Source organism: Pterocles gutturalis, unplaced genomic scaffold, assembly GCF_000699245.1.
Source record: "Pterocles gutturalis isolate BGI_N339 unplaced genomic scaffold, ASM69924v1 scaffold21707, whole genome shotgun sequence".
Lineage (NCBI taxonomy): Eukaryota > Metazoa > Chordata > Aves > Pterocliformes > Pteroclidae > Pterocles > Pterocles gutturalis.
In genome coordinates this window covers 13-72,101 of record NW_010108422.1, presented here as the reverse complement: position 1 = coordinate 72,101, position 72,089 = coordinate 13, and the positions used below count along the sequence as shown (strand labels likewise).

General features: G+C 37.4%; 1 protein-coding gene across 1 annotated transcript; it reads right to left on the bottom strand.

Moving 5' to 3' along the window:
• Positions 1–13,497: 13,497 nt before the first annotated feature.
• Positions 13,498–71,750, bottom strand: AQR (aquarius intron-binding spliceosomal factor). The gene is given in 36 exon segments (XM_010072642.1): positions 13,498–14,016; positions 17,384–17,497; positions 18,623–18,797; positions 19,600–19,685; positions 20,430–20,600; positions 23,213–23,384; positions 25,069–25,256; positions 28,516–28,587; positions 29,409–29,546; positions 31,316–31,525; positions 33,265–33,400; positions 35,467–35,576; positions 37,152–37,262; positions 38,904–38,914; positions 38,917–38,972; positions 39,543–39,686; positions 41,419–41,660; positions 48,500–48,669; positions 49,135–49,302; positions 51,279–51,457; positions 52,195–52,336; positions 54,989–55,109; positions 55,815–55,917; positions 56,712–56,815; positions 57,625–57,738; positions 58,707–58,823; positions 60,864–60,928; positions 62,207–62,283; positions 62,961–63,061; positions 63,550–63,618; positions 65,230–65,370; positions 66,661–66,781; positions 68,917–68,952; positions 70,023–70,063; positions 71,279–71,335; positions 71,628–71,750. Coding segments are annotated over 36 exon segments (4,428 nt in total). The 3' UTR covers positions 13,498–13,773.
• Positions 71,751–72,089: the final 339 nt, after the last annotated feature.

The window sequence follows — 72,089 nt, the reverse complement described above, 5'->3', positions numbered from 1 at the left end:
TGGATCATAAAAATACAAAATACGTCAAACAAAGGACAAAGTAGGAGACATTTCACTGAGGGTGTTTACAGAAATTGTTTATTAATTTAATATACTTGAAATCAGTGCAGTGAAACCACATAAGCAAAGTTGTTCCATTAAAAAACTGCTATTCACAGAAAATTAACACAAAATGAAATGGTAGTGCACAAGAGTTCTACTGTCTGTTGCAAAGGAACTAAACAGGCATTGAAAGGTATATATAAAAAAATACACACTGTTAAGCCCTCAGATCAGAATTTCACTTTTCTTATTACTGAGCAATGTACACTGTAGATTAAAATATTCACAAAAATATATCTCCAATTCAGTGTTGACTCTTCTCAATTGTCTTAATCAGACCCAGCAGGTACATTCCACCTCTTAGGCAGTATTTTCAACTGTTTAATTAGATTTTGACACTGAGCTCAAAATGTGAGAGATGCATGCATAGCTACCTTCTGCAAGTACATGCTGTCATTACTCATTTTCAAAACAACAGCTTCAACTTTTACTGTGTATTTAGAAGACAAACCTCTGGATTGTTAAGGCTTCTTAGACAACCTCAAGAGAAATGTGCACAGTTAAAAACTGAGAAATGTTTGTTTAGAATGGAAAAATTAACAGAGAAAACTATGAAATCCAGCAGTATGCAGTTGAAGGCTTGTCCCATGCAAGGCTGTCTCCATTGCTTAACGCAGGGGCTTGTCATTGCAAACATTCTGAGCACACTGCCTCCCCAAACATGCACCCTTCAGCAACACTTTGCTTAATTCATCTAGTCCTATTACAGTAGTGAGAGGAGAAAGGAATCCATAGAGGGCACACAAGGCTATGACTATGGGCCAGCCAAGAAACACCAACACAGTGAGCCAAAATAATTCCCATACTAAGTAGTTGCAGTCTGCCATGTGAAACCCAGCGACATGGAAAAGAAGGTTTAACTTTGCAAGTGTATCCAGAGATATATAGGTAGAAGTCTCCTTTGTTTGCAAATCTTATCTCGGGGAGAAAAAATAAGATATTTTCAGCCAAGAAAAATCTGCTTCCTACATTTTACAGGTCTAACGGAACAAATACCAAGTCACACATACCTCCTGGGAAACTTCCTAAGGAGGAAAAGGAAATATCAGATTCACTTTAATTATTAGTTTTCTAGACTAGAATGACTTGGATGCAAATTTTTAACATAGCTTTACAAAGATAAGTCACAATGTCCCTTCAACACATGAGAAAATATGTCTACAGATGAAGAACAGAGTATTTGGCATATATTATGTTCAGAAAATGCTGAGGTCCAAACTATGGCTAGACCACAAAGCTGTAGAACTTCTCAGGCTGTCAACAGGCAACCTAAGGAGGACACCTCCCATTGCTCATTCTCTGGCTTCATGAGAAACAGTTGCACACAACTAGTGTGAGGTTAATTGAGTTTACATATCTGCTGGTCCTTTTCAATATCACCCACTCCCTGTGCTGAGCTTTGAGACTATGAGCTTTATTTAACAGATCCATCAAGCCTATTATCCACCAAGACTATTAACAGTTATCTCCCCAATGACTGAGATGTGTTGTGAGCTGTCAGAGCATTTTATTTCTGCCTTGTTCATTCTTTCAACAGTCTGGAAAACTGCAGATATATTTATATGTATGAAAACGCTGCACAATCCAAAACACAACCTGGCCACTATTCTGAGATGTCCAGCAGCTAAATAAATCAAGAAAAATCTAACAACGGAAAAATAAATTGATCACCCCTAAAACACTGGAAATATTTCTCAGTGCTTAATTTTTAATAATTCATAATTGGGATTTCACAGTAAAAATACAAACTGCTCAGGAAATTATTTTTAAATTAAAACCTGAGCATTTACTATGTCCACCTTGGTTATCAAAAGATTGCTGTTAACCAGACACATATATGTTGTGGTTTAAACCCCAGGCGGCAATCCACACCACATTGCTGCTCACTCACTCCCCTCCACTGGGATGGGGGAGAGAATTTGAAAAGGGAGAAAACTCATGGGTTGAGATAAAGACAGTGTAATAAGCCAAGCGGAAGCTGTGCATGCAAGCAAAGCAAAACAAGGAATTCATTCACTACTTGGCAGGTTTTCAGCCAAGGACTGCATCATGTATTAACGGTTACTTGTGAAGATAAAATGCCACCACTCCAAATGCCCCTCCCTTCCTTCTTCCCCCAGCTTTATATGCTGAGCATGACCTCATATGGTGTGGGATATCCCTTTGGTCAGTTGGGGTCAGTTGTCCCAGCTGTGTCCCCTCCCAACTTCTTGTACACTCCCAGCCTACTCGCTGGTGGGGTGGTGTGAGAAGCAGAAAAGGCCTCGACTCAGTGTAAGCACTGCTCAGCAATAACAAAAACATCCCGGAATTATCAGCACTGTTTCCAGCACAAAACCAAACCACAGCCCCATACCAGCTACCATGAAGAAAATTAACTGTATCCCAGCCAAAACCAGCAAAATATATAGTGATAAAGTGGTTAAACATCCAGGAGAGAGAAAGAGAAGCAAAAGTTAGGATAGTAAAAAGCATTACTCATCCTAATGAGCAGTGATGTGGGTGGCACAGTATCATTGAGTTAGAGGTTACTCTAATTCAGAGGCTAATAAAATACAGGAACAACATGGTAGCAGGCACTACACAGTTCCATCAGCAGTTAAGCCTAAACAGTTCCATCTCTTTAGCCAAGTTCTGTTTACAAAACAACTAAAATATGACCCAAAAAAATGTTTTCTTGAACAATATAACTCTAGCTAGAGAGTGTTGCTTACGGACTAATTTCATACCAACCGCACTAATACTTCATACTAACGCTGCTTTCACTGTTCCTGTTTAGAAACAGAGACTGTAGAAGGGCTTGAGGAAAGGATCATAATGAAAAGTACACAAGTTGCTCAATCAGTAAAAGCAGAAAAATATATGGAAAACAGCTTTACCTTCACAGCACAACTTCACAGCTTTTTAAATGATCAGATTTTCTCTGCCAGACATTCACCAAAGCAGAAAAGCAAAGTGAATACATTGTTTGACAAAAGCTCTTGTCTCCTCTTTGTCACCTGCATGCAACCAGCCACACTGTACCAAAACACGGACATGCCCACAGTGACGGATGTGGCCTTGGCAAGTGTCTTGGGTCTTGGGTGGGCTGCAAGGAACAGAAAGATCACTGCAACCAGCAAACGTCTCTCAGGAACTGAGGCACCCCTGAGCCTGGCAGTCCCTGATATTCACACCTGTAAACCTGCAACTTTGGGAGAAACCATCTTTGCACTGGCAACTGTAATCCCAACAGGGCAGCTTGGCTGGCTGCAGGTAAGGACAGAGGTGTGTTGGGCAAGGACAGAGGTGTGCTGAAGTTGCCAACATCAGTCAGAAACTGCACATCCCAAGGCGAACTGCAGGCTGCCCGGTTAAAGCCATGGCATGTCCCCTGTGCTACAGAGCTGAAGATGCAGCTTCCAGCCTTGGGCATGGTTGCGGATGTCACATTTTAAATTGATACGTTGGGTATCTTCTGATCTCAACCACATAAAAGCACGAGGCAGGGAAACTAGACACTAATACATGAGCTTGTCATGTTTGCATTAGTGAAAACTTTTGGAGGAGAGACCTGGCATATCCTAGAGATATTAAAAATGTGTCTCCCCCTCCCTTCCATGACAGGGATACAGAAATAGGGATGGCTAAAAAAGTTTAGCAGCAATCTTACAGAAAACTCCACTGTGCCCAGTGGAAAAGAGCCCATTTTGGAACAGACATAGAAAGAGCAAAGAACCAAACAGGGAGGAAAACATGTCCCAAAATCACTGTGGGAAGGTTTCTGTTTGTATCAGTTACACAAGCACTTAGATATTCCTCAAATCCTCCAATTTCCTTCATTTTGTCTTTTCAATCTTTTTGTTAGATATCAAAAACATTCGATAATTTCCAAGGAATTTTCAGTGTGTATTTCTTTTACCATGTTTGTTAATTTTTAAAAGACAACTTACAAATGCTGTTGTATATGCAGCTTTTTATAATTCAACTATGTTTATGCTACAGAATATTCTGGTAAAATCCACTTAGGCTATATTAAATCACATCAGATTGAACCCTGTAAGATATTCTAAGTAACTTTCTTCTTACCTAGATATCTCAAAGAAAGTCCTAGCCACAAAATGATTTGAGCATTTAGTTATCGGTACACAGTGATCTGTATTATGTCAAAATTATGTCTTACTTATGTCGACATTTCTTTCACAGTGTGTATGAAGAGGTGGGGGTTTTTAATAGTTTTTTTTTCAGCACCGAAGTTGCTAAACAAATATTATAGCAAAACAGTGGTACTGTATCTTCAGTCTTGTCTTTGCTCTGTAGGCCCTCAACATTCAGTTGCAGAAGGTAATGTTTTTTTTCCATTTTTCCATACAGACTAATCTTCACTCTGAACATGTACTCGCTGAAATAATATTGCAAATTGGTGCTCAATGTCTGATTTCCATTCACAAACAAACTAGTTAAATAGCTAATTAAGACTGTCTTCAAACATGTCAGTTGTGAATATATGCAAAAATCTGTCTTCACGCTGGAACAAGAAAAGTACAGTCTTTGTTGTTCTATTAAATGACTTCCCTAAATGAAAGCGGATTTTTCTTGGGTATCTGAAATGTTGATAGTCCACAAAATTTAATGAAAACACTATGAATACATTCAAGTCTTTTGTCAGAATTACCAAAAGGATTATTATGAATAATTGTTCCTTGTCTCCAAGACTGCTGATTTGAAAAGGGTGCTGCAAGACTCACTGGTTTTTCTCTATCTATTAATATCTAAACAGCCTAGAGCTAGATCTGAAAAAAAAAAAAAAAAACCAAACCAAAAAACCTTTGTAACTACAATGGCATGTAAACATCAATCTCAAGCTGTAACCTGAAAACCTGCACATAGCTCCTACCTAATCCCAAGGGGCTGTATGGCTCATGAGAGCCCTCGATGCACGTGGCCTACATTCAGAGTCAGGCAGTGGCAAATCAGGCTTCTGGCAGTTTGGCAATTGGCTGATTATTCTAATGCACATTTCTACTTACAACCCCAGTGATTCTTTTTCACATTACATCCTTCACAGGCATACCACAACCAGTCCAAAATGCAAGCGTTTCCCCTCAGCTGTGTGTTTAACTTGGCCATGTCGAGATCGCAAAAAGCTGCAGCAAAGAGCACCAAACTCATCCAGCAAACAGGTAACAAGTAGGGAAAAAAAGGTCCTGTCACCAACAAACTGAGATAGTGAACCCATGTCAGAAGGTGGAGGGCAGGGGAAGGTTCCCACTGAGGGTCTTCTGGTTGACTTGAGGAAAAGATCTTTTCTCTGCAGGCATGAGCGTGAGAACAGTCGCGACCACAGTCGCTTCCCTCCCTTCTCAAAGAAGAAAGGTAGACAGGTGCAATGGGGAAAATATTTGATCAAAGCAGATATATTTATAATTCATTTAAAAGATCATGCTAGAAGAAACATGGAACTATTGTTACATTCATAAATTAAATCTAAAACACTGAGGTATATATTTAGCTTACTGCTGCACACTATTGGGCATAGCCTCATAATATCCTTATGGCACATTATGCTTATTGCACCTCTGATCTAATGCCCCCACCAGCTTCTACCTATCGCCTTCCAGGTCCCAATTGCCCACAGTCACACAATCCCTCATACAAAAGTAGCAATTTTCAGGACAGCTCTATATTTGTATGTATGAAAACTTTGCATCTTTAGCTAAGGTCTAGGAAGATTACAACAAGAAGTCTTGATCCAAGCCTTCATTAGCTTGGTGGCACATGCTCTCCTCTAGTACTCTCCTTTGCTGGCAGAATTCAGCAAGCTAGGAGAGGGATTGCCTTCTCCACACCTCCTCCTCCATGGTACAGGAGCATCAGCAATTACTTACATTGTTTCTTTACTCCACTGTACTAATCTTGGAACACTTTAAATCATAATTTCTAAGTATAATAAAACAAATCCAAATAGAATCACTTTGAATTTGCAGGACAAACCCTTTTTGGAAGAATGTGATGCCAGAACACCACTTAAAAGGGTATTACATTGTTTAAATTGGAAGACTTTTCATATATTCCCATAGAGTATGCGTACATATTCATTCATATTTCCATATATTGTAATAAGACCAAAACAATTTTAAGTCCTGGTTTAAACGAGTAGCATGCAAAATAGGCTTTGTATATTATTAAGTAAAATATCAGGTTTCACACTGATAAAATTAAGCATATCACTTTTGTGATTATAGTAAGAAATCCTCTCAAGAATCAGCTTTCTCTACATAAATTTACAGCTACACAAGATGTGCACTTGTATTTCAACTGATATTTGTGTTTCAGTAAATAAAATTTAAAACACGAAACCCACTATGTTTGCTACGTTTTTCTTTTCAGTTCTTCTTTCCAAATTATAACAAAAATTGTTTCAGCTTAGAGTTCCGGGAAGGTACTGCGCAGAGGACGGAGCGCTGGGATGAGTCAGGAGCAGCAGCTGTCCTCAGTGCCGCAGCTCGTCACGCAGCTCAACAGAATGCCGGTGGGGGAACACCACAGGAGCAGGGGCAATCTGGGACAAGTACCCTTTCACTGAGTATCCGGGTGTGCAGGAGCAAGATGAGTTCATAGTACATTAGAGATCAAATGAGATAAGGAATGGAGCCTGTGAAAATAATGAGCTACTCGGGAGCATTGCTCAGCTCTGAGCAAAACTAGTGGGTGCCTGAAACATGGTCAGTCCCAACAAGGGAAGAAAAGGTAGGTGTACATCCTGAACCAAGATAGGAAAGCAGGGTGTGGAAGACCATTTTAATAGCTTGAAATTCATGAAGATTATAATGAATTATTCACTTCTGTGTCTAGGTCAGTCAGTTTTCAAAACTGGACCTCAGGTGGTACCACGGGAAGCGTTCAACATCCAAACATATTTGATCAGAGCTGGTCAGAGTTTCAAGTTTTCATTTTGTGTGAAATTAGAAATTTTAAAATTTCCTCTCAGTGCTAATTGGACCAAAAATATCAGAATTTTTAAACACTCTGAAATGTTTGGGCATTTTTGGTGTGGTGTTGCTCTGGCTGTGTTTTTGTTTGTTTGTTCATTTTTAAATGGGGAATACTGTACCTTCTACTCTCTACCACTTGACTTTCTAACAATGTATGATTCATGTAAGGGAAAAGTGCCTTACTAAAGCCAAGTGCTTGAATAGTTCTTGTTTGTTTGTTTTTAAATATGATGACAACAAAGTGCAACACTTAACTAAAATTTTGGGAAAAGCATTGCTGTGGGAAAATTGTCATAAACTCTACAATTGCATTATTTCCAAAAAAAATACCCACAAAATTTTCCTAATTCCCTAATATTTTCTGTTCTAAAATCCCTAGTTTATCACTAAAGGTTTATGTAAATCACACTCATTCCAGCAATTTAGATACAATGTTATAATAAATACAGAATTGATCAGGATGCCATGGGTTCTGGCCTTCCACTCCACATGATTTTTCACTACTACACCCTGACAAAGATGAGTAAATCCAGACCAATACCCAGTAGGGTACAAAAAAAAAAAAAAAAAAAAAAAAGGCCCCAAAGAAAAAAGGTCCTCAAAATAAGAACTCGATATTTTCTAGAAGGTTAATATGTAATGTTCTCCTCTAGGATGTGCATGAAACCACAAAACTGCTAATAGAGACTTCAGTTTCAGTAAAGATTTATACCAGTTAAAAAATAGTAATTTTCAGTATAACTTCCTGATAAGCAAAACTACTCTATCTTCAGTAGCTGTTTAAAAATTTCATTTTAAAAAGACTTAAATGAAACTGAGGCAATGTTTATAGTTAGAGATTTTAGACATATATGTATAAAGAAAAAACTGACACAAACAGAAGAATAAGATTAAACTCAGACAAAACATCTAGTGTGTAAGGCATAAGTAAGGGAAAACAGACTTGAAGTTTCTTGAAGAATATTTCCAAGAGGCAAAATGAACAAGACAGGTGACTGAACTTTGAGGACAGCAGTATGGTAACAAAAAAGTTATGGATATTCAACTTTAGTAATTATTAGCTTTTAATTTAGAGCCATGCAGAGGCAATACTTGGATATGCATGAGTTCTGTTCAGACTTAGGCCATATTTACATAGACTGCAATACAGCAAGACAGGCACTCTGTTCATGTTTCCAGAGGTGGTCAGCAACAGCAAGACAACTCTTCCACTACTGGGCTTGTCTTTTTCCCAGTTAATCTTGTTGCAGTGTTCTTGTGTGTGTCCTCAACACAAGAGGACTACTGGTGAGGCGCTTTCTCCCCTCCCTGACTCAGCATGCAGAACATGTGGGATGTCTCATTTCGGAAAGCACGGTATTCTCCAATGGGACATGACTGCTGCTGCCAAAAATCACTCTGAAAAAATAGGGCAGATCTCTACTGCTGTGGATGAAGGTGAGAACCAGAATCTTAGTGCCTCTATACTGAGCTTCTCCCTGTCCGATTCTGCTGTCCCTGAACTACTTCCTTTACAGTAGTTAAGATACGCTTTGTCCCCAGTGACTCTCCCATCTAAAAATAAGCGCTCTTGACACACAAGAGAAGTCAGGCTAGCACAGCAGGACGCTGAAGCGTCTCTAGATGCATGGCAGGGCTTCTCTTACACTGAGTTGCAGCAATTAAGGAATTCACACTTGATAAATGCAATATGGGCGGCTTCTTTTTATCTCTTGCAAACGGTGCCAGGACTGATATATGCCTGACCCCTATTTGGGTCTCTAGCTTATTCTTTTATGCTGTTCTCTGGAATCGTAAAATACCAGTGCTTCATTAGGCAAACACGCACTGCCGTTGTATACACTTTTTCATTGACATCTATAGATGAACTGAGTAATTGACAGCAGCTGGGTCAACTTTTTGCTTGGATCTACACTTTCTTAAAAGACACTCATACAGAAACACACACTCTGCTCTGATACTGTTTCTCAAGAAGAGAGATAATGCCTGAACTCTGGAAAATTTCTTACCTATAGCTGAAATAGCTCTTCTTCAGCTTTTATTTTTATCTTGTTTTCCAGCTATAACAGTACAGCAACAGGCTTCTTTGCATTACACTTAACTAATGCTATTATTTGATTCAAAGATCCTTGCCCCTTTTTTTTTTTCCCCAAGGTGAATGAAAATCATAACGGAAGCTAAATGAAACATACTACTTTTCTTCATAGCAACATATTACAATATCCCTGATATGGGCTACATTAAGCTGATTAAAGCCCTGCCAGAGCAAGGCCCAAAGAAATAATCTGTCATAGGAAAAGATCCCTTTCTCATTACAGTAGCAGTATTTAGTCTCCAGAAATATTACTACTTACAAACTGAGAGGGAGTGGTATTGCAGGTATTGCTTCTCCCTCTTTTCTTGTATTCTCTTCACTGCAGTAATTTTACAGATACCTGTGCTGGCAAGGAAGAACTTTATTTTGGAAGTTTGAGTACTGTACTTTTTCAGAAACCTCCCAAAAGTTATGAAAATAGATGCACTTACAGAGGATGTTTAGCTTAAAGTTTTTAAAGATAGTTCTTTTTCAATTTGCAATGGAAACAGCATTCTTTTAAAATGTGTTTATGAGCACTACAGCAAATAAACATACACAGTTCAGGCTTTTATGACAGGTACCTAAGCAACCAATTCTCTGAGAAAAAGGATTGTCAGAAGACTATACTTGAGAAACCACATAGCAAAGGAAACACCAAACAGCCTCTAAAACTCCCCCCAAAACATTAATTTTCTATTGATTGTTTCTACTGGGAGGATTACCATGTTTGGCAAAGGAAACTACAATGCCATATGTCTTAATGGCATTCATGGCTTCTTGACTGCTGTGGGTTGTGATTCATTTGTTGGCTAGGACGTTCACTTTTGTCTTCCTGCTCTACAAGATTTCAAGTGTTACCTAATTATTGTTTCAATAGAATTGTACGTCATGTTTACCCAGTTTGTGTCCAACATCGCCTCTAGGTCTTCTTTGTTAAAAAATTTCTGTGATTTCACAGAATAAAACCGGTCTCTTTTGTCTTGTAAGCAAAGCTTAACTTCTACTCCTCACGAGAATACTTTTCTTCAGGATTCATATCCTTTCATGTCCTAGGGAACTGCAGACATCCCTTCCAAGAGGGAGAAAAAGGGGACAGATGTTTCCTTGCCATTTGAAGGAAGGGGACCTGCCTTATCCAACATGTAGAGCAGTATTTGGTATCCACTATTAAAGGAAACCCAAGGCAGGCTACGAAAAAGGAATGGTCTTACCTTTATGAGTTTATGGATGTACTCATTACTGTAAACTGTCTCTTCTCTTGTCAGCTTCTCTCTTCTCTTCCCCTTGGCAAACTTTGTCCTGAATTTTTTAGAACTAACCTATCCACCGTCTTGGCCACATTACCAAGCTGTTTCAAAGCCCCATACAGACTAAAGCAAAAGCAAGCCATGCTTGTGTGTTACTAAGGCATTTTCTGTGACCATACCTAAACCTGCACGTACGCCGTTATTTCAGAGTCACAGATGGAAAGTGGCCTGTATTTATATAGGACCATCTCAGCTATGTATGGATGGACAGAACGCCAGGTAAATTGCTCTTTGCCCTTGTTCTTCTGGCTATTACAGAAATTAACAGTACATTGAATTACAGTACCATTTTTATAACAGCACAATGAGTACAAGGGTTGAGCTGTTTCTAAAATAGTAACTTATTTAAATAAATCTGGAAAGTAGGGCCTAAGTTGTTTTACAGACTCAGTGTAACAGAGGAAAATCAAGCAATTCATGGAAGTGTTGGCTAAATAAATATGAAGAAAAAACACTACTAGCTCTTTAGTTTCACTCAAAAAGTCACTAGTTTTTGGTTTTGTTTTTTTAATTAGGTGGCTTTGGAAAATAAAAGTAAACAATTTTATATCTGTGCAGTTCACACCCTTAAAAGGTCTTGTCTTTACAAAGATTTTGTTCGCTAGGTTTTCACAGAGTGTTATACTAATTCTTTGCAATAATGCTTGAATATAATTTTTTAAAAGCTATTTTAACAATGGTTTTGTTCACTTGCTTATAGATTGTCTTTTAAAATAATTTAATTTGCATATGTCTCTTTCTTTTTTATTTGAACTTTCAATACATTTAACAACTGGATCTTGTTGTTCACTAGAATAGAGATATCAGAAGGGCATGCTAAATCCCAAGTAAATATTGTCATTGGAAAACAAACCATGTTGATCAAAATTACAGTTTTAGACTGCTTCACTTCTCCCACCTACTCTTTCTTACAAGAAAATGTAAATGGAACATAAAAACCATTTTGGTGGAGAAGACAAAGTTTATCCTTTACCAAAAATGAAAAACAGAACTGAAAAGCTTTGGGGGGAAAAAAAAAGCCCCAAGCCCCTAACCTTGTCCTCCAAATCAAAGCCTCAAGAACTTTCCAACCACTTCCACAAGAAAAACACCATTTTCCAGACTTTTGAAAATGAACTCTCCTAATGCTACCATATCCCTGAAAAAGGTAAAGCTCAACATATGGAAGGTGGCAGCAAGGACAATGAACCACTTGCTCAGCTCAAGTCAACTCAACGAAACCTTCCATCTCTTGTACAGGTGGTGCTTTGTCTCTCTGAAAACTGCATATTAAGGCTGTTCCAAGCCTTTGCAATTGTTCGCAGTTCAATTGCCTCCTCTGCGCCTTAGCCAGAAACAAGCTTCATTACAACTCCACTCACCATGTTAGGGCAACACTGAACCCTAGGATGGCTCTATGCTTAACTGGTGTTCCACAAGGACTGAGCTAAAAGCAACCATGTACACCTGGGTCCTGCACACGAACTCAGCAGCACACAGGCAGGTGTGGTCACAGTTCACTGCAAACTGCACAACCCAAAAAGGTCTTCGCAGCTCCTTTTGGCTCTGGGTGCTTGCTAAGAGTCATGCTGTCCTAATTATCAATAGAATCTCTGTCAATTAAATTATCTATTTTAGAAAAAAACCTCCAGTATCCTTTTCTAATTTGTAAAATATTAAAGCAAAATAAATTATTGTCAGACTCAAATATTTCTAGAAAATAGGCTGGAAAACAAACATGACAACGCTCAGCTGAGCTAGTCACTTGTGGCCTCAAGGGTCCTGTTGTATTCAACTCTGCATGAACATGTGAACGTTACTACATGAAACTTATCACCCAAATGCTCAACACTGTGTATTTGTCCTCCTAAGGCAGACAATTCGGTAATAAACAGTACACTCCCTTCCAGTCAAGACAAGCAATGACAGAACATACATTCTGCTCTAATGGTTAGTTTTCTTGTTTGAGAAAACTTTATTTCAGCAAATGAAAAACAGAAGAGACTACTGTGTAGCAACAGCAAGTATTGGGATTTGTTACTCCTGATCTCCCCTCTAACTGATGGTGGGAGGGAAAATGATTGCGGGAGGAGGGGCAAATGAGATCTCAGTATGCACACACAAGTATGGAATAGATATGTATCGTGGAGCTTGGCTTACCTTTAACTTCATACTTTTCTTTTTTCCTTATTATACTACAAAAACATTAAGAAAAATAAAGAACTTCAATGCTACTAATAAGACTTGTAATTACTCTTCAGTCAATTTGGCATGGAAGCCCTTCTGGCAGCTTCACAATTGCAACACTTGAAAACCAAGCATTTTCCCTTTGCCAGCAATGGAAGGTGTTCTTATGGCTATCCCTTTGTTTGAAAAATCTACTTGGAAATTCTAAGTATCATTGAACCATTGACTAATTTGCCAAGTTGGCAGGTATCCTTAATGAACCAGGGAAAACCCTTTCTCTGATCACTTTATGAAAGAGGGACACTTGGAAGTTACCCTAGAAAACCCACTCGACCATTACGTCATTCGTATCAATACTGTACATTTTGCAAATCCTGCATTCAGGGAATTACTTTCATTTTTCTTCCTGATAGGGCTTTATCCTGGGCAATTACTGTGTCCTCTTAAAGCAAAAGAAATTTATTTCAACACACTCATTTAAAAAACAGTGCTGTTAAAAAGCTTCATCCTTACTTCTTCTGTAAATAACAATTAAAAACAGCATCAGAAGTCAACAATGAGAAATTTCTACACGTACCTGGGCCTTATGAAATTCTGAGAACCTGACAAGGTCACAATTCAATAAAGCTTTTAAACAGTTCAAAGTCCCATGGTAGTTCACATTTCTCAGGCACGCAACTAAATATCTTACTTAACTTGAGCCTACACCTAAAATACCATCTCAGTGTAAATAAGCACAGCTCTGCATAAGGAATTCTCCACTGCAAAATATTAAGGAAACTATAAAGAGGTCTGACCAATATTGAATATACTTAATTAGTGAGGTTTAATGAATAACTCAGAGACTGAATTAAAGGTCAATATTCAAAACTGGTATAAAAAGCATCTTTACTGAACAACTTATGAAAAGGAAACTGTGTATCATTTGAGGCCATTAAACAAATTACATTACTGACACTGACAAGAATGCAGTAAAATGTTTACCATTTTGCTTGTCCACAAAGTATTCAGTGAAAAATATACCAAACAGATCATATTACACTAGCAACCATTTAAAAAAGTCAACGTAAAAACAGCAATTATATTCCTAACTGCTTTGTTCCCCTGTCGGTTTTCCAAAAACCTGAGAGGACAAACATCCTGCGGATCACTTTTCAGTCTCATTCTCAGGTTCACTGTCTCCACTATCACTGTCTCTTCCAGGGTGTTCTGGCATTGTTCGATGTTCATCCACTTCGGCCACTTTCAATTCTTCTTCCTTTATTGTTTCTTCCCCTACCTTATCTTCTTCTGCATCTTCCTGCATGCCTTGCACTTCACCTTCTACCTCAGTCTCTTGAGTTTGAATAGTTTCTGGTTCTTCGATCATGGCAGGTGGGGGCAGTAAACGCTAGATGATTAAAAAAGAAACGATTTTCAGTTTTTACAAGAAATTAATCTATTTGGACCTCTATTCATATTTTAGCTTGAACTGTTCACCTTGTATTTAGGATTTTGCATTAGATAACAAGTTAACAACATAGACTTAAAATTTAGAAGCCCTAGTAATTTGTAAGCACTTATTTCCTATATTAAAAAAAAATTTAGAATTATCTTGTCTCACACAATGCTCTTATTAGACATATTTTATTGCCTGAAAAGAGTGTGTCAAAAACTCAGTACTTCCAATTCAAAGATATCAAACACGTTTCATTATCCCAAACATCCAGACAAGTAATAGGACTATGGTAAATACCTACTTGGAGCAACACGCACATTCCTACAGTAATCTCATCTATTACCTTTTCAAACTCCTAGATACATCTAACTTGCTTTTTGAGGCCTTTAACAACTCATTCCAGTAATTTCCCCTTAAAACATCTTATAAAATGCTATGTGAACATTGTCTGTACTTATACAAGTTTCACCCACAGCTGTAAATGTAGAACAATGCAAGTTCCAGTAACAGTTAAAGCAACGCTTAGATGTTTTTCACATAATACTCCTGGAAAAGTAATTTAGTATATTCAAAGTGTTTTGCTTGCAACAAAAACAGTAGTTTGCAAAGCATTCTAAGCAGCAATGGCAGCCAGATTACAGACTTTGGAAAAAAAATTCCAAGAATACAGTGAGCTGAAGAGGATGGATGAATGCCACACAACTCCAGGCTGTACAGAAACACTCATACTTCTTGCAGCCTGACATTATTTAATGACATGATAGATATTTCCTTACAATATTGTGATACATTTTAATGACATGAAAGCTCAACAAGCCTCCCATGGATGATTGTTTAGTTTTATTTTGCTTAAAGGCAACTTGGGTTCACATGACAAATTAAGTGTTTAATTACAGTGAAGTCTTATCTTCAATTAGAATGACACTAATATTATAAATATCTGACAAGCATAGCAAATCTATGAAGTGATTATGACTACCAGCAGAGATATGAAAAGCTTTTTTTATAGACTTGAAAGTTATAATGGTCTTTATAATCCAGCTGTTCACAGAAAAAAAATCCAAAACCAGAGATCCTTTAATTATAAAAATATGTTCTTGATGCACAAGACAAACTCGGACTTCTATGATTTAGATGTATGTTGTGCTTTGTGACTACTACTGTTAAAAGTAGTGTCAAAGAAAAACTATCATGTTGTACTAAATAAGGTAAGAGAAATTTAATGCCTGCACTTTGTTTTTTGTAGTTCACTTTTTGTCTTTCCCTGGCAAGGAGAGTGTGATTCATTGCCACAGGAGGAAAACAGCTAGCAATGGATAAGATTAGGATGCTAGAAAAGAATAACTGATATAAGGGTATAAGCTGAAAGAGGGTAGATTTAGACTAGACGTTAGGAAGAAATTTTTCATTATGAGGGTGGTGAGACACTGGCAAAGGTTGCCCAGGGAAGCTGTGGATGTCCCATCCCTGGAGGTGTTCAAGGCCAGGCTGGATGAGGCTTTGAGCAACCTGGGCTAGTGGAGGGTGTCCCTGTCCATGGCAGGGGGGTTGGAACTTGATGATCTTTGAGGTCCTTTCCAACCCAAAACATTCTATGATTCTATGGTTCTACAAGAGCAGAAGGATTGAGTCCATATTTGATTTAGGTTTTAAGGAAACCCATCTTTTGGTAGAATTTAGACGCTACCATCTGCTTTTCAGGACATGTATACGCTTTTGAGTTTTGACAGGGCTATCCATTTGTATCTGAATGTGGTCCACTGCACAGTCCACTGATCACATATGATCTGCATGGTTGAGAGATCTCCAACTATATTAGACAAACTGGCTCCAAAACGACTCTCGTCATGTGCTTATAAGACTGGATTTCTAACAAAACAGTGTGAACTTTCACTAGTTGCAAAGAAATACAGTTAGAAGAAGTAGAGATTTTAGTAGTGTCACCCTGCTTTCTCTATCCTCTGCTTTTCAGCAGACAGATAATTAGAGCACTTCCCCAAAATGGTGAGAAAGTATCCTGTACACCTGGCAAAGGCTTTTTCTGGGTAGCAAAATGCTTCAAATTTGGTTGAAGCTATGTCTCTCATAAGAAAAAGAACATACTACAAAATTCACTGGATAAGAACAGCAGAGAAAAATAAATTTTCTATCTGAAAGTCTGACATTCAGTTAAAGGGGAAGTTTTGGTTCTGATCTCTACTGATTACACTGTTCCATATTTGAAGAAACAGTGGAAGAAGGAAGGAAGAAGTGACAGAGGAACATCCTTGCATTAAAGAACAGAACCTAGATCTCACAGACAAGTACCTTGGACTAATCTGTTCAAGGATACAGAGCCATGCTCACACTCTCTTCCCACAGCCAGTTAAAATACAGAGTGAGTAGTGTCCTTTTACATCCATTTTTTCCACTTTCGGAAATCTTTCAGAAGAGCAAAAACCAACAAGGGAACTTCAGAGTGCCATGAAATAATAAATTATAGGTAATATAATCAAGATACACCCCAGACATTAAGTGAAAGCTGACACAGTTGAGGGGTAGCATTTAAGATCTCTCCCTTTCTGGTTTACCATCAACTACCTCTAGGCATCTAGAGGGCTAAGTATGCTGAGTAAAGGCAGCTTCCTGCTCAGTATCTACCTCAGCTACCTTAAAGCTCTGCTCACTACATAAGAAGACAAGGTGTTTGTGTTGGGTTCTGAATTCTGCTTCAGGGATTAAACACTGACAAAAATAGGTACAGGAGTCAGAAAGCATCTACAGCTGCTTCCAACCCCATGTAATTTTGCTTGGTGCTGAAGTAGTGCTGAAAAAAATCGCTCCAGAATAAAAACGCTACAGTGCCCAACCAGCCTGGGTAGTGCAGTAAGCTAATATGGTTAAAATGGTCTTTCTATACACTGCAGGCTTGTCACGAAAACCTCTGTTACAAAACATTATTGCTCCACGCAGTGGTGCTATAATATCACTAGCTAAACTTACCTGAAACATAACACACAAGTTTACTTCCAGTAAATATGGACAGGCTAGTTCTTTATACTTAATGAGTAATTTCTGGACCCAGACAGAACCACGTCTAGCACTTGGCATCAGTTACTGCTGGTTTTGGAGTCTTAAATTGGGGCTTAAAAATTACTCAAAGATACAGTTCTTCCTACTGCAGGATTTTTAAAACCTCAATATTCTCACACCCAGTCAAAACCTTCTTGAATTTTAAACCTAACGGGAACCATCTCAAACCTCAACAGCATCTCATGTCGCTTACTAAAAATCAATTTTATTTTAAATGAACACCTTCCAAAACTTAGAAGGTCCTTACCTGTTGATAGTGGCGTGTACTCTGTATCATGTGCATATACATATTGTACACGAAGTTAGCCATTTGAGGCATGTTCTTAATAACATGTATTTGGTGAGATGGTCTTTCTCCATTCTAAGGAAGGGTGAAAAAAGTAGACATTCATCAAGCAAAGCAAAACAATCATTATTTAAAGGTTATTTAACCATACTAGAAAACATACACCCCAAGAAACTAAATAATGCTTTTTAAAGGAAAAATAGTTTAATTACTTGGAAAGATAAGAAGTGTAGGTCTTAAACATTGTGAAACTGGCTTAATCATCATACTGCAGCCCAACAAAGAAGCTTCAAAAGGAAAGACTGGGTTCTGATGCTTACTCCACAAAGTACATTTTGGACTTGAGTCATTTAACATATTAAAGACACAAATACTTTACGATCAGATTAGGACGTAGCCTACTTGTCCACCACAGCCCAACTCTTTCTCGCTCACACTCGTCAATCACGCACACTCCATTCTTTGTTGCACAATGGACCGGAAAGTTTCAACAGAAGGGGCTCTCCCCAGACCTGTCAACAGCACTTACAACCAGGGAAATCCCTGTAACTGAATCTTGGGTTCATGCAGGCACCCCTTCCCAAAGCTTCAGGAAGAAAAGCAGATATGCTCCTCCATTTCTTAATTTAGCATCCTACTCTATGTCCTGTGCTTAGATGCTTAATACAAACGCTTCCCTAGAGATCTAGTGCTCTATTACTAATTATGTTTTCGTACCTATGAATCAGCTCAACAACAATTTTTTTTGTGATTTTGGACCCAATCAAAAAAAAAAAAAGTTAATTGGTTATCCTGAATTACTCAGTTAAGTGTGATTTTACCTCTTTTAATGAGAATGATTAGCTTTGTGTGACATTGGGGTTTTTTTTAAGAAATACCATTATTTTATTTCATAACAAGAACAAAAATATATAACACACTAAACACTTACCTATTTATCACAAAAGAAATATATTGAATCATACAGTCAGAACTTCGGGAAAGGCAGGCACAGAGTTATACTGATAACTAAGTTTTCTGGAAAAATCAATTAAAAACTGCTAGTGTGTATCACGATAAAAGTTAACTTTAGGGACACAACTGTCCAAGAGGCACTGCTTTAGCAGAAAAGACAGTCCCACCTCTTATAGTCCGCTCAAAAAAAGTGGGCAAACACACATACACGTCACAGATAGCAAAATTCAGAGCAGCTATTCCTACCTGTCTTGTTGTTGGAAAACATTCTGTGGGAACGATATGGAGGTGAAGTGGTCGAGCTGTGAGTTGGCTGAAAGCTGGAGTTAGCTCAAAACAGTTCTGAAACAGCGACACCCTTGCAAAGATATAAAGCCCCAGCCTGGCTCTTGACATGGCAACAACTAATCGTCGAACATCCCTTCAGAAAACAAACAAAATCAATCACATTCTTTTTAACCAATGACACAGTTGCAATAAAAATAACTAGAAGTATATAGAAGTTTTAATTAAAGGAAATATAAAATCATCTGCTAAAATACTATTTTGTCTTTAGTTTTTTTCACTACATACTGTTTCAATAACTAACAAATCCTAGAACCATTATATAAAAGAGGGTTCACTGTACCAATAATGACATGAAAAAAAATCACCCTTTACTGTTTTTCTAGACTTCACAGGTAAAGACTCAGTTTGAGAACATCATAATAGTATTTCTGTATCCCTGAATGAGTAAACATGAGTTTGATAACTCATCTAGCTACTGCTGATTAGACAAGTCTTCCTCTATCCCACCTCAAAACTGAAGTGCAAACATTTTAAACTACACATCATAAGGCAACTTCTGCAGTGATGAAACACTTCTGATAGAAAACAAATAAAATACTACTTACAGGAAAGAATCTGTGAGAAAATTTAAACCTGCATTTGTTCAACAAGCATTATATTCCTATTGTTCTACTAGGGTGAAACAAAGTTCGGCCTATCTGCAGTAATATAAACTATAGTATAAGAGCCATTACTAAAGGATAAAGTGGTTGTGAAGAGGGTACCAGACAGTTATAAAAGGAAGTATGTCTGAACTTTATTCAATACATAGCATTAAACTTCATTTCTACTACATACTCAAATCACCGAACACTTCTGTATAATTTATTATAAACATCTTTCAAATACTGAAAACATACAGTTTAAAGGCCCTACAAGAGTCTCTTCTTACATACCTAAGGTGGCCTACAGCTTTGGTACGCACTAGTGAAAGGAGAATATAATCATTTTGTTGACCTTGAAATCTGTCCACAGTTGTTACCTGGAGAATCAAAAAACAAGAAAAAACTCCATAGGTTAATATTTTCTATTTCAATTAAAACATGACACCAAAATTTTAACATCAACTTCAGAGTGAGATTGCAGTAAATGGAAAGAGAAAAGAAAATATTTTAACTGTGTTTTAGTTGGCTTCTAACTAAAAATCATCAGCCTGTTCTTTCTGGGAGATGCTGTGAGGAGCTTTTGTCTGACTGTATACTGTTTCTTTTACATTTTTATTCAATTCAGACAGCTAACAGTGGGGTACTATTAACAAAGATTATGGAAAGCCATCAGTTTAAAAATCCAGAGTTTTAACCTGCAGAATTAGCACCACATTTTTATAACTATAGTTTTTATTTCTTTCATCAGATTCATCACCATATTTTTTATTAAATCATTTCCACTCTGGGTGCATCTTCCTAAAAGTGTGGGGTTTAGGGTTTGGCTTTTTTTTTTAAGGACAAAATAAATGACAAAGAAAAGAGTTATTCTGTCCCATGTAGTCTGTAGCCTTTCCAATTTCACCGACCTCACTTTGTTCATACGTCAAATTACAAACAGGCAGAAACAAGGGCACTACTCTATGAAATTCCATAGCACGTAGGTTAATAAATGTGTAGTTAACCAGGGAATACTTGCGCAGAAAGCTGTGAATCTATTAAATTAGTCTGTTCTAAAATATGACAATTTAAAAACAAACCAACCAGAGCCACTCCAATGACTGATATATTGTCAAAGTCACCTTGTTTGGCCGTCCAATCAGTGGATTATTTCCACACCGCTGATTAATGACATCACGGATCAGGTGTTTTTGTCCATTGTATGTTGTCAGGATACTTATCTTGTCTGCAGGATAACCAAGCAGGCACATATACATGAAGAGTGCTACAACATACTCCGCTTCACCAAGATTCTTAAGTTTAAAAGAGAAGAGAAAAAGAAAAGAAAAAAATTAATAAAAAGGGGTTACTCAACTTGTAAGGCTGGAAAGAATAACACCTGTGACATTATCATATATCTAAGAGAAATGTCTCTAGATTTTATATTTCCTTGCTCACTCAATAAAAGCCATTTTGAAAGAATAAAAGAACCACAAGTAGGTTTAATGACATAATTCTGATTCCTTCTCAGAGAACTGCTGAAAATATCAAAATCAATATTATTGTCAGTCATTGATTGACACTTTCCAATATTTACTCAGAAGCTACCAGTTTTATTTCAGAAAGATTAAATTCTAAATAATTAATAGTCCTTAAATATAATAATAATTAAATGTTAAAACATTTAAACGATATTTCTGGACTATTAAATATTTACACATTTGTACCTGAATGCACTTTACATGCTTATAGCTCTCTGCCCAAAGGAACTGCCACCTTAACTGTATTATTACAGAACCCGATCAATACAATATTTCATTTTCTCCTTCTTAAAGGTCACATGCCAAAAACCCACTTGTTATGTAAAATTGTGGGATTATTATTTGTTAAAAAATATTAGAGGATGATAATCTACAGATACCTGTATTTAAATATATGGGTTTAAAAAACACTTAGTGCCAGTATAACATGGTTCTAAATAACCAGGCAAAAAAGTTGCCATGACTCACTCTCCAGCAAGCTGAAATTAAGAATTAGTTAAACTAGAATAACTAAACCCCTTTCAGCTGTAAATTAGGAGACAGACGTCTGGATTATCAAATCGTTATTTCTACTGCAAGCCATAACTACTGTATTTCCTAACTTTTTTTCTGTGCCATTACTTATAAATAATGTCTGTCCCAAAGCATCACTCTTCTAGCTACAGGAAGGTTTGTCCTATTTCTACACCGAAGTTATTCATACTCTGTTTAAATCCATTTTCTGTCAACAAGTTACCTTTCAGGTTAAAAACTTGTTCTCAGTTGCTGACACTTACTCCTGCTTTATTTATACTAGGAATCTAATCCCCACTTGGTGCATGTTTGACTAGGCTGGACATACCAGCCTCATTCGTTTTTTCTTATTAAGTGGGCTCTGCATTACTTGGAAAATGCAGCTGCCAGGCATATCAAGCACCTGTGGGTGTGAAGGTATTCTACAAATTTTAATCTGCTTTAAGTATGGAAAGAAATGCCTAAATTCACAAAGAGAAACGGTGGCAATCCATTATCTCACCAAAAAACACGCAGTGCTACCAACATACTCTGCTAATATCTCTCAATCCTCAAGATCATGAAAAAAAAAAAACCTGTAGGAAGTATTAGAAGTTTGCTCATGAAAGAACAGTTGTAATGATAATAGTGTTCTGTGTCCTTGTGTGAGTGCTCTCAGTCTTCTTTGGCCCAGTGGCCTAAAGCAGTGCTCAGATTCTCAATTATCAGAATCCCATTTTTAAGGCACTAATTTCAGCTGTTCCTGTTCCACAGGACTTTTAACTACTTATACATTACAGCGTTACAGATTAAAAAACCAAAATCAAAAGAAACTCTCCCCTCCAAACGACTCTGTCCTCAATCTATAAGTGAGATAAAGTGGATTATGACTCACCATTGCCTTCTTCACTAATAGCACACTAGCATGTACTAAAAAAAAAAAGTGAGAGGAACCCAAGCAAAACATATTAATGTCTTTCATACCTTTCAAAAAAATAGATTAACATAACTCTCCATGATCTTCACAGGGAAAACATGACCATGAATATTATAAAGTATATTGTTTGCTTTCCATAATATCAAGCAAAATATAAGGTGTTAACTCCATGTTTGAATTAAACTCATGAACTTGCACACAGCTACAGCTTCTAACTTCTCTGAAACCTCAACTGCTGATTTAGGAACCAGTTTGTTTCATCGCTGTTTTTAAAACAAGAAAAATAAGAGTACTGAAAATACAGGCATCTCATTACAAGTGTAAAAGGTTTTGCAGTATTTAAGAGAAACAGATGGAGGCTGTGGTTGGTGGCTTAATTTGAAAATTTAGTTGAGAAATTCCAAGAGTAAGGTTTTTTTGGCAATTCAGTCTCAATGTCCCTCTGCCTCTTACATATATTTCTTGCAACACTGTTTCATTCTTTTATGAATGGGCTTTTTAGCATTATTACATGCAGATCAAATCAATACAGTGACTCTTCAAATTCAAATATGTGCAACAGAGTAAACTTTGATCCTTCATGTACATGGGAAATGCTACTGTTTATTTCACTATCATGACACTACAGCTGAATTAAAATGGACTTAAATTTGCCATAGGCCAAAACAATGTTTCATAATGAATCATACACCAAATCTCAGCACTCCCATAACACTGAGAAAACACAGATACTAAGCGAAGTCATTCACTTTGAGCAAAAAGCACAACATAAGTTATCATTTTCAACATTCAAAACTCATTAACAGGAGAAAAAAAAATCACGCATAGGCATGACTCAGTTACCTAAGAACATTAATTAAACATCAGTTTACTGTATTTTGATAGTCTGCCTTCATTGCAAATTTAATAAGCCATATCCAGATTAAATAAAGTATACATGTAATATTTCTCTTACCTGATAGAAATAAGGATTGGGTTCAGACTCTCCCACACCATTGAAGTCTTCTACGTTTATAAGCTGGAAGTCATATAAAAACCCAGCATTGGCCGTTCTGAACTCTGGCAGAAGCTGCACGTGAGGCAGGTTACCCAGATTCTTGTAACGCCAGTTGTAGAGGTTACATAAACTGTTCAAAAACACACAGAGAGAAACCCCAAACAGTTAAAGCAGTTTCCTGAACTCATTGAACATACTCGGATGCACACAACCCCTCACTTTCAGGATTTCTGAAACTTCTGTAAGTTTTTAACAAAAAAAAAAATTTTGCTGGATAGTCTGTTCGAAGATTAACATACTAGTACACACTATCCAGCAAAATTATTTTTTAAGTTTTGATTCTGTTTGGTTCTCTCACAGAAAACGTCATATTTCACTTATTTGTAGAAAGCTCAGTGCAGCACGTGCAGCCTTAAACCTGTTCCACTTGAACAGCTTTACACTGAAGGGTATAATTTTTGCAAAGAAATCTCATAGACATTTTCATGGGTAACAGAACTTAAGGATTATTAATGCTTCCTTACAAAAAGGAAAGAGTAAAGGAGAAAGGATTTTCTGTACTATCCTTTGTAAAGCTTATTACTGCAAAAATAACTTTGTTTTCGTATTTTATGTATTAACATGAGACGTGAAGGGAAGCAACCAAAATCTACCAATTCTGAATCATCTCTGGTATTTATAGGGACAAGAATATAACCAAAATGTCTAATTCAGAAATGCACAACAACATCCAGACCAGATAAAGTAGCAGACAGTTCGTGGGGAAGCTACCTATGATCAGAAAAGACAAACTGTAGGAAGGTATGGAAGAAATCCTTGATCAAGAAACTGCTTGCAAAGAGAAGTAATTCTTCTACTCTCTTATCTCTAAGAAATTTGCTGAGATGTTGCAAAAAAGTTGATGGCAAAATAAACTTAATTTATCATCATACTCAGATATCATTTGCATTTTTAAAATCACACTGAACTGTTGTTCATATGACTAGAAAATAATATTCTACTACCCTCAACATTTAATTTTCATACATTAAAAAAATGAAGTTCACCTTCATATTGTTCATTCCATTTTATGCCTAAAAAAAAAAAGGATTTAAAACTAAACTTACAGTAGCAAGATTTTCTATGGAGTAGTTTTCTCTTCTTTTTTTTCCTTCTTAATATGACACCACAAATATGTACTTTACACAATACATAAATCTGACACCTAAATTACCACAGTGAAATGACAAATAAATGAATAAAAAAGAGAAATTATCTTACTACAGATACACAGTATCTCTTTTAATATAAAAAAAAAGGCTTTATGCTCTTGTGTGAACAACCAGGTTGTCTCCAATCAAAGCAGAAGCTCTGCTGAAATACTCCAAGAAAAGCACCCTTTTGCAGACTTTAAGGGAAATATATATTCAAAGTTAAATAAATCAAATCTTTATGTAGCCTAGAATATATTAAATATATAAGTTTAAAAGAGGAAGCTTCTGCAAAAAGTCCCAGCTGTAGAAAACCAACCCAACAAACCACTTAAGCCCACTAAAATTCCTTTAAATATCATTTTCATTAAAGTACTCATACAATAGCAGAGTACTACTATATTAAAAAAAAGTAAATCTGATTGATCTCATTGCATTTCAGCAGTAAAATCTGCCTTCCTACTCTAAGCTGAAACAAATGGAACAAACCAACTAAATTATGGTTTTGCAAACTCCTGTCCTAATAATATTAATAATAAAAAATTCCAAAATTATATGTGCACTTTTCCAATTTTTAACCCGGTATTTTCTTACAAGCCAGACATGCCATTTTCTCTCTCTCACCTTGCTCTTGCTCTTCCTTGTGCATCCAAGTCAACAGTTGGCACTCCAATACGAACAAATCGTGTAAAAAGAGACTGCTCCATGTTGGAGTATTTTTGAAAAGCCATGTTCTTAATGACTGGTGGCAACTGATGATGGTCACCAATCATAATCCAGCGCTTCAAACGACTGAATCCATCCTGGGGGTTCTAGAATTAAACAATTACACAATTACAACTATTACAATATAATTGAGGCACTCAATTACAACATATTAATAGTCAAAGTGGCTGTCTTAGTCTAAGCCCTAAATTTCAACATTTGTTCTTAAACTACACTAAACTGCAGTAATTTTAAAGACTATTAGCTTCTTTCCAATCTACTAGCAGAAAAAGGAAGTAGTATTTTAAACAGTCTTGTTTCTCATAAAGCAACAGGTAAGTTTATCTATTATAATCAGTAGACAAACATCAGGTTAAATGTTACATTGTTTTAAAGGCTAAAAGTAATATAGTATCAAAGGACAAAAGGAAGAACCACAATTACAGAAGTTACAGTAGTTTTACCCTAGAACAGTCCTTTAAACTTTATTTTTTTGGATTCTGAGAATATGAAATTCCTGAAGCATCTGAAACAGTTTTAGTGCTCACATGCCTGAGGCACAAACTGTACCTGCCTTTCAAGTGTCTCTGTAGTTCATGTGCTTCACCTGTTTACCTCTGGAATTCCCACATGGCCTCTTCCATGACCAGGATGTGCCTCTAATTAATCCTCACCCTGGCTCTTGGACCAAATGCTCTTCAGTATGTTTGGTGTATCTCTTTCCACTTCCTCATCATTCTTTGTGTACCTATGTTACACACTTACAGAGCTTATGAAAGAACACTGTAACATAGGGACAAAAAAGGAACAGATTGTGGGCAACTCTACCCAGAAATTAGAATCCTGAAGATTTCCACCTGCCAGTTTTACAATTCAGACCCTCATTTCTTACACACTCCTGTGATATCTCCCTTTCCCCATAGGAGCACTATTGAAGAAAGAGCCTAAAGTTGGTTCTCTTGCCACTTGAAGTTGAAAAGCTCTGAAGCCCTCACTGATCAGAGAGCAAGGAAGGAAAACTGAACTCTGGACTGTCCAGCTCATCAAGCTTGAAGATGCCTTAGTAAGAAAGTAAGAGGATGGAAATTATTTTCAATGGCATGGAAAAATATTTCTTTGTTTTTTCCCCCTCCCAAAAGGTTACTGCTTTGGACAAGACCAAACATTCTACACAAACTTTCTGCTCTTATCAGCAATTTCAATCTCAAAGAGCTCTCTTAAGAGCTCTGTTTTAAAAAATTTCTTGCTCTGAACTGCAAGTGCAAGGAATCAAGCACTACTACTCTGTAAGCCTAGTGCTTTAGGTTTTGTTAAAACAAACCCTCAATTTTCAAGGACTATTTGGATGGCTCTTGTAAATAAGGTCATGGAATACCCCCCAGAATATACTGAAAAACACTGTAAGATGCTTATTTCACCAAATATAATAATTTCATAATCAGTGAAAACCATGGTAAAAGCCATGCAGGATTTATTCCTTACACAGCACTGCATAATGTTGTGTTATGATTTATGAGAAGCCTTGCCCAAGGCTTGCTCTCCAAACACTCCAAACAAGATGGAGAAATACGTGTTCCTGTTCAGAGTTCATGCAGTATTTGGGGTTTAGAGCATGAATTAGTTACCTATGGGGTCCGAATTATCTAAACTCAGCAGTCTTTAACACCTTCTCAATGTGTTAAAGAACTACATTAATATCCCTAAAACTTAAAAACCTAGAGTTAAACAGCAACTAAGAACAGGACCTGGGCTTTAACGGCAACATGGTTAACTTGGACCTGCATATTCTTTTGTGCAGTAGGCCCATACTGAGTTACATTCCTGCAATTATATTCTACTCTCCATCTCCATCCAAGAGCAAAGTGAAAAATTATGAGCTGCAATTACAAATATATTAAATATTTCACGGAGTTTCTATCACACATTTTTCAAATGTGATTGATTTTCTTTTAGAATGAAAATCCAAAAGCTTGGATGTGGTTTTCTAGAAGATTTAAAATTACTGCTTTACAATGAAAATATCTGCTCCAGGCAAAAATTCTGAAAGGAAACCTAATTTAAGTATGAGCAAATGCAGAGTCTGTATTTTTCAGAAAGCCACTAGAGTAAGAATCAAATCAACAGTACAGACTATCTTTTACTGACTTTCCACGTGTCAGCTTCTGATCTGCAGCTAGAGTTTGCAGAGAGTTCCTGAGGGAGCCCATACTTCACTTCCAGAGGTGAAATTTTATCTCATGATAATCTGAGGTTACAGAGATAACAAAGCCAGAGATGTTCAAGAAGCACACTTTGCTTACTTATGAAATCCTCCAGTTCTTAAGAAAGGAAAGTGATGCTTCTCAAGCTCAGGTTGCTAAAAGCAACCACAGATAATCTTCACTGGAGCCACAAAAAATTTAAAGTCTGAGTGAACGTGTTGAGTTTAGAATGATCAGAGTAAACGTTTTTAGGAAAAGATACTCAACTTTAAAGCAGTGTTGACCCTTGATTACAGCAATCCCTTATGCTACAGAGCTATTGCTACCTGGCTTCCTAAAGACTGTGCTACAAATATCCCCTGTGCCACATTAGCTTCAGTTTCATTCTCTCCTGCCCTGCATTAGCAGTATCTTGCCAGCTCCAAGGACCATTCAACTGTATCACATCTGCATTCCTTTATCTACCAATTGTTGGTTTGCCAAACACAGTACAAGCTGCAGTTGATTCCAGGCTAAACATTCACCAATTAGATAGATAAAAGGTACATAACTATTGGGCAAATGTACAAGTAGAACCAGTAACCATTTCGTTTCTCTCCGTGAAGTTTTAACATGTTAGAAGGTCTCCTTTCTACTTGGCTCCAGTCTTCCTGAAAGTTGTAGGTGCTTGGTATCTCTATCCCTGTTAATCTTGACTGAAACTGACCAAACACCACAAGCAGACCTGATGACACAGATCGATTATGTAAGCCTTACCTTCTTGGTAAACAGCACTGTTATTTAATAAGAAGTAATAATTTAAACTATGTTTAAAATTAGCAATAATCACTACTAAATAAGAAAGAATAAAAGTAACAAAGCCAGGACCTAGTTTACATAAATATCTTCACCTTTTTACTTTAAAAAGGAAAACCTGCTCATGCTACTATTTAATCAAAAAAAGCAAGATATTTAGAACCTATTAGCTTACTCCATAATATTAAAAAACAAGGATAAACAACTGATGTAGAACAATGTGAAAGTTCTTACTGTCCAGTGAAATGGCAAATACCAGTTCCAGGTTACTTTCTGCACAAGATATTTTTCTTTTAATATTCTATATTGTTAAAGAACACAGACTTTCATTTATCATTTTTTGTAATGTGTTTTATAATTCAGGTCTAACCTGCAACAGGAGAGGTATAAAGGTTTCTATCTCCAGAATCTGAGCAGACTCTTCCATTAAGATGTTGTCATACTGAGAAAGAAAAAGAGATGTCCATCAATCAAGTAATACGAATTAATGCTGGTATTCAGACTACAAAAAGCAAGCATCAATTATTCACTTGGTTTTTCATGGGTGGGACAGCTACAGCAGGATTTTACCTTATAGGCAAAATATGAGCATTACTGAAAAGCACTGTCAGAGGGTGAAATCCTGCTACATCAATGGCAGATCTATCCATACCAATCAGGGCTTATATCTAGAAGGAATCCATGACCGAACTACATGACGTGCTTCCCATATGCCATAATCCATCTGCAAGAGAAAACCTTTCTGCAGTGGAGCAAACTAATTTGGTATCTTTGCACTGAAGCAGAAAAGGAGCACTTTCATGATTCCATACAGTGCATTATAGGAGAAAAGTAATACTGAAAGAATTACAGGTGGCGGGCTTAACACTGCAAAGTGAAAACTGCATTGCATCATAGTTCTTTCTCCTCAAATTGTTAATCTTTTTAGGAAAATAAAGTTATAAAGGCCATGGCTTTTTTTCCCAATTCTGCCTTTACTACTCAGTCACTGCAATTCATCATCTAATATGGCTAAACTAATTTCTTCTTAAATACACATGCACTATTAAGCAGTTCTGTACACACAACAACTTAAAAGTGATCTAATCTCTTACCTACAGAAGTCAAATTTTTCTTCAGTAAAAGCAGAAATTGAAACATACTGCTAAAAACTCAAAATAATCTAGTTGCCTAGATTTAGGACAGATAAAGTTTATACAAGGCGGGGGTGGGGGAAATAAACCCAAAAAACAATTAGTGTAGTAACACTAGTATAATCATTACTTTGAAACCTAATTCAACCAGGTCATGTCGTTTCAGAGCAGCATGAGTACAAGTCATGGCAATGATTTTTGCTTCTTTCACCAACAGGTATTTGGATCTATCCAGGCCACTGCGAAGAAGTTCAAATGCTCTAAATTCCTACAAAGGAGAAAAGAAAATCTTGAAAGTATAATACAAAAAATTATTGCTTAAAGAATGTGTTCACTCAAACTGTCTGGTCCCCTTCTTAATATAATCAGGCAAGATGAAGGTATCTATTGTTAACAATCCCATCTGAATAACTTTTTTATGCTAAACCTGGAAACAGTATTAAAAAAAATATATATTTAAAAAAACACATCAAAGAATTCTGCAACCTGTGTGCATATATAAATTTGCAGACAATTATTCAATCAATTCTGAGGAACCCTTTCAGAATCCCCTAAAATTTTGGTTTACTATATATTCTTCTTTCCTACTTTACTGCATCATATCTTCACATCAAATTCAGTATTAAAAAGACCAACATAGTTAATGTGACCAAATGATACACAGATCACCTTTATCCTAACTTCTAAAAGCCTCTCAAGCAATTCTGGGAAAAACAGAAGACAATCTAAGTTACTTTTAGGTTATCTGATTAAAGGCAATTCACTGTAAATACAAAGACCCCATGAGAATCAGAGGAGCAGTGACAGGTGCATCAAACCTCGTAACCTAATCAGTGAAAATGGAACACACAGAATGGCTGCTTCCTAAAACTTAAATAAAACAGATTAGACCCTTGTCCCTCAGCTGGACAGGGGAGAGAAAATGTAATGAAAAGCTCATGGGTCAAGATAAGGACAGGGAGAGATGACTCACCAATTATTGTCATAGGCAAAACAGACTTGACTTGGGGAAATTAGTTTAATTCATTATCAATCAGAGTAGGATAATGAGAAATAAACCCAGATCTTAAAAACACCTTCCCCCCCAACCCCTCCCTTCTTCCTGGGCTCAAATTTACTCCCAATTTTCTCTACCTCCTCTCCCCAAGTGGCACAGGGGGATGGGGAATAGGGGTTGTGGTCAGGTCATCTCTGCCACTCCTTCTTCCTCAGGGGAAGGACTCCTCACACTCTTCTCCTGTTCCAGTTTGGGGTCCCTCCCATGGGAGACAGTTCTCCATGAACTTCTCCAACGTGAGTCCTTCCCACACACTTAAGTTCTTCACTAACTGCTCCAGTGTGGGTCCCTTCCCCAGGGTGCAGTCCCTCAGGCACAGACTGCACCAGCCATGGGCTTCCCACGGGGTCACAGCCTCCTTCAGGCATCCCCCTGCTCCAGTGTGGGGTCCCTCCCCAGGCTGCAGGTGTATCTCTGCTCCTCCATTACCCTCCATGGCTGCAGGGGCACAGCTGCCTCACCATGGTCTGCACCAGGGGCTGCAGGGGAATCTCTGCTCCGGTGCCTGGAACACCTCCTCCACTCCTTCTGCACTGACCTTGGCATCTGCAGAGTTGTTTCTCTCTCATATTCTCACTCCTCATTCTGTCTGCAGGTTGTTGCACAGTTTTTCTCCCTCCTTCTTAAATGTTATCCCAGAGGCGCTACCACTGTTACTGATGGGCTCAGCCTTGGCCTGCACTGGGTCCATCTTGGATCTGGCTGGCATTGGCTTTCTCATAGGGGAAGCTTCCAGCAGCTTCCCACAGAAGCCACCCCTAGAACCTTGCTGCTACCAAAACCTTGCCATGCAAACCCAATACACATGTCCATATTACTCAAAAGGTGGAAATTCTCACCTGAATGCCTCACAAGCTAATCAAGCTGCCTAGAGCTATATCCTCCTTTTAGGAGGTAGGGCAAAGGAGAATTTTGGAACTGTGTCAAGTTTTTAATGGGATTAGCCAGATCCACTTACCTTTAATAGCTCCATGTCTTACCTCAAGCTGAGTGAATATTTTCTTAACATGTCTAAAACATCCTTCAGCAATTTCCATATCTTCTTCATAGGATTTGCCTTTGAAAATCGGTTGAGGAGCATTTGCAAAATACTGGTGAAAAGGAAAGAAACTGGAGACATCTTTAACATCTGGCAATTTTCCACCTTTAACTTTCACTTTGCTGATATACTCCTCCCATCGAGACATTACCTATGGCAAACAAAAGAGTCATATTGACATGCTTTTATACCATAAAGTCATTGGCAAGGTGTAGTCTTGCACACATAGTATTAAAAAAAATTATCATAAAAGCAAAGTACATCTAAGATTAGCATTTGACCTTGCATCAGGACATTTTTGAAGGTGTGGTGGGTTGACCTTGTCTGGCTGCCAGACTCCCACCCAGTTATCTCTCACTCCCCCTCCTCAAAAGGACAGGGGAGAAAATAGGATGGAAAAGCTTACGGGTTGAGATAAAGACAGGGAGATCACTCAGGAAGTTCCATCAAAGGCAAAACAGACTTGACTTGGCAAAAATTAATTTCATTTATTGCTGAATAAAAATAGAGTACGATGCTGAGAAACAAAGACAAAACCAAAACCATCTTTTTTTCTCCACCCCCTCCTTCTTCTCAGGCTTAATTTCATTCCTTCATTACCACTCTTCTACCTCCCCCCCACCCTGAGCAGTGCAGGAGGAACGGGGCTTGTCATTCAAGTTCATAACACCACATCTCTTCCATGCCTGCCTCCCCACACTTCTCCCCTGTTCTGTCATGGGCTTTCCACAGGCTGCAGTTTCCTTCAGGGCATGTCCACCTGCTCCAGCATGGGGTCTTCCATGGGCTGCAGTGTGGATATCTGCTCTGACACAGTCCTTCATGGGCTGCAGGGGGACAAACCTACTTCACCGTGGTCCTCTCCATGAGCTATGGGGCAATCTCTGCTCTGGTGTCTGGAGCACCTTCTGCCCCTCATTTTCCTTCTGACCTTGGTGTGTGGGGTTGTTTCGCACACTTCCTTCTCTGCCTCCAGCTACTGCACAGCGGTTTTTGACCTCTTGTCAAAGATGTTTTCACACAGGCGCCACCAGTGCCACTGATGGGCTCAGCTTTGGCCAGTGGTGGGTCCACGGGAGCTGGCTGTGTCCAGCACAGGGCAGCCCGTGGCCTCTTCTTAGGCCGCCCCTGCAGCCCCCCTGTTACCAAAACCTTGACGCATGAACTCAATGCAGAAGCAAATCTCTTGATTATCTCCACTCACAGTACTTTCATTTAAATACCAAGTGGGATTCCTTTGGGAGGAAATTGAACCAGAAGATGAGCTCCAGCAGTGCTCCTAGCACTCTGACACCTAACATCCATTTAACGTTTAGGCCTACACTACAGATAGCCCAGAGTAACTTCTTTAAACACATACACAATGGATGCATTTGTTCCTAAGTACCACTCTACAAGTCTGTTTAAACCACATCAATTGCTAACGTAGACCATGTCACTGAAAAATACATGGAAGCGAAATGAGGATCTACAATATACAGAAAATCACTGTTTTGTATAGTATGCATCCGATTTCACACTGGCATTCAACGCCATAAAAGCTTTCTAACAGGACCACCAAGTGGCTGCTCTAATGCTTGCCCAGAATGTAAAGCAGCCTACAGCTTTTCCTATCTGAAACAGAAACTTCAGGTTAGAATCTTTGCCAGCAGTCATGAAGAGCAGCAATGCCAGCCTTTCAATTGGTGAGTCACCAGGCAGGATTTAAAACAATAGCAATACAAGTAACTAATGTTGCAATTACAGCTTTAGCTGTTATTGTATTTGAACCACCAAAGAAAACGTGGGTTTTTTTTAGACTCAATTCTGAAAAATTAATTCCAATTTTTACAAAGTGTTTTATAAGATATTGAGGTCATACAGTTTCTGCACAAGTATTTTAGTCCTTACTTGGTATAAGAAAAAGTGGCCAGCTGTTTCACAAGTGTAAGAAACATCTCCTGGGACTCCAAGACTCTCTTGCAATCGCCCAACTTCTCGTAGAAGTTCAAGTCTTCGAGCCAGCACATAATTAACTCTTCCATACCTACAAAATTGATTAAATATAACATAATTTGTATACAAATGTATTTGATTCAAAACTGTTTTACCTAAGTATCATAATGAGAGATCACAAAAAAACCCAACACCCTCTAAACCTCCCTCCCCACAACTACCACCCGGTTCCAAAAAACAAAAAAACAACCGTTTGCTACACACCAACTGTTTTTATCAGTTGAGCCCTAATAATTTACAGAGTCATACAAGAGCCATTATTGCAGAAAAAGCTCATTTTATCCTGTTATTTCAACAAAAGCTTCATCAGTGTTAGTAAAACATTCTCATGATGTACCTGTGAAGCAGAAAAGCATTACTTCCAATGTGCTTTTTAGGAACACAAGCAAGTTATACAAGTCTATGGACCATCATAAATAGAACCTATACCCAAAGTTTCAGTACAATAAGGCTCACTTCCTTTGGCAATATACAAAACGTCCTGCAATAATACTTAGCCCACCATAACAGACAGGTCTGCATCCACACACAGGAAGTCCTGTATTCATAACTGCCTGTTGAATAACTTTTATGACTTTTATGATTAGCTTGTAACTTACTCCCTCAATTCTTCCTCCTCTTTACACAACTCAAGCCCAATTCTTTTCCCTTTATAAATCAATTTCCTTATACCATGCACCCCCCCTTCCCAAAAGCAGTAAAAGAAGAACAAAAATCACTTTTTCTAAAAAAAGAAAACAAATTAAAAAGTGATATAAAGGCGCTGAATTAAAGACATGAGAGGAACATGACACTTTCTTTTAAAAATGCATATGTTGTTAAAAGCTCAAATGTACATAAAAGCTAACTTTCAAGTTCTTATTAAACTTACTATTCAGAAACTATGCTTTCTGCACAGAAAAAAACCCTACATAATTCCTGGTAATCACCATGGATTCTACTGTCTTATTTAGAAGGGTGTGAGTCATTAAAACTGGGGATTTGAATTCACAATGAGACAACTGGATACGATATTGTTCACAACTGGAAAAAACAAGTTCCTCAGGAACTATGACAGTTGAGATTCTTGGAATACTAAATAGTTCGCCCTCCCAAACTTCCAGAACTCATAGCAGTGATGTCTCATATGTCTGGAGTTACCTTAAAAAAGAATCAAAATAGACAATGTAGAGTTTCTCAAAGAAAACTCCTTCTAATGATGGGCACTAACGTTCAAGGGGTATACTAAGCTGTGGATATTACTAAATAAATATCTGCCATAGCATCATTTCACTAAGATTTTGGCTATCAAATTTCTGTAATAATTTGACTACGTCAAAGCATTCAAATAAAAAAAAAAAACCCACAAGGTATTTTGCTAAATGAAACTCGACTATGCATATGCGGGTTGCTTCTAGTGACTATATATAATTTTTACTACAGCTTTGGAAGTCAAAGTATTGCTATAGTAATCCAGTACTGGACAGTTCAGTTATTTCCAGTGCATGACCCTTATACCCCTGCTTACGTTTATGAATGTGTGTAATCCTACTGACGTCAATTGGACTAACGTAACAAACATACAAATATTTACCAGAACAGGTTCTTAAGTCTCTGTACTGATACAGACTTTATAGCTTTCCTTATATTCCAAAGAATTAAAAGCAGAAAGTTTAATTTCATGTTTTTATTTATTAATGCAATATTCACCATGCCAGTAGAAGTGATATAATATTTGCATAAAAAAATTGCAACTGAAAAAACAATTATTCAACTTTCTCTCACTAAACAGAACAATTCTGTAAAGTGTATATGGACCCAGAATATAATGAACTACTTTTTTTGAAGCAGCTGAGTTTGTGAACAAGCAACTGCCTGATTCTGCCTTTGGATTCTCAAGAGAACACAGTTTCTTTACTGAATAAGAACCAAAATTATTTAACCCTGTATTGAAAACAAGTACACTTTGCATTACTGGAATTCAATAATATGAGAAAGGTAAAACTTGTCAAGCACAGCTCCTTGCTCATTTATACGGGAGGTAGAATGGATTCAACACATAACATCTTGCTATAATGTTTATGCAAGTGAGTTCACTGTTAGCACCTCCTTTCTCACCTGCTGAAATCCTTCTCCGTCTCTAATTCCTCTTCTCCATGACCCAGACGCAGGAGGTGACGCTCATCAATGTCTAGAGCCATGATTTTTTCAAACAGTTGGTTCAAGGCCTAAAGATTGACAAGAACAGGAGAAAAGGTAGTTTTCAAAAGTTCAGAGGCTCGTGCAGGGGAAAACTGAAGAATTACTGGTAAGCCAGCTAAGAAATGATGCCTATTTTGGTATAAATGGAAGCCAAAGCAAACATGAAATCAATACTGAAACTAGAGCTCTTAATCTTGACAACAGGGAAATTAGCCTACTAAAAGTCTTGTATTTGCATACTTTCTAAAACAATTAAATTTGATTTTACAGTTTTAAAACAACTTTAAAATTTGATTCTATCCCCTAGTTAATTTAGTTGATAAAGCTATGAGTTTATGAAATTGTCACGAGATGCACCTTTTGCAAACACTGATTTTGTTAGATGACTTTAAACCATTTAACTTCTACTGGACATTAGAAGAGTGTGGTCTAGTACTGACTGGCAGGTGCTGTGACTATTCCATACGGATAAACAGATTTTCCTGAGCTAAACTTCAAGGTTTGCTACATCTCCTGCCTTAAACTCTTCAATTCTCTAACAGCTTAATATCAACTATCCAGTTCAGGGCATTTCAAAGGAGTAAGTTTGTAAGCACTGGATCATCAAGTTATGAAACTAAGAACAAACATGAGCAAGCTCCATTTGTACTTCAAGGAGGCTGGAAGTCATGCAAACATGTTAAAGTACTGTGTTAAGGCATACAGAATGAACCCTGTGGAGATACAGTTTATTTCGTGAAGTACAATTTCAAGTTCATGTTCTCATATAAGTCTTGTTGGGCAAGAAGAGTCTCCTACCTGCCTCAAATTATTTCCTTCTTTTTCTCTCCAGTGGACATGCTCTCAACCCTCTCTCTCAACTTCACTACCTGTCCCACACTCATTGTAGACTGGCCTATATTATTGCAGATTGTAACTCCCCACCAGAACGAAGCCCCATCCACCATTCTTTAATCAACAGCCTAAATGCCTGATCTTGCTGTGGCAGAAAAAGATTAAATGTTTTCAAAGTGGTATGTTGATAACTGATATTGGATAGGCTCATTAGGGAGACCAGGAAACAGATAACCCTGCTTTCCAAACAAATCCTTCCAAATCAGATGAAGAGTTAGAGAAAGAATCTTTTATCATTATTATTCTTATTTTATATACGCTTGAGAATTAGCAGCTAGACTCCATCTCTTATGAATGGGAAGCAAGCATTCAGCTGAAGATGCCATGATACCTTTGTCATGCCTTCCCTTAAGCATGAAGCACAGGGCAACCAGCGTCCCAGAAAGATTGTTAGCAAAAATCTGGCAGGCAGGCAGTGTGAATGTGCAGCTCTAAGAACTGCACAGACACTTTTTTCCAAATGCTTCCTAATTTCTAATTTCTACCTTCAACCAGCTAAACATATTGAAAACTTCTGATAATAGCTCAGAACTACAAACTTGAAATTAAAATAATTAATTTCACATTATGAAACTGCCAAAACTGCACACAAACCAACTCAAGTTTTAATTATTAAGAGAAAACTGCAATCCCAAACCCACTGATCCCAACATCTGCTGTTCTTGATTTTAATTACAGAAAAGTTTCATACGTGACTGACACTTTACCTGATTAGAGTGGGTAACTATAAGAGTTCGCTGTTCTGGGAAATTATGATAAAGATTGGATATTATCTGGACTGCTACATCAGTTTTTCCAGTACCAGGTGGGCCCACTACCTAAAAACAAACAAACAAACAAAAAATTAAAACCAAACAAAAATCAACATACAATTTACCAGAATATTGCAAAATACAGAAATACGGCCAGTTGGGAAAAAAACAGAACAATCTCACGAGACACTGACTCCATACATTAATAAAAAATCTTCTGTTTCATGTACAATTGCTTGCTAGCTTCTGTGAACTTCAAGAACATGTACATACACCATGAACGACTTAGCCCAATGCTAAACCAGATTCCTGCCAAAGACAAATACGGTACTCCAGCAATTACTTGCTGGCTTTTGTGAACTTCAAGAACAAATACAATATATTGTGAGAGATTAAATCAGATTAGTCAGGCAGATTCCTGCCCAAAACAAATATGGTAATCCTGCATATAAAATACTATTCTGTTTTGCAACCCGTGAAAATGGACCTCAGAGAAAAAAGGCTGTTCGGGGAATTGGTGAAAAAAGCATCAATACGTATTATTGAAAAAGAATAAGGTGAGGCAGATATAAAGAACAGAAAAAAAATAGTCCATTCCTTTTATTTACTCAAAAATCTATAACTGACAAGACAGAAGTAATACTGACAAGTTAGGCTCAATTATACCAACAACATCCAAAAACTGACAATGGAGACATCCAAGTATTACAAAGCATCTCAAAGTAATCTGTTCAACATTAAGAAGCACAGAATAGAAAGTTCCATATGTAAAAGCACTCTTTATCACGGAGTGTAGTGATAGGATGAGGGGTAACAGTTTTAAACTGAAAGTAGATTTAGATTAGATATTAGGAAGAAATTTTTACTGAAAAGGCATATAATTCCACTGAAGTTTATTATATTTTCCTTTGTTTTTCCTTTATTTTTTCCTTCCATTTCTGTGTGGTAGCTACAGAGTGTATAGGGAGTGGTAAAACTCAAGGAGGCAGGGGAGCAGGAAGAGTATGGTACTAATGAACACCAATACAAAAACCTAAAAATTAGGATTACTGCCTATATAGAACAAGAACAAATTAGGAATATCAGAGAAAAGTCATTCAAATATTCCACTGAGTCACTACCAGGATAGACTGTGCTTCACTGGGAGACAGGTACTTGTAGTCACAGTCTAATTGAGAGTGGTAAACTTATAAAAGACCTTTGCAGAAATTCACTGATCAGAAATTGTTTTCATAACAAATCTACAGCTTTGGTTTGGTTTGTAACTTCTCAGTTCTAGAAGTCAGGAGGATATAAAGGATTGAGCATTACACTTCATAAGACAGCAGAAAAAAGCTCCCTAAAGACAACTCAGTGACTTTCATTTCCTTTAATGGAGTCAGATCAAACTAAAAAGGATGCACATAATTTAAAACAGCCAAAAGTGACAGATGTGGCAAAAGCTTTACAGTCTAAAACTAGCAATCCAACCACTGAAAAAGTAAATTCTGCTGTTATGGAAAGTCTTCAGCCACTGAAGCACAGTGTATGATTTTGTGAAGATGGGAGGACGTTGAACCTTTGTATGTTAATTTTTCATGTTTTTAAACTATTAATAGAAGTGACCTCAGCAAGGCTACATAAAAGGGCATTACTAGTATTTCACTGAACATACCTAAAGCCAGAATCAAATAAATAAGAGTATGAAATCCTTAAAAATGTTCTTACCATAGTTAGCTTTTTTTCATTCCTGCACGTATAGCTTCAATCTGAGTATGGGTAAATTGAATAGTATTGCTGTAACAAAGCAAAATAAGATCAGAGGATTGATAGATTTTGCCAACAGTTTTGATAAAAGTAATTGTTTTAACAAGTTTGATTTAAATTAATTGGCTATATGTTTCTCCAGAACTACATGCTTGCAAACTTTTATAAAAATTAAACCATCATGACAACTATCTTCTTTATAGAAATTACAATCTTGCAATTTCTAAGCAAGACAGTAGATCACATTGTCCACATGACAACAAATCACCCCATCTAAAAGACTGTCCGTCTTTAGTTATTATTTGCTGAGAACGCTGTAAAATTATTTAGGTATGATTCTCCTAATATTCAAGTCGTGACACAATACTAAAAAGACAGTATTTCTCATTGTTCTACAAGGGTATTTTTTAACAAAGAGAGGATGATACAATAGTTTGATTTAAATATAAAACAAAACAAACTCATATTCAAATCTTCTTTTGGTAATGAAATAAAAATGACATTTAATTTACAATCAACAATATTGGTTTTAAGTATTTCTGAAAATGAACTGCTATGCATGTGTTACCATTTGTAAATAAGTTCTCATCCATTTATTACCGTTTTGGCTGATTATATGGATATGGTCCCCTGTTTGGAATGACATGAGGCTCTACAATCAGTGTTTTAGCTTCTTCAGGTGTTTCTTCATTCCCATCCTCTTTTCTTTTCTTTCCTTTACCTCCCTTTATTGGGAAAGTTATCCTGTAACACATAATTTAAGACTATACTTCAACACGTTCACTATAATACCAGACTGTCTCAGAAGTTTATGCAGAAAGACTTTTTTGTCACCATTAAGACAAACTTTCAGACAACAGGGAAATGAGCTGCAGATGACAAAGTATTAATGAGGATAAGGAAAAGGAATAACAACTAAATTGATGAAGCTGATTTTAAGAAAGCATATTTGAAAAAAAGTATGTCAAAAGTGCTCTTTATATAGCTTGAAAAGCCAGAAGCAGTGCTGAGAGCCAGCTGGAAAAACACTGAAGGCAAACAGTTCATAAATGAAAATGGAAGGGACAAGAGCAAAGTTATAATAGAAAGCCACCGGTGCTGCCTGTTCAGCAGTAATAATTTTATTTTGTTCTAGAACTGATGTATGCTTTTTTCTTTTTTTTTACATAAGATATGTCAATGTTCTAAACTGCTCCAACACACGAAGCCTTTTATCCTCCCATTCCAATTTTTTATAGTCCCCTCTATCATATATTAGAATCATAAAATCATTAAGGTTGGAAAAGACCTCAAGGATCATCAAGTCCAACCCAACACCACCTAATCCACTAAACCATGTCCCTAAGCACCACAAGCAAGCTTCTCTACTTTAATTCAGAAACAAATCACGTTGGAGGAATTCTAATGGCTATCCAATTATCTTGAGACAACAATACAGACACCTTTAACAGCAATATCTTTTAGTCTCTTCACAGGACAAATGCTGCAGTAGGAAGAGCAACAGCTCTTCATAAAGAGGAGTATCTATTTTAATCTATGAACTGAAAATGAACACCAGTTCCTTAAGGGAAGTTGTGCGTAGTATCTTGTCTCGATACCTTCAGACTGTTTTCATATCGTTAGTGTTAGTGCCTTCTCCACATGTATTCTACATGCAGTGTTTCAAAAAAAGCACAGAAGATGACCTGTCTCTGCTTTTCAAGATTCAATTTAGCCATGATAAGAGCTGACTAGTGCAGGAGGAAAGCCATCTTTTCCCTCCCCACTCAAATCTCTTCCTTCAAAAGGAAACATATTTCAATTCTCATTAACTTGTAAGGGATAAAAAGATACATTTTCTTCAGTCCAGCTGAAGAAACTATTCTCGAACAGCTTGTACTGTGAAACTCAGCTGCCAAAGTCCAAGGAGGACCAGCAGGAGGAACACAACTTTCAAGTCTAAAAATGCGGAACAGTACCACTGAAACAAAGCATTTAGTAGTTACAAAGGCAGGCATCCTATTTCAGAAACCATGTCTAAAATAAAAACAGCAATATGGGATTTTAGACTTAATTTTTTTTTTGATTGAATGATGTTTCAAAAAGCTCAAATTTTAACTGACGTTGAAATTGCTGTTGTTAGCCTGCTTTGATGAGACATGTAAGGAAACTATGTAATTAAATATCTTTAGGCTGAACTTAAGGACGCTAGATACCATAACGCAAAAGTGAATACTACGTGTCTTGATTTGATCTCACACTGTTGCTTATCCCATATATTCAACAGGCTGATGCAATTTTGTACAGAATAGAGCAGAAGCTGGTCCTGAGCCTAACTGTAGTATAGCTACCTCCATTATTTAGCTATTTAAATCTTAATATTGACATATTTTCTTAAAAGAAAGAGCACCTCCCTTCAACCACTGAACTCAACTCCACCTGACAACACACTTAAGCAAGAATATCAGACAAGAAGCACTTGAAATTTTGAGATCACCTGAAGGGAGGTATTTGCATAGCTGGATTGTCAACAGTCACTTTAATACCGTATCCAGGAAAGCTAGCTTTTAAGTGATCAATGGACAGGAAAGTGTCATTAAAATCCAGCGTTGCAATCTGATTTGGCATTTTTGAGTAGTGTGCACTACTTGGGTCTCCATATCCAAGAATTATGTCATGCAGCCAGTCAGGAACCACACAATCTGTGTTCATCAAATTCCTAATAGTCTCCAGAACAGCCTGCAAATTAGAAAAAAAGAGAAAAAAAAAATACAATTGTAGGGATTGACTTTTTAAAAAAAAAAAAAGTGACATACTGAAAACTAATCAAGTTTATTCTAAGATGCTAGCATGTAACAGTCTTTAATTGACAGGTGTTTGGCTAGATTGAGTCAACATTTACAAACAGCGTATAAATGCAACAAAACACCAGTGACAAATAATTCTTAAACTAGCCTGTTAGTAAAGAGCTAGTAAAGAGAACCACAATTAGTAGTACAGTTTTCATTCCAGAACAGTCAGAGGAGGTAAAAAAAAAAGGCATGGTTCAAAATAACCTATAAACAAAGTGTCTGCTATGGCCCTAGCTTATGATCCTGGTTTTACAATGAGCGAACAATTCACATTTTAACAACAGCTACGCATATTCTGCTTGAGATTCTTCTCCAGGACGTTAATAAGGTTATCCTGTTTATACCAAAAATGCATTAAAACTTCTGCATGATTATAGTCCTGGTGCACATTGAGTTTCTATGTACGATTTTGGTGAGCACCTTCCTTGCTTCTTAACCCTTTCTTTCCCCACTTAAATTCACTAAGTTCCCAACATGTTTCCACATACATATTCTAAAAAATTTCAGCTTTGTGGATACTGATTGAGCTATCAATTTCTGGAAGCAGCAAATGGTAAGCCTTATGTCAGGCTTCTTGAAGACTATAGACACAGGGCATTTTAAAACAATTCCTCTTTACTTTGACCAGCACAAAAAATCACATTTAGTGTAATTCAGAACTGTATGGCAAATGAACGCCTCAGCCACCCTAAAGCCTAGATCAAGTTCTTACTGGAAATCTAGTAAATTAAAGAACACCCTCATGCAGCTTAAGGTTTCTCCTTCAACCCTATAGATTTCATCCCTGCTGCCAGCTAAAGTTTCCCTCTAAAAGCTTGCTCTTCACCCTCAAATTAATTTCTCTACTCATCTGTGGTTATGTCAGTATTTTCTCTCCTTTCCCCCTCCCATGAAAACACCAATGCTCCACACCCTGGGCTTGCACAAAGGTTGCGCATTTTAACTAAGAGGTAGTTGAACTTTAGTCTTCCTGTTAAAGGGCCACTTCAGTGACAACGACCTTACTTGAAACTTGGTATCAGGACATCATGCATCTGCTCATTTATGAAACCAGATCTTCCAACTTACCACACCACCAAACATGGCCACAAAGAGATGGCAAACATACTGTATCAGCAGTCCACAACAGGACATTATACAGACCTTTCAAATGCCAATTGTGTAAATATTAGTAAGCCAAAACAAAGTATGGAATTTTACTATAATAGTCTAAATTTACACATCCACCTCCAAAGCGTAGGATTCTCTGCCCTTTTCCTGATTGTGCTGTATCATTTAAGGAATCAAAGTATTGTGGTTTGCTTAAACAGTCAACCTCTATACAAGTTCGATTTTTCCCCTCTACTCAGCATTGGTGAGAGCATCTCTGGAATGCTGTGTCCACTGCTGGGCTCCTCAGGACAAGGGACACAGACATACTGGAGCGACCCCAGGAAAAGGCCACTAAGATGACTAAGGGGTTGGAGAATCTGTTATATGAGAGTCTGAGAGAGCTGGGATTGTTTAGTTTCAAGAAGAGAAGACTCAAGGGATGGTAGGGAATTTTATCAGCTTGTATAAAAAAAAAATAATGGGAGGAAGTCAGGACAATGGAACCAGGCTCCTCTCAGTAGTGCCCTGTCAAAGAAGAGGCAATGGACACTAATTGAGATAGAGGAAATGCCATTTAAATAGATGAAAAAGTTTTTACTGTATGGGTAATTGAACACTGGAACAGGTTGTCTAGACCAATTCCAACTGTACAAAGTCACAAGATCTTGAGCAACTTTCTCTAGTTGACTCTGCTTTAAGCAGGGCTTGGACTAAACCATCTCCAGAGGTCCCTCCAATCTCAACCATTCTGTGAATTTGTGATACTGTTCCTTCTAGTCTAACCACGTTGTGGATTCTGTAATAGCTCTGTAAAGTTATTAACTTAAAGACAATTTAACATTATAAAATTTACGACTGATGTTAAGTTATATGCTCTGTCCTTTCCTTATCTAAAACGGTGGTTTGATTGTTTACCAGTAGAATGGCTCCTCCTATTGCAAATTTAATTCTTTATGGGGAATTCAGGGAAATCATAGTAGGTCAGTCCTTATACAGGAACCTCTGGATAGTCAAGTTCATAGCTGTGGCAAGAAGTGAACCTGCATGAGATAATACAGCAGGCATACAAATATCACTGTCACACAAAATATACTCTCAGCTCAGCCTCATTTTATAAAAAAGTGGATGGCTCAAAGAATCTTACCTGATGCCTACAAACCACTCCAGAAACCTCCTCTCTCTTTGGCTCTCCAATGCACGTAGTGTATTTCTTCTTGCTCTTATGAATATTTTAGTATGTGACCTGCAGGACCAGCAAGGTCCTACACTTAACTTCTGATGCATGAAGGTCCTGCAATTACTTCAGAGGCCCAATATATATACTGATGGATGAGTCCTATATTAACTAAGAATATTTATATTTTTGTTGCAAATATAACAGGTTGCTCAAATATTTTATATTTGAGCAACCTGGTCTAGTGGAGGGTGTCCCTGCCCATGGCAGGGTCTTTGGAACTTGACGATCTTTAAGGTCCTTTCCAACCCAAACCATTCTATGATTCTATAAAACACGTGTTCCTGGCTTAAATATATATCAAGTATAGTACAATACATTTGTGCTAAGAAAAGCACAAATAAATGGGAAAATGTGTCTTCTTCAGGTAGTATTTATAAATTTAGATGACCAATTTCTCAGAGGGAAGTTTAAAAAATATGTCCCTAACAGCTAAGGTGCTGTTTTTACATCACAAAAACTTTGCTTCAGCTGTTCAAAAGTAACTTCTATACATATAAAAATAGTAAGATTAGTTCTGGCAAGAACTAACACTGCTGACCCATTGTAGTGATGTTGTAGTGCCACCTTCAGCAAACAAATGGTATTTGCACTTCCACTGCTGTCACATCTGCTTAATTTACTAACACTGCACAAGTGTTCTCTTGGTTTCTCTCCTACAAGCTCACCTTAAAGTTCAAGCTGCTTTCTATCTGCTCAATACACAGTAAACACCAATCACAGTGATACCCTGTATTCTTCTATCCTTCTATTAAGCTGAAGTAACTTAGAAAGATTTGCAGATGACATGGAAGGCCTGCACCCAAACTGGTAGCGATGTGATAAATCTTAATTGTCTTGAAAAACGAATGTATGAGATTTAATTAAAAACCAGCATAGAATGGTTTGCATTGTGATCTGCCTGTAAATTAGCTGCAAGCACACAGTACAAATTTGAAAGCTCCACTCACATCTAATAGCAATTCTGAGCAAACTTAAGTATTCACTGCAGCGCTCTCCCTCTGACCACACAAAGGTACACGCATATGCAAATAAAAAACATGTCTATAGTGTGGGAATGCCAACAGGGTTTGTCAGAAAATGCTTGTGCTTATAATGTAACATGAACCTGCCACAGACACACAACATTAACAATCAATTCTGTTGGTTTTTTTTTTTGTTTGTTTGCTTTTTGGTTTTTTTTGGTTAATGTTAAGTTATAAAGGACTCTCTATGAAAGTACTTCCAGTATACCAGTACTGGAAGTATACCATACCACAGTTGGATGGCACCAGAATGCTCTGTGCAGATCACAAGCTGCTGTTTCACACCAGAGGCATCCTTCCATATATAGAAAATAAAAAGTCAGTGTCTTCCTGTCTCCCTGTTTATCCATCTGCACAGAACTTCCTGCAGAATTATTTAAAATTAAAATCACTTAAACATTGCATCATTTTAAGGCACCAAAATAAAGGCAGTTTTTTGTTCCTGTTGCTTTTTCATAACGGAAAACTCGAGGAATATTAAAGAATCAAAGGTCTAAATGATCTAGGCAAAGAAACTGAATATGCACACAAGAAATTTTTTCAGTTATACAAATAATACACCTTCACAGTAAAAAAGGACAACAGTATCTTTTGGTGAATTAGGAAGTTGCCAGCAGGTCAAGGGAGGTGCGCCTTCTTGTCTGCTCAGCATTATAGAGGCTGAACCATAAAATGGTTTGGGTTAGAAGGGACCTTTAGAGGTCATCTAGTCCAACGCCCCTGCAATGAGCACAAACATCTTCAACTAGATCAGGTTGCTCAGAGCCCTGTCCAACCTGATCTTGAATGTTTCCAGGGATGGGGCATGTACCACCTCTCTGGGCAACCTGTTCCAGTGATTCACCGCCCTCGTCATGAAAGATGTCTTCCTTGTATCTAGTCTGAATTTATGCTCTTTCGGTTTGTTCTATCAGTACAGGCCCTATTAATAAGTCTCTCCCTATCTTTCTTATAAGCTCCCTTTAACTCTTGAAAGACCACAAAAAGGTCTTCTTGGAGCCTTCTCTTCTCCAGGCTGAACAAGCCCAAGTCTCTCAGCCTGTCCTCATAGGAGAGGTGCTCCATTTCTCTGATCATTTTTGTGGACCTCCTCTGGACCTATGTCCAACAGGTCCGTGTCTTTCCTGTGCTGAGGACTCCAGACCTGGATGACATAGTCCAGGTGGGGTCTCACAAGAGCAGAGCAGAGGGGAAGAATCTCCTCCCTCAACCTGCTGGTCACCTTTCTTTTGATGAGCCCAGGACACAGTTGGCTTTCTGGGCTGTGAGTGCACATTGCCAGTTGAAGTCCAGCTTTTCATCCACCAGTACTCCCAAATCCTTCTCAGCAGGGCTGCTCCCAATCCCTTTATCCCCCAGTCTGTACTGATATCAGGGGTTGCCCCAACCCATATGCAGGACCTTGCACTTGGCCTTGTTGAACTTCATGAGGTTCACATGGGCTGACTTCTCAAGCTTCTCCAGGTCCCTCTAAATGGCACCCTGTGCCTGAATCTGGAGCACTGTGTTCATTTCTGAGCTCCTCAGTAAAAAAAGAAACATGGAGTTATCACAGTGAGTCCAGTGCAAGGCTACAAAGATGATAAAGGGACTGGAGCATCTTTTGCTTGAGGAGTGGCTGAGGGCTGGGACTGTTCAGCCTGGAAAAGACATGGCTCAGTGAGTGGTAAATAGCTGATAGGACGAAATCAAGATGAGGGAGTCATACTCTTCTCAGCAGTGTCCAATGACAGGACAGGAGACAATGAGCACAAATGAACACACATTAAATTCCATCTGAACACAAGAAAACACTTTTTTTACTGTGAGCATTAGAAGAAGTTGCCCAGAAAAGTTTTGGTTTCTTAATTCTTGGATACTCAAAATCCAACCAAATACGGTCCTGGCCAGCCTGCTGCAAGTGACCCAGCTTGAGCAGGCTTGGACTAGATAATCTTCAAAGCTGTCTTGCAACCTGAATGATTCTGTGATTATGCCATGTGATAAAAAACATCTACTATGGGCAACATTGACATAAAATTAACTTTGACCAAGTGGTCCATTCACAATTCTAGAAACTCAAATATACCTTTCAACTTTGCTGGAAAAATTTTCTCTTCTTGCTTTAACAGAGGGTAAGGAAAGCTAAACTATTGATAAACTTCCGGAAATACAACATTTGCTGAATTTATATGCAAAACTGAAATGAAGTTCAGTGCATAATTTTTAATCTTACATTACAATCTTTAATGCAGTACCATAATGCATTAGCGACAGGTTTATTTTGAACTCCGACCAAATTTCCTGAAGGCTCTCTTGAAAACGAATACCTAAGAAAGTAGTGTCCAAGAATCATGCACTGCAACTGTGTGAAAACTGTTAGGGCAGAAAAAAAAGCACCATTCAATCTACAAAGCTCCAGTTACGAGTACAATCCCTATAAGGATTATAAATATATCAGTCCTAAAAATCTTGTCTGACACCCTGCAAAGCCTAATAAGAAACTGATCCAGTGACGCTCCCCAAAGCTAGCAGATTTCTCTGATTTTCACCTTTTGACTAGTTACTTCTCCTTTTCCTACAGGTAACAAAAATTTTCCACATACTCCCTTGATCTGAAAGGCCAAACACAACTAATTTGTAGAGTACCTGACTGGAATATTGTGTCCAGTTCTGGGCCCCTCAGTCCAAGAGGGACAGGGAACTGCTGGAGAGAGTCCAGCGCAGAGCCACAAAGATGATGAAGGGAATGGAGCATCTCCCTTATGAGGAAAGGCTGAGGGAGCTGGATCTCTTTAGCCTGGAAAAGAGGAGACTGAGGGGTGACCTAATCAATGTTTATAAATATGTAAAGGGTGAGTGTCAGGAGGATGGAGCCAGGCTCTTCTCTGTGACATCCAGTGATAGGACAAGGGGCAATGGGTTCAAGCTGGAACATAGGAGGTTCCACTTGAATATGAGAAAAAACTTCTTCACGGTGAGGGTGACAGAGCACTGGAACAGGCTGCCCAGAGAGGTTGTGGAGTCTCCTTCTCTGGAGACATTCAAAGCCCGCCTGGATGCGTTCCTGTGTGATCTGATCTAGGTGTTCCTGCTCCGGCAGGGGGATTGGACTAGATGATCTTTCGAGGTCCCTTCCAATCTCTAACATTCTGTGATTCTGTAATTATAAATTAATATTATATACTCAAGCGAAGCAGGAGTGTTCTGTTTTTCAGTTACTTCAACACTTAGCTGTAGGGGGAAGTTATCACCAGCTGACAGGCTCCAACTTCCTGAAGTGATCCAATGCCACCTGAAAAGCCTAACTACATGCATCTAAAATGAACATGTCTCAGTACCGCTGGAATATTCAGACAGACTCTTATCCCTGAGAGTCAAAGAGCAGTACCTTACCTTGAAATTGTTTTCTTTTGGTTTTCTTCTCATTATTATATTAAATGTCTCATAGACATCTTCTGCTCCATTTTGGATTGTATTGGTCATGTCTTGTTGATACTGGTTTGGATCCAGAAATACTCTGTATGTTCTGCAGTCCCCTTTAAGTCTTGGTTTGGGTTCAGGTCCTGTCCGTAACGAAACAGTAAGATCAGAATTTGAATTAGTGCTCAAAGCAGATTGTTATTCAAAAAAGTAATCCATAATTGTTCCTGAAACAAAATTTAGACAAATTCATACAATGAAACTAATTTCTGCTTGGCATTACAAACATTCTTATTTCATGTCTTCATGCCATTTTTAATAGAGTTTTTGTACCTTACCCATTTTATTCCTCAAACCAAAGTGTACTGGATTTATTTAATTAATCTATATTACATCAGATTTTACCACAGGAAACTAGTTAACCTTTCTCAGGACAGCTTACGGAATTGGTTTGTTTTTTCAAACAGGTAATGAATTCAACGAGCATCGCTTAAGAAAGAAGCAAGTTAGTGACTGCGCTGTTAATTAAAAAAAAAAAAAAAAAAAAAAAAAAGAAAAAAAAAGGGAGAAAAACCCCAGACTTTCAAACAAGTCTTGTTATATGATACCTTCTTCAATAACACGTCCTTTCTCATCCAACATGCCCTGGATTTCACAGCCTCTGACATACACCAGGCCCGTTTGCTCAACAAAAGGTCGCCGTCGGTCAAACTTGGTGCCATAAGGTTGTGTGGGACGTACAGTAATCAAAAAGCAGACATCATGTTTACGCAGACCTGATTCCAAAAAGGAACATTTATAATTTGATTGAATACTATTTTCCTTTTCAATTCCTTAATACATATACAACAGAATACATGACAATTTCTTTTAAATAAAACCTCATCTGTTTAGAGAATAATATGTTCTGTTTCAAAAGATGCCTTTAACTTACAGGGTTCAGAAACATAGGATATTGTCATCTTTTCCACTACTCTTGCACACTAATATCAGCTAGGACTTCTGATATGAAAAGGAGAAATTGACTGCTTTTTTTTTTTTTTTTCCATGACAACAAACTTATTTCAAGATTATTCTTCTCCTAAAAATCTTATGTAGGTTACCCAATCTAGATATTTTCAGTCTTATCTCAAAAGCAGTGTGCCATTAATCTCTTATTCTCATGCCTTTCTTCATAGAATCATAGAATCATAGAATGGCCTGGGTTGCAAAGGATCATAGTGATCATCTAGTTTCAACCCCCCCGCCATATGCAGGGCCACCAATCACTAAACCAGGCTGCTCAGAGCCACATCCAGCCTGGCCTTGAATGCCTCCAGGGATGGGGCATCCACGACCTCCCTGGGCAACCTGTTCCAGTGTGCCACCACCCTTTGGGTGAAAAACTTTCTCCTGATCTCTAACCTAAACCTCCCCTGTCTCAGTTTAAAACCATTCCCCCTTGTCCTATCACTATCCACCCTCGTAAACAGGCGTTCCCCCTCCTGTTTATAGGCTCCCTTCAAGTACTGGAAGGCCGCAATGAGGTCTCCCCGGAGCCTTCTCTTCTCCAAGCTAAACAAGCCTAGACTAGCCTCCACTTTTTTCTTTTTTTTTTAAATAATTTCAGTGCAGTGCTAAGAGCTGCACCAACACAGTTACTTTAGTTATCTACTTAATAGGGTAAAAGGCCACTTAACCAAGTTGCTTGTTTTCCATGCTACATTCCAGTTCACAAATCCTGATATGACTTTGTTGAGCGTTTTCCTTTTTCCCTCAGTATTAACATATTGTTGTGGAGCTACATTTGCTTTTGATTGATGATAACCAGCCTAAAGCAGTTTCATCAAGACCCTGTTATGCCAGACAATGATTCATCAATTCTCCACCTCCGCTTTGATTAAGTTACAGCATTACTGCTTTTGAAATCACAGAGGTTGTTCTAGCATTTAAAAAGCTAGGCGCACCACTATGCAGCACCTTCAGTATAGTGAAGTCTGTTGCCATCCTCCTAGCTTTCAACTTTAATAGAAATCTACATTCCCAAACCTGTATCTGCTTATCTGCTTTATCACACGCTCCAGCTTTAGCATTTGTGCTACATGACCTGTAATCACACCATGCAGCTCCAACATATTTAACAGGTTTCTCTAACAAAAGAGAAGGGAGTGACATTTACTGATAATCCAAGTGCAAGTACATGCTTCTACGCCACTTGCCAACACGGTCAACTAAAGTTCAATTCCCCAAGCAAAAGAAGTGACGCCTGTGGATACTTACAAGAAACAGCATTCAGTATAGTCAGCACTTCTTAACCACATTCAAATATACTGACAACTACTAAAATGCACTGGTTTGAATTAAATCAAAATCTGTTCTCTCCACTTGTATATGAGACAGATATCGCCCTCCCCACTACTTTTCCGATATGACATTATTAGCATGCATATTACATTTAAAATGCTAAGTTACTTTTCCACATTCCCTGTAAAGGGCAGAATTTTACAGTTACAAACTGAATCACGTTAGTTTGAAACAGTAAACATTCTGGTCCCAACAGACGTGTAAATACTTTAATGATTTCAATCTTCATTTTAGGAAAGTAGAAACTTCTTAGACTTGCAATTTGAGTAACGGACTTCTAAACAGTGTATTAAAAATGGCAAATCTGTATCTCAGATTAAAAAAAAAAAGTTCTTACAAATAAGATCACATCAAAGTGTACTTTGATGACGACCTATTCTGAGCACCTTATTTCAAAGAATGTAAGTACCTTCCCATTCATCTTTGATGTTATCTCGGACATTCAAATTAATTGTAACATCTGCTCGTACTCGCATGGGCCAGTTTTCACCAATATTGGGCTTTGCCACCTCCACCACTGTGAAAGAGACAATGGGTTGCGCCATCCTAGCCCATCCACCAAAGACCACACCTCCGTATTCCGATAACCTAAAAAAAAACCACAACAAAAAACTCTAAAGTTTTTTCAGTCATTATCTGACAACAGATTCTGTTCTTTTTTTAAACTGTGAAACAATTTACCTCACAGTCAGCTCTAAGACAAAAAGTATAAGTCTTAATTTTACATGCTACTGAAGTAGGTTCATACAATCCTGCATTTTAGAACTGAAGCACAACATGAACTGACTTATTCTTTTATTTCAAGCAACAAAGGCAACTTATGCTGGCATTATTAAAAAAAACCCAACCTCACAGAGAGAGAAAAAAAAGTGAAGATAACAACAAGCAACTACTGAGTATAAGAGATATCACACCAAACGACACCCTGAAATTTAAAGAGGATGCCAAACTCAAGAATACTCAGTAACACCTCTCACACACTAAACTTTATGGTAAAGTTTCCAGATTTTGTAATGTCAGCAAAGGCTTAGTACTTTTGGAAAACTAACTCATCCATCTTAACACAACAAAGGCTTTTTGTTAGCATCCAACATACTGTCTCTTAACATGTCTACAGGGATACATATCAACACACCCTTACAAAATCATCCCACAGGATGGCAACACCTTATGGAAGAAGTTAGTTAAAAACATAGTATCTATGTAATAATTTAAAATACATTTGTTACTATGTATTTAGTATATGCACAATATCAGTTATTAATTCTCAAATGCCCTTTGATTACAATTGAACTGACTGGTTTGCATCAGTTAATAAATATTACCATGGTTTCATCCTACTGACACTATCTTCAATATCTTGTCTGATCTCGTAGGTAGACTCTAAGCGGAAGAGATTGAAGTTCCTCAGCAGATAGTCATGAAGAGTCAGAAACTGTAGATTCAGTTTGGGAAGTGCAAGACAGCCTAAGGGGGTAAGGGTGGAAGGGAAGAGGTATTTGATAGATAAACAAAAAGATTAATTAATACATTGGTTCTATGAATTCATAAATACAGATGCACATACAACTTCCATAGTTGTTACCCTAAGAGATTCTAAGAACTACTCCTCTTATAAATAATACATCACTAAAAAGTACATATTTTTCTCTCTCCTTCACCCAGATTTTAAAGTTTTCTCTAAATGACTCTGCATAAGATTACAGGAATTTTAATCTTGCTGGTAGTAATACAGTGAACTATTTAAAGACCGAATCCTTCCCTGTATTCAGACTACAAAAAAAAAAAAAATTATAAAAATCAAATGCAGGGCAAAGTAATCATACCTTGGGAATTCAACAAGTAAGCCAGCACTAAACAATGATGAAAAAGGCTCACTAACTAATTAAAAAGCATTATCCAACAGTTCCTCAATTCCAATTGTTTGCATTTATTAGAAGCCACAAAAACCATTAATGTAGAAAAAAGTTTTAAGCCAAGAAATCAAATTTTAATACACGACTTTGCTCAAAAGTTTCTCTTACTGATTATAATTTTTTTTCAATGAGAATGAAAAACATGGGAATTAGATCTAACTAAGCAAGGACTAGTAAAGCTCCCAGACAGGTCCTAAAACTTACATAGCTTTAGGGTAGTCTTAGACGCAAAATTTCCGTAATAAAAATCCTTATATGATACTCATTTAACATAACTGCACTAATATTCCAGTTTGACATCTCCGTTTAAGACCTGTGAAGGCATCAGGCTTTTGTAACTTGCAATATTATCCTTGAAACCTTTCACTGGTATATGTAATGCATACTGGCTTTTACATGCACTGAGATACAACAGCAGTGAACAAAGGCGATAGAACACAGTAACTTCTATTCTGGAAAGCCTCATGGTGATAAAATACTTTAACACATTTCCCAACACCAAGTAACAAACCCTGTCCTGTAAAGCTAGTTACATGCACAAAGGGAAGGGCCTGAAGCAACACCTATTTAAGGCTGCACAGCATTTATCAGAGAGATATTCTTCTTCCCTCATTTTTTAAAAGAAAATAGAAACAAACTCCTATCTTTCTTGGGCTAAATTACTCTTATTTAAGTTTTAGACCAAAAGAATGTAGCTACTTTTAAGAACACAAAAAACCCCAAGACCAGAAAACTAAAACTGTCTTGTTTGCAGTATGTGCTAGAGAATACAGGGAGATTAAAAGAGAAAGTGCAAACTGAAACTATGAGAAGCAAAATAGAAAAATACTTTTAACAGTCTGAAGGCAACCGAAATGCTTCACAACAGTGCCACCAATACACAAGTAATAGCAAAAGAGTTCACCATAGGAGGAGGAAATACTTCCACTAGCAACCACTGTTACTTGCCAAAATTACATTTCACCATTAAGAAAATTTCTTTAATGATTAAAAATGACTAAAAATTCCCAAAACCACACAGAAACAGGTGTAATGAGCTGTTTTCCCCCTCCAGCAAATAACACACATAAGTGTGATTAATATATTTGGCTAATAAAACACAAAATACACCTACAGTGCATACACAAGTTAAGGCCTGAAAAGTCAGCCATCTAAAACAATCTGAAGGACAATAAAGCCACCTTGACTTTTAAGAACCTGAATGTTCCAGACCATTACAACAATCTACATGTTGCTCACTGAAATAAAAAAATAAAATATATTAATTTCCTAGAAATTACAGCAATCACCTTGCTTGAAGTTTTTTTGTAGGTTTTTTTACATTGTTTTGGGAGGGTTTTTTCGTGTGTTTTTTGTTGCTTTGTTGAGTTTTTTTAAAGGATAAACTCCATCACGCAACCTGTTATTCAGAAGAAACTAAATCATCTTTCAACTACTTGCATCATACTGAACGTTAAGTACTTTATCTCTTCTTGGGCAGATCTCTAGACAGCATTCATATCATATTTGTTTGGAAAAAGATCTTTTGTTGCCTACATCCCTGCCTTACTTAAAGTGGTCAAATTAAAATTTTCAGCATGAGATTTTAAAATCACATCAGTTTTTAAAGTATTTAGACAAACATACATGTGTGCACTGCAAAGCTTAAAATTACATAATACCTTTTTTGCAATATCTGCAGTTTGTTTCTTTGATCATGAGCACATCCAGCAAGAACACTACATGCTGAATTTAGAGTGCATACGCTACCTTTCAGTGACTATGTGTACACTTCTACCTTGAAATCAAAGAGTAAGATAATTAATGTCCTCTCACCACCACCCTTGTCTCTTTAAAAAGGCTTTCTTCAAAATACTTAGGAGCAAAGCACAGACAACAGCTTTCCTGCTGCATGTTTACAACCTGTTTCACCTTACAGTAACTACCTGTGCCACACCTGGTGATATAGCACATCTGTTACTCAGATTAGAAGCAAAACAAGTCTTTGTGTAAACATAGGCCTTTGGATTTCACTTTAAACCCACTATAAATTTGCTAACAATTTAATCTCAGTGTTCCTGATTCACCACTCAAAAGAAGCTGACCTTACTCTAAGACACCGTAAGATACCAGTACTCTACTGAAACACAGACATCAAAACTACTTTTTTTTATTTTGCAGCATTTACTGTCCTCTTCAGCATTTACTGAGCTACTAATCATACCTTCTCCAGAATAATATTCAGTTGGTACAATATTTTCATCCCAAATAATCTTCTCTGTGGGATAAAGAGGCATCTGGTTGAGTTGCTGAATTTGAGATATTCGTCGCTCATGACGGGAAACCTAAAGAAAGCATGCCTTTTAAACCTCCATAAGTCACAAAGGGACAATAAAGCTATCTTTGAAACATATACTTTAATCCATAAGGCTCCTGGTGGTCACTTGCCATTTTGTGTCTTTTAATAAGTTTTGGTTTGCTTTCTTAAGTTAATATCACTAAATGCATACAGTGACATAAAAAAATGAGCAAACACATGGTCCAACTATTGGTCATAGTACTATGAGTCAAACAATCATTCGGCTCCTCAGCTGACCAAAAATGACACAACAGAACTGAAAATATTCAGTCAAGGCCTAGAAGAGAATCAACTTCAAATGAAATTTGTTTTGTTTACCATGAAAGATATGGTCAATAGCAGGTTGTTTTTAAAGGGGAAAAACAGGTTGCTAAATAAGGAGCAACAACTCTTCCAGAAGAACTCAAAACTGCTGCTGAGAATCTGTTTATTGACCTTTACAATTACACCAAGCACACACATACTAGTTTCTCAGGGAAACTACATTTACAAATAAATGTTTTCAAATACTCAACTTACATGGTTTTAAACCTCACCTTAGTACGCAGTTCACTGCTGGAACCCCGCTGTGGTTCACAGGTGGTTCAGCAAAAGGTTCTAAAGAGCTACTTTACTACAGCGTAGCTGATAGATTTAGCTATACCTTGAGTTTGCAATGAACAAATACAGGCAGTATGAAGGGTGCTTTTACCAGCAGCTCCAGCAGAAACTCCTTGTCGTAGCCCGAGTCCTCCCCCTCCGGCAGCGGCGGCAGCAGGCACAGGTACGACGCCACCTGGTGGAGAACGTTGGCGCTGCAGGGCGGGAGGAGAAAGGGAGGAAACTGTCACTGACTGACACCGGACACGCGGCACGTACCCCAGCGGCGTTCTTCTTAAAAACACAATGTCCAACTATGAATGTCGCCAGAGACCAGCAATTACAGATCAGTATTTTAAGTGAAGTTCGAGATAATTAAAGTATCTATTTTTGGAAGTGTTACAAAGCGCTGTAGAGCACTTCCGTGGGTGAGCGTGCTCAGCCGCAGCTGGAAGCTGCACCACTCAACCCCAACAAAGAGCGAGGTGTGAATATTTCTTATTGTTTCAGGACATGTATCTGCAAACAGAACCAAACAGCCGCGCACCCATTGCCTTCGTCAAAATGCAGGCTGTTATCCTTTCGATCACAGCATTTACAATACAGTACAGTTAATACAGCTGTATACTTTCATGACCTCTGTTGTAGTTTTTTGTACAGAACAGAGTAAAAAAAGCTGAATTAAAAAAGTTAGAGGTTAACTACTTAAGTTCATTACTGCTATAATTACTTTAAGCAGCTAGCTATCTTCCAGAAAATTAGTACTTTCTCACATTCACTAGAAAAAAAGGAAAATAAAGATATTCTTTTTATACTGGAATTCTAGTACTTCGCTAGAAGCCCTCCCTGTCTCCCTGCTGCCACAGATCTAAAGGCACCCTGGCAAGTCAGAAAGACGTGAGAAGGCACACTGGAAGTCAGAAAGAAAAAGGCTAGAAATTTGTTAAACTATAACACACTGAGAACAAGCAATTTCAATTTCATGTTTAATTTCATTTTGATAACTTACCTAAGGGGTCCAAACAACTTCACCAGAGAATCACGAGTATCTACTGCAGCGACATTTGAGAGTGCAAAGTCATATAACTCTGGGAAATGTGCAAATGCTGCTCTCTACAAAAGACCAAGGCCCAAAAATTGAATTTAAGCATATTAATGAAAGAATTTAATAGCAAACTAAATATTTATAGAGAAGCATAGCCTCTTCTGATTCATAACACATAGCACTCTGTAGACACTACCAGGATACAAATAAAAAGCAGGTGAAATTTTCATTTTTCTTAGTACCACCTATTTGTTATTCCTGTGCTTCTGACACGTGTCTTTTTTATACACCCTCCTATCAGCATTTGCTCTGTTATTAAAATAAAACATAAAGGGGCATACATGTGGCCTTGCAAATGACTACGAAAATGAAGGAACAAATTCAATTTAACCATGCTACCTTCAATTTTGCTGTTAAAACTGACAGGAAAAATTCTGAAAAGCATAACTATCTTCATATGACTACAAGTAATGTGGATTTTTATTTTGTCTCTTATGTACAAAGGACCACTACTGCTACCATAAGTGTGTACTGATCTTGAACGGTGCCACCGACTGCATAATCCTATATTCCTACAGCACTTAATTTTCTGTTCTGAATAGATTTACTGGGAGCAGTTCACCTCAACGCGACAACACAAAATCAAAAGCAGTGGTGTTTTGCTAGAGCATATTATGTAGTCATAGTCACATACACAACACTAAAGCATCAGTGTCTTCAATATGGTATAGAAAGTTGAGTTAAAATTATTCCTTTAACTCAACAGGAAAAATAAGGGGTTTGTGAAATAACTTAATGCCTTATTCTAGATGAAAATTAGGCTAAAACAGCAAAATCAAATCCTCTCCCTCCCATAAGGACTTCAACATCTGCCTACCTGTAAAGAAGTAATTCTGTCATAGTGAATCGTTGTCATCTCATTCTCTGTCAAAGCATTTCCAGTCTGATCATTGATTTCAAAGCCAGTGTAGAATTTAAGCATATCTAAAAGCTGAGACATCATGCATATAAATTAGTGGATTAACAATAAGACACCCTACCACAAACAAAAACACAATTTAAAAGGACAAATCTGGGCACCATGCACAAACAAGAGCTCCTCAAACTTCTTGAAGAAATGGACCAAGGAGTGGTATCTAAATTTTATACTTGGTTGATGCACAGAATAATTTTGCTGGTATATCATCTACAAATCATAGAAATTACAGCACAGACCACAACAAATGTGGTTTCTTTTACACAATAGGACTTGAAACTGAAAGTAGTTGCACTAAGGTGCGCTAGCCAGAGGTTTACTGAACCCAACTTATGTCTTGCTGCTACTGAAATGGAGAGGTCGGGCTCCCTCCTGTCCTCTCTGATGCCAACTCTGGAATTCATCCTATCTTCCAATTAGATTATTAAACTCAGAAGAAGAAAATTTATTCAGATATGCTGCTGGCTTTGTGTTCCATCAATACTGACCCTCAGAGATACTGAACAAACTCTAGAGATTGGGGACAACAAGCAGCAGGAAAAGCAGCCGAAATGCAGGAAAGGGGAGAGATCTTCAGACCCTGCCATAAAAACCAATACACTGTCTATGACTGGATAAACTGAAGGACAGCAGTGAAAAACAGCTGCACTGTAGAACTGCCTGAGATCGAAATGAAGCACAGAACAATACACCGGTGACAAATTCTCCTATATGTGGGGTAAAGCATGGCAGAAGCTGCACTATTTTCTAGGCAGTACTTTTAAGAACTGTTCAAAAACAGAGCCAGAAATGTAAGAGCAGTCACACACACAGGTAAAGGCAGGAAAGAACTACTGTCTGAAGCATTTAAATAAACATATAGTTTGCATCCATCAGAAACACTCATAAAAACCTGCCTCAACAACAAATATAAAACAAAACAATTGCAGTACTCAAAGCTGCATCGTAATGAAAAAGTAATTTTCAACAACTTTGTATCTCACCTGGCAGAAGAGATGACCCTCCTTCTCTCTTTTAGCAAGACTGGACAGGTAACAGTGAACAACAAGATGGGAGTCATCTAACACTGTATTAAACCAGCGCCGTGTGGGAAGCAAAGCCTGTAGTAAACAACCTGACATTAGTACAATCAGTTCTCCAAAATGTAAGAAATACTGGTTTCTCATCATTTTCCATTTCAAGAAGGCATATCAAGATAGATCGCTGCACAGTTATTTCCATAACTAATATAATAAAGCAGCATTTATGCATGCCAAGGCACTGGTTTTACGCAGGTGGACTGCTACAAACAGAGACATTTATAGGACGGGGAGCACAGCACAAACATGTCATTAGTGAGATTGCATCCTGCCAGTAATAAAAGTAAATTAAATAAAGAAATTGTTCTACTAATAAGTGTCTACATAATGACTGTGTGCTACAAAAGATATGTCAAACTGCTGCAACATTGTTTTAAATGTTTGTTTTCTATACTCATTTCTTTAATTTTAAACTTGTCTTTCTCAAGGCTGCAAACTGTGTTTCTTCTAAATACAGTATGGTATCTTCTATTGTCTGTAAGATACTCAGATCCAAGAATTTCTCAAATCTTAATTAAAAACCTATAAAAGCTTTTTGTAAACAAAACAGATCATTTATTCTCACTGTAAATAGCTTAAGCTGCTATATGTAGCAACTGTTCAACAGCACACAGTAATACACCTCAACAATTCAAGAGAAAAGTGAGCTGTTCTCAATGGAATCTACAGAATGAATTTAGAAAGCCAAAAAGCATCAAACATGGTGTTTAGAACTAAGACGAAGAAAACAGAAGAACCTGTAGGAGAAAAATGTTAATTGTCCTGCACAATAATTACAAAAAACAAACTCAGAAAAACTTAAGGATTTTGCATGGAGTCATTCTTTTCAAATTACCAAATCACCAAGTTTCGATAGCAGTCTATATACTGTAATATAAAACACATACTCTGAAGCAGGCCTCAACACAGGTAGAAAGAGCCCATCATCACAGAATCATAGAATCATTAAGGTTGGAAAAGACCTCAAGGATCAAGTCCAGCTGTCAACCCAATACCACCTAACTCACTAAACCATGTCCCTAAGCAATGTATCTAATCAGTACATGCTGCAGAAGCAAAAGGACTTGGATTTACAGCAAATTTCTCATTTGCTTGTTCCAGTAATTTAAACCGGCTTCATAAACTAACTGAAGTCTAACCTCCCTGTAATACATAGCAAGAACCAACATGAGACGTACTGCCTCTAAGCATTTTGGCTTTCAGACAGACTTAAGTTTAACTTAAAATACATATTTTCTCTTATGAGAGCACATTATATCCCTAAGACAACATGCTCTAATTTCAAGAATTCCTTCTATTGCAACTACAAGCACAGGCTACTTAATTGATTTAGGAGAGGACAGCCTGTGTGAGCTTAAGATCAAGCCATTTTAAAGTTCCCTGTGCTTACTGTATTAGAAAACTGTCTTTATTTCATAATGTCTTCTAAATCTGAAGCTATTTTAAATAAATTGCTACTCACGTGAGAAATTTTAGTCTTTTAATTCTCATACTGTGAAGCTTAAAATTGTCCCACCTTCTAAGTGGACTTGCTGGAAAATTTCACAAAACTTTGCTTGGCCCCCTATTATTCTGTAACAAACCCAGATCATCAAAACTGTTACTTCTAAATAATAAATTTTAGTCAAATAGAAACAGTTTGCACTTCAGAACTACTGACACTTTCTGGAACTATACCCTACAACACAAAAGATACTTTAAGTGACCTATTAATGCATTGGGAAGAACACTCCTGGGTTATTCGTCGCAAATTAAGGCATCACACATTTTCATCAATTGCCAGAATTATTACCACTACTCCAATTAACAAAGTCTTCTTCACTTAGCAATTTAAGATCCTATCTTTCTCCAATAGTTCACCTGGTTTACAAACATTACTAGTCAGTTCCCAATGTGGGTGCACTGATACAACCTTCTATCTAGAGATGGAAAACCACTATTAAGCAACCATATTTACAACTGTGACATAACCACCTGGAATAAGGCTGTAATAATTACTTTATGTGTTTAAAACCTAGAAAAGTCCACCTGAAAACAGGCTGAAACAATGTAATAACCTACCTCAAGATCTAGCATGAGTTCAATGAATCTCTCACAATAATGAACTTTGTCCATAGAAATAGGACCTAGATAGAAAAAAAACGGGTTTTTTTTGCAATTGATCCAGACCACAATATATTTGTATTTGAGCTATTCTTTAAAAATGTAATAAATGCTAATAATATACCAGTATTAGCTTTTAACAAGATTTTAAAAAGTTAACTAGCACATTCTTCTCTTTTTTTTGAAACAACCCTTTCATTGCAAACCAGAAAATTTTTTGGATATAAGAAAGGAATGGAACCAGAGTTTCAGGAGTTATTTTATCCACTCTGAAAAAAAACACCAATGTGATGTACAAAAATGCACACTTCCACAGTATACCAATGCCCCACCAAGTTTCTTAAGACCTTTGAACACGGGTACTCAAAAATACCTATTTAAAAGCTGTGTGTAAAAAGCCTTGACATTATTTAAAGGTACACAGTGGTGACTACAAAGGAGCCTTTAGGATCACGTCAAAACGCAACATTAAGTCTGCTTTAATGAATATCTATTTCCTAAAGCCTCCAAAGAACCATTAATGTAAATCTCCTAAAACAGGTCTTGCATAACTGGGGAAACACCAAGGATCAGTATCCTTTCTCAAGAAGTCACAATACACAGAATTTCCCTTTACAAGTTAGTTAAGAGCCGAAGTTTGCTAAGAATTCAAGAGCAAAAGCAAAACTCAGGAAAGTGATTTCACCCAAATTGTGCTAAACTTATAATATATACAAATATATACACTTATATATGTTATACTACACATAATAAGCCTTTTTTGTCAAAAGGCTAACACCTTCCTGTACAAACACTTTTCCTTTCTAAATCAGGGAAGCATTGAATTTTCCTTGTCACAATGACTCATAAATCAAGAGTCCTCAAATCTTACAGAATTTCACTTCACTTAGGCTTTCGTTCTTACTGTAAATCAACAGTACTGACAGAACAGAGCTTTATGATATGCATTTATGCCACCTGTTTAACAAGGCATCTAAGCACATACGAAATGCTTTATGCTGTAAGAAGGCTGTAAGCACACAATGAAGAATATCAGTACCCAGAAATATTTTTTTTAAGTCCATACTGAACAGCAGAATAGGTTTAAAGTAGCTCTCTGCTATTTCATTTTTAAAGCATACACAGATTTGAATACTAACTTTGTCATGAAATCCAAGCAGACAGGCATGGATTTCACTAAAAACCCATCCAGATAAGGTGTCCAACCTCAGGTTGGTATCCTAAAGAATCATTGCTTCAGCAAGAGAAAAGAGTTTAAGGCAGATCAGCAGAAAACAAGCTAACATAAGAACCACAGTTACCTGAGAGAGGTATTGATTTTAGCACAGAAATGAATTTCTGAATGAGCTGTGAAAGAAATCTTCTCTCTCGATATGCTCTAAAACCAAACATAAGACAAAAACATTAATACTCCTTAAATGCAGAGTAGAAGTACATCGTATCTTTCGCTAACACAAAGGTAGCTGCTTTAAAATTTATATAATGGTAGCAGATTGCTTTGAAATGCACCTAAACTGTTTAGAAGAGAACTTTTCTCTCTGCACTCAGGCTGACAGATTATCAGAGTCTACATTTTTAGGCACAGAACTGATTAACAACCCACATTTCTACTGAGTCAGAGAACTATGTCACCACCTACACCCTACCACACTGCAACACAAAAGTATTGGAACATTTAACTTTGGTGAGATACACACAGATTTATTCAAATACTTGCATAAGGTATTTGCTTAAGAGCTAAACATTTGCTAAAGGTCATGAAAAAAACCGAGTAAGTACATGAATATTCTCTTGGCTTTCACCTTATCGCTATAAGATTTGGTATCACAAATTCACTCACCAAATAAATTATTAACTTCCATAACAGTATTTTGCATAAAGACTCCTGGAAAGCAAAACAGTTCCCAGGAGACCACATATGATCAATCCTTATCTACCATCTCCAGTTTTTTTAAAAAACACATTTTTTTATTGAAACAATTTTATTTTAGCTGAAACACAATGAATGCACTAGGGGCTTTGGATTTGACAGGAAAAAAGGTTCCGGTAATGTACCGCATTCTTGTTTCCTCATCCATTTTCTCATCATTTTTCTTAATTAGATTCCAGAATTTTCTTAGTTTTGGTGTCTTTTTCAGCTCTTGTTCCAGTCGTTTCTGAAATGTTAAAATGTTATGCAGTCACTAATAAACCTTGTTTTCACAAGAGAAAAATACAATCCAATCTTCTTATTAAAACACACATAAAGTGAAATAAACATCTGCCTCAGGCTAATCTCAGTAAGTACCAGTGTAACACAAGAATGTAATAATGCTACAGAGAGTCTTGCCACGGCCAGATGTCAGCTCCATTCCCCAGTCCTTGTGATCCCATGGCCTTGTCTACAAATTATGGCTTGAAGAAGCTATAGGTAACTAAACTTAGTTTTATGAAAAATTACATAATTAACTAATAATTACCATTACATGGAAATTTGCAACAAACAAGACAGACAATTTTACCAAGCACCCAAAAATATAATTCCATAGCAATGCAGGCAGCTTTAAATATTAGACTTCCATAAAACTATTCCATAAGAATTCACTTTAAAGGACTTGGGTAATGCCTAGAAGACTGCTTTGCCAGTTTACAGTGTTATGCTTACAGGTTGTAGAGCCATCCACATTGGTAAGGAAATGAGCTGCTGCACCTGACCTCTGATCAAATCCACCTCCTGTTAGAAAGTTACAGACAGAAAACATTTTTTTTAAATTTTTATGTTTTCTGATGTGCCTATCTTACAAAATATGTCAACATACATCACCATTTAACAAAAACATATGTTGTTGTATTAAATTCCACAATTTCCTAACAGGAAACTGCACAATAGCCCTATGCAGTAACACTTAAAACCGTCAATGACTTCTGCATTTTAGGTTCTTTTCATGGATTCTGCCACTTCTTTATACTTCAGCACAGGCCCCATCCATGTCAAGTATTTTTAGCACAGAAGCTGATGAAAACTGATGTTCCTTCTTCAGTCATTTCTCGTTCTTAAACTGAATTTTCTTATTGTGGTTTCTCTATTTGTTTTCACTCTATTCTTTCTCTCCTGAAGCCCTTCATTTACGAAGTTTCTCCCACTTCATCTACACTCTTCCCATTATCTCAAGTAACTAATTTTCTCTGTAAGTCATGTAACTTCAACTGTTGTTTCAAATGTTCTCTCTCCAACTCTGCCTGTGATCTGGATCCACAAAGTTTTCTTTCTTTCCTAAACTACCAAAAAACTTCCATTAACATCTTAAATATGTCTTCAATGGACAAATACTCCATTTTCAGCATTCTGAAACTCCACACTTCAGTGCTCCTTACTGTGACTACCCTGTTCTGCATTTTACAAAGATGTGCAGCTTCTAACAGCAGGATGCTTTTACAAGCACCTCTTAACTGGCTTACTTATCATGTTATAGGAGAAACATGCTCTGCAAGCAGGATTCCATACAGTCACTATCAAACCCTCCTTTAAAATGAAGATCTATTGTATCATGGCCACTATAGAAAAATACTACCTCAATAAACCATACGCATAAGGTTCAGGATGATTACTGGCTCCCATAATCATTCCTAAATCCAAAATGAAATAATACACTAAATTCTTTTGTCTGTGAGACATGATTTTGTTCTTCACTTGTGCAGACTCTTATTTTGACTGATACATCCTGTGTGCAATTTAAGTAAAGAAAAAGCCCAGTAGCAAGAGAGGTAACAGGATTGTTTCATGTAACAGATAATTGTAAATTATTCTCCACACTTGCTACTTAGGACCTACAACTGTGTTCTTACTATAGATTGAGAACACAATTTGGTCCAATTCTTTCTTAAAATTAACTCAAGAGAAGTGCAGATAGAAATATTATCTCTAACTGGTTTCAGAAGTGAATAAATTACTGTCTTTCTCAACAGTTAAAGGAAATAATTTTGTGCAATTTCCCAGGTAAACTAAAAAGAGCACAGTGATAAGTAAGCCACTTTAAAGTGTAAAGCACCTTTTCAAATATAAATACATTTTTTTTAAACACCATTTTAAATACAAGTCTGAATATATGCCTTTAAACTGCAGTAAATGCCAATCCTCCACTTCTGAGTGTCTCTTATGACCTTGTGTGAGAGAAAAGGAAACATGATGAGACAGATAAAGCAAGAGTCAAAAAGAGGGCTAAAAACTCTCCGGTACCATCTTCTTCCTTAAGTGGTTCATTTGAAGCAGAAATTGCTAAAACAAAACTGCTATTAACACAGAACAGCATAAACACACTGGAAGTAACAGTTACTTTTAACATACCAAACTATTGAAGCAGTGATCAAGGAAAAGCAGCAGGACTGTTTGTTCATGCAGAGAGTATTCACTGTCATTTTCAACCAGTGATGCTTCCAGTATGCATTTGAAAAAGAAGGGAAAGTGTTCTGGCTTTTTTTTGAATGTCTAGGAATAGAAGAGGAAGATGGTTCTGAGTCAGGTGGATACAAATCATTTCAATCTTCATTCACACAGCATAGCTTAACTTCTCTAAATCCATTTAAAACTATAAAAGGAAGGATTAGTTTTTCATTTATTCTGACCAGGCAGCACAAACAAAACAGACTTATGATATCCTACCGATCAGGGATCCTCCCACTATGCAAATGCTCATAGTGGGACTAACACATTCTGTGTAGTCTAACACAGACGATGCATAAGACAAACTGAATAAGAAACACAAGTGTTGTTGATTGCGTTGTGGGAATGTTCAACTGGTGATCACACAGAATTACTGTAAAATGACACAGGTGAGAAGAGAATTGGTAGATTTTGGCCAAAGCTATGGTAGCTGTTTAGTGATCTGCAAAAAGTGAGCATGTAAAAACCACCAGAGATTAACTACAATTGTGGAATTGCCATTCGGCTACCTCCTATCCTATTATTGGGATAGGACGGTTTCTTTACAAGGGCAGCCGTGTACCAAATACCAAATCTAACTAAGCCACTTGGAAAGTAACACGGACCTGTCACTTTGCATCTAGTACATATGCCAGAACAACAAAAAAAAGACACACATCATACGAGCAAGTTATTAATCCTTTGTGCTTTGCCAGAACTGAAGTAATGGCACTACCATTGGAGTAAGCGTGCTTCTGAAATAATGCTTGCATAGAATTTCTAACTAGGATCATGTTGTTGAGATGCCCTGTGAGAACTGGACTATTTGTAGAAACACTAAATCATTTCTAAACCTATCATTACTAAAAAAAGAACCCAGAGAAGCAGAAGAAGAGATTGTCTTAGTACAAAATTTAATGCAAGAACGCTACAAAACCATATTCACAGGTTTTCAGCAAGACTATTGGATAATACGTTAGACTTCCAGTGGTGCCTTCTTATACCCACAGATATAAAAATCCTTTTTCCTGTCAATATCAAAGCAAGAGCTTCTCTGCAAATGCCTGACTTTTGTCATGTCCCAAAAAAGCAAATACTGATGATGATGTAAAGGCATCACACAGCAGAACAAAGGACTCACACACCCAGAATGAATCACGTGATTTTTCATCTGTCCATCGCTTTCTCCGAAAAGAACATACACTTTGAAAAAACACCACAGGAGACATTCTAGCTGAGGTGCTCCTTACTTTTAACGTTACAAGCTTTGCTACCTCTGTCAGTATAAGTGAGCACACCACAAAAGCTGCAACTTGCAGATCAAAGTCAATTCTAGCTGTAATTGAAATTGGTTACCTCCCACGCAGGGACATTCTCTCTGAACTTCTCATTCACCATACAGCAGATTGACATTAAATATGCCTTACTGGACACCTCTGGAGAATAATTCACCCATAGGTAATTTTCAAGGTACTGGCTGTGAAGAGACAAAGAATATTTAATTAGTTGCTGCCACCCACATAATCTGTCACTTATTTAAAAGAGCAGTTATCCACAGGGTTTTTTTCCTCCTCCTTGTGAGCAGTTCCTGAAGTTACCTCTCATCTAGGTCACTGCAGCAAAACTTGTTAGACTCAGTAACTGCTACAAGAGGCAGATGAGTTTCTTATCAGGAACACACATTCACCAGAGGGTTTTCAAGTGTAACAAGTAGCCACAGCTTAATAAAAAGTCATAACGTGAATTCATGTTGATCTTCCAAAAGGAGGACAAAAAAGAAAAAACTTTGTTTGTCTAAAGAATGTCATATGCAGCATTTCCTAGCATAAGATGCAAAGGAGAAATACCATATTGTATACGGTGTTTGTATTATTAAATACCCTTTCTTGTAAAAAAATAGGAATAATCTAGAGAGATTTTATGCTTCCAATCACATAAAGGCAATAAAAATATTACATTACTGTGCCACTAAAATAAAGCATTGAATATTAGGAAAGTGATGAAGTGTTTTCAAGAAGATGAAAAAAAATTACTAGACACTGGAAAATAGCAGCTTCCCAGCAATGAGCATTTCTTCATCATTAATATGGCACATTTCTCATAGAAGAAACTCTTAAAATTAAGTCTTAGAGATGAGAAGCTATTCGGACAAACAACTGTCTCCCTTCTTTAACTTCCTCTTGAAGCCACACAGGATAGCTACTCCTGAAGAGGCAATCCCTAAATCCATCATATTCAACAGTGCATTTGCACCTTGTGCCACTATAACAACTGCCACCAGAAAGTGGAAAGTCTTGTTTCTTCCTAAACAAGCTGCTCACCCGTTCCTTCCTCTCAATGCCTGCTCTGACATTCCTTTGGCCCCTCATGAGCCAGCTCAGTTTTACCTATTTACTTTTTTCCACGGCTTACTCTTCTCAAGTCTTACAGTAAGGTACTTCAATAGCTTCAGTTAAGACAAGTACCAGAGACGGTGGTGAAAACTGGCAGTGAGAACTTGTATGTAGCCAGGAGCAAACGGCTCAGTAATGGCCAGACACAGACTTCCACTTTCTGGGAGCTCAGCCAGAATGCATAGCTCCAGATGGAGCTGGGATAACTTCATAGGCATACACAAGGTGAAATACATACTGCTTCCAAAGGGCCTGGATCTGTCAATGGGAGGGGGAAAAAACCCCACAGAATCCACAGAACTCCATACTTCATTTCACCCAGGAAGTACAATAAACTTCAATATGATTTAATAAAAATATTATTATGCCCCCAAGTGAGGGTAAACACACGTGAGCAAGAATGAAGGACAGGCAAATCTCATGTGTGTGAACACAGGAGAGTTTGACAGACTGATAGGGGAGTGGGGGGGGGAAGAAAACAGAGAAAATGACTTACAGGACAAATGGCAGTAGATGGGGCTATAGTCCAGAAAGCACTAAAGTTACATTACAGGCTGCTAACATGAAGAATGTTCATAGATATGATAAAAACCTCTAACTCCATGGTATTGCTTGCATATAAATTCCAGAAGTCATGCTACCAGCATGCCATTTGTTAGTGTCAAACTCCAAACTGTAGCTTACATTTTGTCTTCTGCCTTTTCTAATAAAGAAGCATGAAATAGAGGGAAGTTTGTTCTACTTTTCTAGCTAGCTACTTACATATTTCAGCCTTTCCAAACAAAGATTCTTTTCAAGTGAAGGAAACATTAGTGATCCTGCTGCAGCACAATTCATTTTTACCCTCCCAGTAAGACTTAATCCAAAAACTTCCTCTCACTTCAGTGAGTTCTGATTTTAGGCTTAAAGACATTCCAAATTACAGACCCAAGTTTTTCACCTAATTCACTCACAGACTCTTCTTCAGTGCTTCACTTACTCTACAAACTCAGAATCATAAAACAAGATACTCTGATATGTTACTTATGCATATGAAACTATCTCCTCCTTAAATTAAGCTCTCCTCACTTAGTTTTCCTAGGTATACAATTCAAGGCTTTAGTAAGTAGTACAAAATGAGCATACTACTTTCAAACCGACTTACTGCCCTGCATTTGCTTCTCATTTTTACGGGCTCCTACAAAAAAAACAACTTAAAATTTCACTCTAACTACCTTACCTGAATTCAAGAAGCATTATCTTTCTAATAGCAAACCTAAAAAGGAAAAAGTAATCAATTAACACCAGAAAGAAAGCCTCCCATACACATCTTAGCTGCACGGAAAATGGCTATATGTTCCCTCATTCAGTTATACAGCAAAACCTGTAGAAACATCTATGAATTGTTTCCGCCCCCCTCATTTCCACACCAGAGCAACCACCTCGATGCAGAAGCCACTGCTGTAACGCCGTGGAAGCTAAAGTGCATGCATGTTCATTAAGCAATCAAATTCCCATAAAAGAAAAATTCTACATTTTTTAAATGTGAAGACATTGGTAACAAAAGCCTTGAAGACATAAATTGCTAGAAGCTGAGAGTGCCTTCTGGAAAACTACAACAATATATTTAATCAGTTCATAATGGTATCTCTTCTTAGCGACTGGAAATGGGAGCTGGCTCTGACCCTGTATGGGAATTCTTAGATTACTTTTATAAAGGAACCATAAGAAGAATTCTCTCCAGAGCTCAAACTTCCCCTGAAAAGTTCCAAGCAGCTACAGTTACAACTTCTTTCTGTACACACAGCTGCAGCATGCAGTTTATCTTCAATTCTTTGTCTCCCCCATCTAACATTACAATTCATTGAAATGAGACTTGCCCTTCATAAACCTGGTACCAATACTTAGGGAATGAGCAAAACCTAGAGGCAGTACACTCCTCAACTGATTTTTTTTCTTTACATAACCTTGGTGACAAAAGAAGGGGCCAGCCATCTAAAAACAAAACCACAAGAGACTACCAGATCAGGGAACCAAACAATATTATGTCCCACCATCATATTTAAGGATTACGAGCTCATGAGCTTTCTTTTTTGACACATTCAGACTTTGAAATACCATACATTATGTCCCACCATCATATTTAAGGATTATGAGCTCATGAGCTTTCTTTTTTGCCACATTCAGACTTTGAAATACCATATTGATTAAATGATCCAAATGCACCTAAGTAATTTTCATCTGCTTTCAACACATTAACACATTTTAAAATACTCTATGAAACACTGGAAACCACTGCAATACAGATGATGCTTGTCTATAAGCAAGAGTGACTTGTGTACTTACTTTGACCTGACAATTTCTTTTGTATATACATCTTCAATAACCTATGGGAAAAAAATATTTTTTTAAAAATGGTTAAGAATTTTATATACTTCATAAAGCCATTAAAATGCATTAAGATATCATGCACTCAAAGTTACCCTGAATTAGTTACTCTCTGCTTACTGCTATTTGATCAGAAATATCATAACAATTACATCTCAGCTCTGAAGAGTCCAAAAGCTTCATAGACATACACTCTCACAAAGAAAGTGAATGAACTTAGGGAAAAGAATACAATGACAGAGAATAGATAGGACCTTCATTCAAGTTATTCTGCGGGAATAACATACATGTCACTGAAATTTTTATATACATCCTGGATTCGGCTGGGATAAAGTTAAACCATGACAATACACAACTCAACCAAATATGCAAACCTTTTTATTGTTAATCTTTGGCTTGCTGGTGAATTTAAAGAACAGTATTCAAGAGTCAAGTCTGCATCAACTCAGTCATCTGTTGTCACCATTTTTTTTAACTGACGTTTAACTAAATCCAGACACTTTTACCTAGTTCTTCCAACAGCAGTGAAAGAATCTGCACTATCTGTTGCAACAGGCACACTTTGATAACACGAGACAGAGATACAACTCAGCTGCAAATGAACATCCTAGTTCTGACAATCACAGACAACTACTATGCTAAATACTACAAAGAGTGAGTAAATCGAGGCTGAAAGGGAGATTTATCCAAATACTCACAAGGGAAAGAAGCCTAACATTTCAGAATGCCACTCTACAGAAAACCAACACTGAACCAAACATACCAGGCCAAATTTTAAACATTCAAAACACACATACCCACCAGAACAGCACTGAAGTTGTCTGATCAAAACTCTCTGAAGAAGCTTTCAAAAACTATGCAGTTCAGTAATACCTCCATTTTTCATCCTTCTTTAACTTCTAAGAGTATCCCCTCCTTAAACACCTTTTAACCTCAAAGGAGATGGTCAAAAATCTCTTATTCTCAGAAGTTCTTGGACAAAATAAGCTGAACTAATAGCATACAAAAGAACTGCACTGCTATAGCATGCCTTCATAACAGCACCTACAAATACGTAACAACCAACGTGTAATTAGTGTGTTAAGCCACTGTTGACTTTCCAAGCAGTCCCCTATACTCTTATATAAAATAACCGCCATTGGAGGTTGGCACATCTGAAAAAGGTTGATTCTCATTCTTTCACACTCCAACACAATTCCAGTAGAAGCATTTACCTTTGAATCAAAAGACAATTTTTTCTTCACATGTGGAGCCCAGTATTTATTTGCTAACTGCACGAGGGAAAAACAAAAAAGAAGTTAAATATATACATTTTCATTTGTAGTGATACAATACATATCCCATCCCCAAACTTTATTCCACTAGTATCTTAGTTAATTTCAGCTTATGGTAACTACAGGTAACAAAATTATGTTTTCCAACAACAATGCTTTTCAGCCATTTAAAGTTTTACGCCTAAACTTTCTCCAAGAGAGCTGTGATTCTCATAAAAATTTCAGCTGCACAGATCACTATACAGCAAACAATTTTTTTTGTTAAGTTACTTCTAGGGAAAAAACATACCATGATCTCCCAGGGACTGCAAACCCCAGACTGCAAATGATTGTGCTCCCACTCAGGAACCTCACAAAGAACTAGAGGCTTTGTGTAAAGATCGAACATCTTAAGGCTGTTTGCTGTAGCCATCACTGCACCAACACTCCTGAGCTATGGTGGCAAGAGCTTCCTAATCAATTTTACTCGCACTTCTTTATGCTGCAGAAGAGGAAGGAAGGCAGCATTTCCAGCACAAAAAATGAACGCTTGTATAAAACCACCTGAAACGTTCAGCTACAGGAAACTGTCAGGAACTTGTCGGGTACTGTAACAAACCCCATCCACGCTGCAGTGCTGCTCTTGTAAATTTCCCTAGTCTGGGACGCTGGGGGCACACACCCTCCGCACGCAGCACAGCCGCCACCTCTCTGCACCCGCGTCACGGGGAGCCCTCTGCCTGCACCCCCGGCCTGCACACCCCGCTGAAGC